Source organism: Abramis brama, assembly GCF_963993115.1.
Source record: "Abramis brama genome assembly, chromosome: 6".
NCBI classification, from domain to species: Eukaryota; Metazoa; Chordata; class Actinopteri; order Cypriniformes; family Leuciscidae; genus Abramis; species Abramis brama.
In genome coordinates, this window is record NC_139968.1 from 788,766 (window position 1) to 860,854 (window position 72,089).

The window sequence follows — 72,089 nt, forward strand, 5'->3', positions numbered from 1 at the left end:
ACCCCTCCCTCGGGTTTAACATGCTCCTTCTGCATGAGTAGTTGCGCGTCAACGCGGACAGCGATGGCGACGCAGAAGTATAAATTAAAACCAACGCGTTGCCTACAGCGTAGAGGCTGCGGCGTAGGTCTGACGCAGAAGTATAAATTGGGCCAGCCGCCCGGGGGAGGAAGAAACGTTAATGTCTTTATTAATTGATTTATATAGGTGTATATTTATGGGTACTTATTCTACTACTGTGATACAACAAACGTACATATTTGGGAGCAATTAAGCGAGAACGTACCTTTTTGTTATAATTGTGTACAAAAATACAGGATACATATCTTAAAAAAAAAATACTGGGAAATATACTTTTGTTCCATGTAGTTACAGGGTAAGTACAAAAAAAATACATGTACAATCTAATTGTAACAAATGAATCCTCTGGAGGCAAGATGGAGCGGACCCAAATGCAACTTTAATTATAATAAACAAAATCAAACTTAAATGCTGTGAACTGGTAACACAAAACAAGAACCTGGACATGGCATAAACACAACTAGAAACATTCAATACTAGACAAAGGCACAGGGCAAACATGAGGGCTTAAATACACAAGAATAACGACAAGACAAGGGACACCTGTGAATAATAAGAGATTAACCAATGACAAGACACATGACAGGATCACATGACAAACAGGGAATCACATGACAAGACGAGAACCAGGAACAGGAAACAAAACCCAGAACGTGACACTAATATCACTGATTCAGATTTTTTTTTATTCCACTAATTGTTACCCCTTTATTCCCTAAACGTTACAAATTGTTACCTTATACTTACATGTAAGTACTTATAGGTACACTATAATTACTGAAAATTAGACTGTAAAATCACATTAATTACGCAGTACTTTCCGGGCTATAATCTAAAGCGTTACCTATATGTTTACTCAAAATCTATTTTTCTTGGTTCATTTATTCATAAATATCTATTTCATTTTCAGCTAGGAAGTTAGAGTTTGTGACTCAACAAGAGCTTTTAAGTCTGCAAGGAGATCAAGACTGTAGCTACTGCAGTAAATCAGTAAAAGCATCCAAGGATCACATAAACCTAAAACATTTCAGATTTGCTGTCCACTATAGTGCTGGTGGCGTGAGTAAGTAAAGAATTTTAAAAATATTTGTATATGTTTTTTATTTATTTACATAAAATATATGTAAAAACCATGTCATAATGCTGATTAATATCCATAATATTCATGATCCATAATTTCCTTCCTTTGTAGAGAAGTTCTCAATACCATGTTACTGTCCTGACAGAAAGAGTGGGATAAGGAGCCACTGGCACTGTTCAAAGTGTGACAAAATAATTATAAGATCATTCGATTTTAAGTGTCACTTAAAAAACATGGTAAGGTTATTTCTAGCTGTGAATTGTGTACTCTATATTTTTAGATGCTTAATTTGTCTTTTTGTCATTCATTTTGTTTAGTTTTTTGTGTTGTGGAAACTACAGGTCTGGTGGTAGCTGAAAGACCCTCAGGTCAGCACATAATACATAAACATCCTACACAGTTATTCTACATCAATGTAACTGCAATAAAGTTAAAAATATCATAATGTTATTTATCATGATCATTTCTTAGATGATGGAGAACCCTGCCAGGACACCCCTGTTGATCCAGTCCAGAAAGGGAACTTGTGAGATTCATTTTAGCAACACATCTAATTACAAAAGACACGAAAGACAACAGCATGGCAAGGAGGAACCAATGTTGTGTATAGATTCTTTAAATGGAATCTATGTAACAACAAAAGAGTCCCATGGGGTGAGACTACCCATACATGTGCAAACATCTTCAGTAATTAGTTATTTTGCTTGTGAAGTGGAGTCATGCATGGACTATATGAACATAGCAGCAAATAGTGGAAACCCTGGGAAGGAATGCTGTCACTTAGAAAGGACTAAGACAGCTACATCGTATAGTCCCCCAGAAGCACTGTGCAATGAGTCCTTGGATGAGATGATAGAAAAAGGACTGATTTCCAAACCCAGACAAGAAGAATGCACATCGTTAAACCGGAAGGCTTGCTCTGAGGATGTTGACACCGTCTTTCCGATTTTCTGGGGTGAGCAAGGGCTCTCTGAACGTTATATTTATTTTTCTGTGTATACTGGCCAAAAGGACAATTGGTGTAGGCTTGGACGAATAATCTGCACCTTTGACAGTAAAACTGGTAAATGGCACTGCAGGTGCAGAGGCACAGAATACCGGATCAGTTGTGCCCATCGATATTTGTCCATGTGGTGGCTTTTTCAAGAACATCCTCAGCTGCTACAAAATGCAGTGGACCATTCAGATGAGGACCTTGAAGATATGAAGGAGAATTTCAGTGCCACAGAGGACATCCACCAACATTCTGAACATTCACATAGTGGTATCATCACACAGACTAACTACTTTTGGAGTTCAAAAAGAATCCCAGAGGACCTTCCAGTGGATTTAACCACAGAAGTAAAGCCCATTCCAGAACATTGTGAACCTCAAGAAGTAGAGTGCCCATACTGTCCTGGGCCATCTCCGCCAAATCTTGAAGACAGACTACTCATCACCCGACAAGCAACTGATTACGGTATATTCAAACAATATAAAGGTAGGATGAGTTCTGTAATTATTTACATGGTGAATAGCATTCTGTCCTTATAAAAGATGTAAATTAACAAATTGCATTGATTTGTTGATTTATTTTATTTATTTTTCATCTAGGTGTATCTGTCTATGCAAAAGAATAGTCCTGTCTGCAGAAACCTGGTCAGGTTTCAGGAATATAAGAGTGGGTTCCACAACTATAACAACAGTGTTCTCCTGTCACCCTTATGCTCTTTTCTGACAGCTGGAATTTCAGTAAGTATAAACATTGCACAAACTTATTATTTCAATTTAAATAATTAGAGGGCATATTTCAAGATATTTAAACAGGTGGTTATGAAAACTGTTGATTAAATGTTTACAACGTTATTATATTCACTTTCCACAGAATCACATTGCTGTGGGTCGCATGATCAGAACAATGGAATCCCATTCCCGATCTAAATTGCCAGTCAATACTTTAAGAAAGGCATTTTACCATTTCTGTGCGCTAAGACAGTACTCATTTTTCATTTTCAAATTTTACTCACAATTTTTTTTTGCTACCGATGTGGACACCACCTATCCATTGTCATAGCAGATGCCAACTGGAAAGTTGCATTCGATTTACCAGGTGAGTGTAACATCTGAACAAAAAACATAATCTGTAAAAAATAATAATTATGCATTCACCTTAACACACATTCACATACAGCTTGTCAATACCCCTTTTACGTTATAATTTCTAGTCAATCTCATGAGACGCCCAGACCTAGAGGACATCGGCCCCCAGGACACCCAGGCTAATGTGGCAGCAAGATGGGAGGACCTAGAAAAGGAGATCATTGCCACTGGATTTTGTGATGGTAGCCATGAATGCCCTGTTTAATTCTACTATTGGCTTTAATGATAACAATGTATATTAACAATGTGTTACATTTGTAAAAAATCAGGGTAAAACTATATTTATTGTAGTTTTGTAGTGGCAAAATTAACTGATGTTGATCAAAAAACGTATGTTCCTCAGATTCATCTAACAACCCTTTCACAAGTCCGCTGACATATTCAGCATTTGCACCTTGGATTGGGAAACACACCAGAGTTGATGACAAGGTTCCTAAAACTGAAATCAACAAAGGTCTCTCTCAAAGTGAAAGGGTGAACTCTGCATGCCATGAAGGCTGATGAAGACCTAATACTGGACTCAAGATGGGTAAGATATTTCTAGATTCACAGAATTCACATTAGCAGCATGCCATGTATAATGAGTGCACTAGGCTCACCCGCTCATACTTACCAGAGTATTAGACGCACTTGCAGCTAATTACCTTCTTTGAACTCAAACTGAGACCCCACATGCACATTTATTCTGGCTGGCCTCACTGAAGGAATTCTGGACTCTTCCTCTCAGCTGTCTTTGTAAAGAACTTTAGTAACCTGTGATTAGCATACCTGAATTGTATTCATTGTCTTTGAGCTAAGTGATGATCCTGTGAATGATACTTACCTGATACGATTTCCTTCTCAATCCTCCACAGTTTTACTGTATAATATTTCTCTTCATGATTTGGTCATACCTAGGATATCCAGATCCACCAAAGGAGGGAGAGCATTTTCACATTTAGCTCCGAAACTCTGGAATAGCCTTCCTGATACTGTTCGTTGCTCAGACTCGCTCTCCCAGTTTAAAACTAGATTAAAGACGCATCTCTTCAGCCAGGCATTCATATAACATTTTAAATCTTACTGTTCAAACTACAATCTGGCCTCTAGTTCATAAATGTCAGAGGAGAACTGGCCCCCGACTGAGCCTGGGTTCTCCCAAGGTTTTTTTTCTCCATTGGGTCACCTGATGGAGTTTTAGGACACCATTAGGTCACTTGATGGAGTTTTCGGTTCCTTGCCACTGTTGCCTTTGGCTTGCTCAGTTGGGGATATTTTGGGGATATTAATTTAATTTTATCAATCAATAAATTTACACTAGAAACAACCTTGTTGTGTTATTTTGGTTTAATGCTGTGAAGCTGCTTTGATGCAATCTGTATTGTGAAAAGCGCTATATAAATACACTTGACTTGACTTGACTTGACTTCATCCCTGTTGAGAGAAATGTGTAGTTAAAGACCATCATTTTACATGTGAAAGACTTTATTATTCAAGATATTAAGAGGGTGTACCATAAAATTGGTCCCACTTTACATCAGATGGCATTTACTATTATATAATTACATTTAAATTAATAACTTTGATACAATGCAGTTATTGTTTACATACATGTTTTTAAACTGTAATTACATTTTAAAAATACCAGCATGTAATTACATCTATAATTACACTGTTGACCAATCCATTATACCTTATATTACTCTTAAACCTAAAAATACCAACTAACCTGTCCTAACTCTAACTGTATCCCACCTCAATAGCAGCAAAAATGTTTTGCAATACAATATGAACTTAATACTGTACATATATTGTACTTAGTTTTTTGATGCAAGTACTAAAGTAGTTAAGGCCACCTAATGTAAAGTGGGACTTTTACATTTATACTGACCTTGAAAACCTACCTGCCTTAAATGTTTACATAATATATATAATTTGACCCATTGAATGTTCTTTAATAATCTTTGTTTTTTCCATTATCATTATCCTTCTGAGAAAGTAATATGACCTGTTTGCCTTTTTTGCATGCCAGAACTTTTTGTTCCCCATAAACAATAATAATAGATTATAATTTCTCTACAGCACAAAAGAGAAGACCTGGTGAAGGCATGCAATTGTCTTGGAGTGTCTACAACTGGCTCGATAACAGACCTTATAAACGGGCTGGAGGAACTTCTCCTTTACAAGGAGATTTACCCCAAAATGTTTGTGAAGCTGAAGAAAGCTGGAGGTAAGATATTGGTATTACATGTCATATACATTATTTTGTGCAGGGAATTGTTCATGCTTTTCTTGTTTTATTACCCATAATTATGCAGAAAACATTTGCATAATAACATTTCTGTTATTATAACACAGGTGGAGTGTTACACCCATGGTGTTGTATCTTATGTATCACCATTATGGTGGCAGGAATCTGCACGGGACCACGGGGATGCTCTCCTAAGTTTTAAATATCCACCCACTGTGTACATCTCTGCCATTGCTGGACGTGTTGCCAGACATGTGAACAATCGAACACAGCATTGATTCTTCCAGCCAAATGATGGACGGGTATGTGCACCAACAGAAGCCAACATATCACTTGCAGCTGCAGGAAAGTTAACTGTAGATCTTGAGTGGATAAAGAACATCAGAAGGAAACTAAGATTTGCAGGGAAAGCCAAAGAAATGGACAAGTTCTCATATCCACACCCTGAGACTGGGACATCTCATTGTATGACAGATTTCCTCCAAAAAAACAGAAGCACCCTGAAGAGAGACTACGCAGCCTTACAGTGATCCCAGACCTGGCTGCTCTGATTAATTCTGCAACAGCAGAACAAATAAACAGAGAGTTTTCCTCAAGCCGCTACTCACTGTGCCAAATGAAGGACACCCATTACATGTTCTCACTGCGTCTCTATTTTCACCTCCACAATGAAAAACTCAATGGCTCCTTCATGAAAGAAATAGTAAAACAAAACACATCAGAGGCCATACGCATCGGATTAAATGGCAAACTAGTATGTGGCAGAACAGGTAAGAATGTGAAAATTTAAAATGACTTTTACATGCAATTTAATATAGGTTTGACACTTACCCCTGGTTTCACAGACAAGTCTAGTCTCAGACTTAAATGAATGTTTGAGCTGTCTTAACTAAAAAATAACGAACTGACAATTATTAGAATCAGTGTCATTGTTTTGTCACAAGATGCATACTAATTATGTTGTATTCTAGGGCATTTTCCTCTTCTAAGGCATTTAATAAACCCTGCTTAATGTTCCATACTTATCTAAGATGTACTCCTGACTTAAGTTAAGCCATGTCTGTGAAACTGGGCCATTATGTATTAATATAATGCAACTATTCAAAATTAATTCTAGAAACATACACAAGAAAAACTGACCAAGAGTCCAGAAGTCCTCAGGGTCCAGCAAAAGAAGACAGTTCTACTGTTGATCGTTACCAGTTTTCAGTGTCAGTGTTTCCAATTAATGAAACAAATAAGGTAACGTGTGCTCGTTTTCAAAGCTTAACAGTAATTTTATATATATATATTATTATTTATTTTTTTCAAAAGGAAAATAAAAATATTAACATAACTTTTTCAACCTTAGGACAAAATCTCACATCTCAATTCTGTCGAGAAGAAAGACACCACTGTCATTGCTAAAATCTCTTACTACACCTCATTGGAACTACGTGTCCTGAAAAGCCTTTGCCCACCTGGGCTGAGTTTCCCGATAACGTTGTCTCTTAGTGCGCTACGAAGACTCTTAAGGTATAACTTAACTGAAGGTATACCATTTCTAGGTGTGTTCCTCGAATCATACCTTAGGAAGCTGCTTAAGATATTCCTTCTTACGTGCGACGTTACCGGGTGCTGTCCGTGGTGATGCTGCTGAATCTGCTGATATCGAGACTCGAGAATCAATTATTCTCTCGTGCAGGGGCTGTTTATGTGAGAAAGCGGTGTTCTTTATAAAAAGCACTTTAGAAATAGTTGAAATTGCATTTACTAGGAATTATGGGATATTATAAAACATAATCCAAACTATAATAGCCTATAATAGCAGTAGGTTCTAATTTGGCCAGGGATTTTTACGTGGGTTGGGTCAGAAAAAACACTGATATTATGGATTCGGACGGCACTAAAATAACCGACTTACCCCTGTAAATGTTTAAAATACTGTACGAGCCCATGATAAACAATATTAGCGTCCGAATAGGACTTAACTGACAGTAGCCTATGCTTTCACTGGCCTTTAAAAGCGCTCTTTAATTAAAATAAATTTATAAAATTTTATTATATATAGTAATATAATTCAAATTCTAACAACAATCGGTGTAATGACAATTTTATTCTTTGCATGAAAACACTTTAATTAGCCTAACTGAACACTGTCTGGGTGAGTGGTCCAGACCAACCTTCCGAAAGTATGACTTACAGAAGGTATACTTAACTAAGAACGTTTCGGGAAACACGTATTAACGATAAGGTACAGCTTAAGGTGTAACTTAAGAACGACGTAGCGTTAAGAAGGTTTCGGGAAACCCAGCCCTGATCTCTTGAAAGACACCAGTATTTGGATGCCATGGCTGACTGATAATGTGAGTACCAATTATTATGACTAATATTAGTTTAATTTAATCCAATTGATAAACTCATTAGTGAACTGTTACTTATCTAAAATGTGATGTTAAACTTTTAAGACATGTACAGTAGATATTGAAACTCACATCACAATTTCTACAATGTATTTTCATATTGTGCTTTAAAGGCAGTGAATTGTCGGGTTGCACAAATTGCAGCAGAGACCCAGGATGTAAGTAATTACTTCAGAACATATACTTTTTTCACACTACTTTTCATAAAATATTTTTTTGTCAATTTCATAAAAGTTAATCAATTATTCCTATTGTGCGATTTATTCAACATACATGCTATACGAGACAGGTGTAGTGCATTTCCTTTATACAATTTACATGTAATTTTGTTCTATCCTCAGTGTATAGCCTTGACGACTGACACATTCATTTTGTGGCATAGAGACTGGCTTGCTTCAAAAACAGTTTCAGATTCTCATTTGAATATTCTTGAGGTATTGTACAATTTGTAAAATAAATATATATTAAGCTTTCCTGCATGTTTCTACATGTAATGACACAGTATAATGTGTTTCCTATTTCTTTCATTACAGAATGATGCACAGAAAATTCTGTTTCCAAGAATTATTGGTGGCCAGACACCAGAGAGAGGATGCCACTTCATTCTTTGGGTAAGTTCAACTCAAGAAGTGTTAGTCACACAATGAGGAAATTAGATAATAAAGAGGCTGTACAGAGAAGTAAAATTTTGTAAATAAGTCAATTTAGCATTTGTAAGCGTTGTAAATTAGCCCTTTATTGAATTTCTTCTACAGGTTTTTGACAAGACAGCAAAACAAATAAGAATTTATGACAACACACAGCACAACATTGACATTTCAGCATCAGACATGGACATTCTGAAGTACGATCCATCATTTATTTAATATTTGTATACATTTTAAAATATTGAATGACTTGGTTGCCTACTTTACATTAATTCTATTTCACAGAGATGTGTTTAGAAATCTAGACTCCCTGGAAGGGTGGACTGTGTGCAATCCGCAGCAATGGCAGAGAAATGATGGAAGCAACTGTGGTGTTTTTGTTTGCACAGTAAGTGGATGGAGATTTATTTTCACTAATGTGTACATGAATTAACATTTATATAATAAATACAATGAGTCTTCAATCAAAAATTGTTTACTAGTACACTACATTATACAAGGCGCTTTACATTTTCATAGGCTGCAGAGATGGAAGCAAAAGGTCTCAACATGTCATCCGAGTTGCTCCACACTGAACAGCTGATTCACCTGAGAGTTTACCATGCTTCGCGTTTGGTTGAAAATATACAAACTGAGGTAAAGGAGAGTCTCAATTTCTAAATTAAATCATGCTTCTTTTTCTATAAAATGGATGCATGTATGGTCTGTCTAGGGTCTAAAATCTTTGTAAATTAGAAAATTAATATTATAATTACTATTTTGCTTAAAATCATAAACTAGTTTGCACCTCTTCTGTTCTTGGGACTTTACACCAAAGATGACAACTTCCAAAATGAAACTTCACACCAAAGATGAGGCTGAAAACAGATGTTTGGCCCAGGAGATTGGTGTTTGCATTTTTCAAAAAACCTGGAACAAGTAAGTGACCATACTGCATTTTACCATGTTATACTATATAGATTGAATATTTATTTAAATGTGCATCTTGTTTTGTCTGCAGAACCATGCATCCAGATGTTAAGACACTGCAATGGATTCAGTGAGACATTTGTAATGAGTGGCTGCACTATGACTGTGCTGGCATAAATCATACAATGGTCACAAAGGACATGGCATTCAGCTGTGGATGTGACATTGAAACGTCATATCCTTATGAGAAGTATGCAGTTCACATTTCCAAACAAACTTCACTAACTACATTAAAATCCATTTAATATTTTTCTAACCATCCCATTTCTTTTTACAGAACTCTATCAATGTTGAAGCAGGGATTGGTGGTAGACGTAGTGACAGATCAGGAGATAATGGTAAACAACATGAATACTTCATCACATACTGAATAAATGTGACTTGCCTTTTTTGTAAGGTGAATCTTACAAGTGAAACAAATATATATATATTTTTTGAATTGTCACACAATTAGAAAAATAATATATTTGTTTCTCTTGTTTCAAAGAGATACTGAATGAACCCCCATACAGTTATTTCATTACTGTATGAAATGAATTAACCATTTCCTCACATTGTAGGAACTACACAGTGGCTTGACAAGTGGCACAATAAGATCAAACAGGATGTTTTTGCATAAAAATCCAACATTTGCCCCTAAGCTGAAGATGAAACCTAATGAAAGGATTTCTTTTTTTGATGAACAACAGGTAAAACTATTTTATAATTAACAAACAATCAAGAAACTTTTGTAGGAAAACCCACAAATATAAACAATTATTTACTAACATTTGGAAATAAGCTACACTTCAGATAAAACAAGTATACTTTAACAACGTTGAATGCAATGCCTTTTGCCAACAGACAGAGGGGATCATTGATAGACTTCAACAAGTCACAAAGATAGACATGAAAGAGATAATCAATACATCCTACATTTTGGAAGTATTAACTCCTGAGGTAAATTTGATAATTTTGTTCGCCTATGACTCACTTCATGGGTCATCATGTAAATAGCCGTCCTCTCTTTCCTTTCTTGGTCTTTCAAAGGTAACCCTATTAATCATAAAAAAACAGAGGGCTTCCACAGGTTCCTTGTTTTGCAAACAAAGGGATATTTGGCGTAAGTATGTTAAAATGGCATTTTAGTACCCTTTTTTCTGATTTTAGTATTTGCTCTATAGCTTTGTCTATTCTATGTATTTTATAAATCCTTAAATGATTAAACTTACTCTTAGCATTTTTACAGAATATCCAGAGATCCAGATTGGTTTTAAGGGTAAAAGGGATGCCTAATTGCTGTGCCACACACATTGTGCTGTCAGGAATTTTCTCTGTATACGATAAATTTTTACAAATAATAATTACCAATGCTGTTTCAATGTTGTTGAATAACACAAACATTTAAAGAAATGGTTTATAAAGCTTTATAAATGGTTCACCAAACTAGTACTTAAAAAGGTATTTAAACAATATTTCATAAAACAATGTGATTGATTTTACTCACCTTGACTGTGGCATGTTCTGTAACAAGCAGTTTGTTCTCCTGACCTGCACCATAAATGGATGACAGACAACTGCTAAAACAGTAAGAGATCTTGTGGCTTGCGCGACGATAAAAAAAGAGCGAATAAAAATAAGATTTAGATGAGAAATAGGTAAATAAGATCTGTATTGCACTGTCTGTGTGCTCTCGTGTATCATTAGGAGTGTCTGAAAGATGTAAACAGAGAGAGATCGTGTGGCTGGTAGTGGCCGGTAGTGGCCGGCGCGTTTCTAATAGAGCCAAGAGCGCGCACTCCCATACGGGTAATGATTAGGAGTGTCTGATATATGTAAACAGTGAGAGATCGTGTGGCTGGTAGTGGCCGGTGCGATGCTAATAGAGCCACGAGACGCGCGCTGCATTTGTTTTGTTTTTTTTAAACCTTACATATTGTGTAAGTTCGAGTGGCCGGCGCATATACCCGTGACTGGTCGAGTGGCTGGCGCATATAACGCAGTGGCAGGCGCATATATCCGTGACTGGTCGAGTGGCAGGCACATATATCCGTGACTGGTCGAGTGGCAGGCGCATATATCTGTGACTGGTCGAGTGGCCGGCGCATATAAGGCAGTGGCAGGCGCATATATCTGTGACTGGTCGAGTGGCCGGCACATATAACGCAGTGGCAGTCGCATATATCCGTGACTGGTCGAGTGGCCGGCGCATATAACGCAGTGGCAGGCGCATATATCCGTGACTGGTCGAGTGGCCGGCGCATATAACGCAGTGGCAGGCGCATATATCCGTGACTGGTCGAGTGGCCGGCGCATATAACGCAGTGGCAGGCGCATATATCCGTGACTGGTCGAGTGGCCGGCGCATATAACGCAGTGGCAGTCGCATATATCCGTGACTGGTCGAGTGGCCGGCGCATATAACGCAGTGGCAGGCGCATATATCCGTGACTGGTCGAGTGGCCGGCGCATATAACGCAGTGGCAGGCGCATATATCCGTGACTGGTCGAGTGGCCGGCGCATATAACGCAGTGGCAGGCGCATATATCCGTGACTGGTCGAGTGGCCGGCGCATATAACGCAGTGGCAGGCGCATATATCCGTGACTGGTCGAGTGGCAGGCGCATATATCCGTGACTGGTCGAGTGGCAGGCGCATATAACGCAGTGGAAGGCGCATATATCCGTGACTGGTCTAGTGGCCGGCGCATATAACGCAGTGGCAGGCTTATATATCTGTGACTGGTCGAGTGGCCGGCGCATATATCTGTGACTGGTCGAGTGGCAGGCGCATATATCTGTGACTGGTCGAGTGGCCGGCGCATATAACGCAGTGGAAGGCGCATATATCCGTGACTGGTCTAGTGGCCGGCGCATATAACGCAGTGGCAGACTCATATATCCGTGACTGGTCTAGTGGCCGGCGCATATAACGCAGTGGCAGGTGCATATATCTGTGACTGGTCGAGTGGCAGGCGCATATATCTGTGACTGGTCGAGTGGCCGGCGCATATAACGCAGTGGAAGGCGCATATACCCGTGACTGATCTAGTGGCCGGCGCATATAACACAGTGGCAGGCGCATATACCCGTGACTGGTTTAGTGGCCGGCGCATATAACGCAGTGGCAGTTGATCAGTTGATCAGTGACCGCAGGCACCCGCGGTTACGAGCCATCCAAAAATATTTTTAATGATATTCGGGTCGCGGTCGGTCGGGTCGTTTGAAATAAAGATGCCAATTAAACCTTTGTAATTTATATAGTACTAGACACAATTTTCAATGAAATAGGCCTACAAATAGGCCTACACTTTTTTGGCTGAATAACTGGCAAGAAGTACGATGACGCACAAGCTCAGTCTGCTGGTAGAGATGGAGGCGGCAAGAAAGGTGAAGACTGGGAAGTGGAAGCTGTTGGAGTGTGGGAGACATTTGCCGAAATAATAAAAGATGATGACCAAAGTGCTGGCTTTGTCATGTGTACTTCTTGCGATGCTATTTATTTACACATTTGATAGCCACAAAACTGGCACGACCCACCAGGCACGGTGCCAGGATTCCAGTTTTGGATAAGCCAGACCAATTGTGAGTGGGCCTTAAATTAAAAACGTTTAATAAAAAAATAAAAAACGTTATCCAATACTGCTTAACTGCTTAAAAAATATTGACTAATATAGCCTACTGTTATATTAACTGTGCGTATACATAATATAGATTTTAATAGCTTGATGCTCTTTAAATATTTTGTTACATTGTTAAAAGTTTTGGTGCATAGGACGGACCTATCCGCGATCGCTCTGCATGGTTCTGACCAAAGAAGAGCGCTTTGGAATCTCCATTACGCATCATACCTGGGCTGCGTTTTCCGATAACATCTCTTAGCGCGCTACAAAGACTCTTAAGGTATAACTTAACTAAAGGTATACTACCACTAAAGGTATATCATTGCTAGGCGTCTTCAGGGCTATCATCCACTCGCGAGGCAGAGGCGCTGAGAGGCAGAGGCGCTGGCGCCCTCCTTGCAACGACGCTGTTTTTGGTAAAACATGATTTTGACCACTTCATTAAGTTTTGTTTTATAGAAAACTCTTTTTAAAAAAGTTTTTCGTTTTGTATAAATTGTATCTTAATTTTGATCAATGTTTTATCAATCAATTGCCTGTATTTAATGAGATTTAATAAGAAGCAAATATATAGCAGGCAATGTAATAAAGAGCCGGCACGATCACTTGCATTGCACGTGAACTGGAGGGCGCCGAAACTCAGCTTGTGCCTCACAGATTTGAGAAATATAGGCTATATATTATGTCTACTGTCTAGATGTCTACTTTTAAACGAAAATATTAAAACCAAAATAAATAGGCTACTCTCTGATTATGTAATCCAAATGAAATGTGCATTTCTCTCTGGCGTTCATGGCGAGTCCGCATCGTCAACTTCATCTTCATCAGAAAACACCAGTTTATTACTAAACAATTAAATGTCTCCTTGCTAATTTAGACACATTCATAATCATTACTTTAACCGGTTCTTTGTGGCAAGCTTTATGCGTGCGGTCATAACGCTGATTATACTGTAGGCTATAGCCTATTTAAGTAATTAAATGAATATAAAGGGGCGATTTGTCCACGAATGGCTTAAATGAACAACTACTAGTCGACTAGAAAAAAAAAAAACCTTTATTCCACATTTTTTCGAACCAGCAGGCCATTCTGGGTTGAGCGAGCGACCCTGCGGAATGAACAAGCGGAGCGGAATATTCAGAATTGCGCTCTCCGCTCACGAGCTCTGATCGGAACAAACCCGAACCTCACTGTCTGCTGAACTTGCACAGAAACATCAAAATAGACATAGCCAGCTTTTTAAAATTGTTGTTAAAACTAAACATTTAGACTATTTTAGTACAAATTATGAGCTTATTGACGATTTTTTATAATTCTTGACAAAATTAGAATTCTTTTTTTTTTTCAACGACGCAACGATGAGCATTTACTACTTTAAAAAAATGCGGGTCAGGAAGCAGGTCGGGTACAATATTTTCTTTTTCTTTTTTTGCGGTCCGAGTTGCGGGCGGGTTAGTTGAAAATGTCGGTCGGGTGCGGGTTGTTTATACATTGACCCGCGCATCACTGGCAGTCGCATATATCCGTGACTGGTCGAGTGGCCGGCGCATATAACGCAGTGGCAGGCGCATATATCCATGACTGGTCTAGTGGCAGCTCCCCCTGCCACGCAACGATTTTACCCCTACAGGATCGGACTAAACCATTTATAGGGAGGTAAGGAAATATTTGGAAAAAATATTAAACCAAATTGCATGTTTTTGTGGTTTTCATTTAAATCTCAGGCATACAACTAATATAAATATTAGAATTATTTATACAACAGGGGCCTATATAGTATAACTGCTGGATTTTGTGGGGGCCCCCTGGGCAGCGGGGGCCCCTATAATTGTCACCACCTTTCACCCCACTAGCGACGGCCCTGCTAGCTAGTCTCAAACTAAAATGCATGTTTTAGCTGTTTTAACTGAAAGCAACTTCCACTGACAAATCTCAAAATATGTTTTGTCTCGAGATGCACACCAGTAATGTTTTTTCTAAGGCACGTTTATAAAAGCTACTTAAATGTCCTAATTGAACTAAGGCCTAATCCTGGCTTAATCTAAGACCTGTTTGTGAAACCAGGCCTTTAAGTATTACCTCCACTTAAAAAGATGCAATCTGATCCTGTTTACGTGAAATAAGCTGCTCCTGAGCAGGTTTGATTTCCTATGGAACTGTTGCTATGACAGCAACTCCAGGATGAGCTTCAAAGAACCTAACAATCCTGTATCATGTCAAATTGTCAACAGTAAAATCCAGATAACTGAGTTAACCATGTACAAAGAATGGGCCCTAGAATTAGGTATACAGAGAGCTGTGTAATAAATAAAAATCATGAATATAATGTTAATGCAAATAAAAAGAGATGATTTTCTAGATTACATTTTTTTTATTTCTCAGATATTTGCATTGGGTAACAAGCTTGCTGCATATATATAATATTACAGTTACATCCAATTCACAATCACAACAGTTCATTGTAGTTTTACTGATAAATGCTCGTATCATATCGACATCTCATTTTGCGCTATTGATTCAACATTTGCTTTGTTAAATATCATGATACTAGTATTTACTACAGAAAGTCTCATCTATGCATAAAGGACTAGCACTAAATAATAAACAAACACATCTTTACAATTGTCATAGTAGACAGAATTTTAAACCTCATTCAGCATACATAATTTTACTAATACTATTGTTTGAATTTATTAATTACATTATATATATATATATAATGTAATTAATGTGTTTTCATTTAATTTCATATTTGCAGTTACCTCTGACCCAACTTAAAAATAGGTTTGTCATGATCTCTTTAGCTAGATTAAATAATAATAATAATAATAATAATAATAATAATAAAACAAAATAACCATCATCAGCATGTCAGTATGTGCCCCTCATACAGATTTGGTTACAAATACATTAAAATGGATACAAAAAGCAATTTACAAACTGAAGTGAAGTGCTGAATGTTGAATGCTGAAAGGGTTAAAACCTAAATTTAAACAATGTAAAGTCCACAGTCTGCAGAACCTCAATGTTATATGTCAATGATAAGTGGTGTTAATGCAGAGTAGTTAGCTAGATAGAGTTTCAACCTCTTTAGTCAATATTTCACTAGACTTTAGGGAAATTTAGTCATACTGGAATATCTGCCAATATAATGAATTTGATTTAATTGCATTTTTTAATGAAATACTATATTACTAACTATACCCCCATTTCACATCAAAATGTCATGATTTTGCAAGAAAGTCCTTGTTTTGAGGCTACAACAAGATTACAAATTACAAATCAAAAGTATGTGGAATTGTTCTCTTCTTCACTCTGATATCCGTCTACACTGTTCTCCTCCAGTATTTTAGTGAGAGTTGCCAATGTGCTATTTGGATCCAGCAGAGTCACTAGAGGGACATTCACACCTCTATCATTGAAGATATGATTCTGCAGAGTCATGGCTAACATTGAGTCAATGCCTAAATTGAAAAGATGAACATCATCATTCAGCTCATCCATCTCAACACCAGTCGTTTCACTAATCATGAACCTCAGATGATCACGTGGTGAGGATGATTTCTTGGCTTGTTCAGGTGTAGATAAATTCACTCCAGCTTTACTAATAGCTTCCTGTGCTATTTTGAACAAGCGTACATTTAGTGTTTTGTTCTGACTGAGAATGTTATTCCAGTTGTTTTTTAAATTGAATCTGCATACAACCTGTTGAGGTTTGTTGATCAAGAGGCACTGCTCAAGACTTTCATGGATTTCTGGAATCTCCAAAAGCATGATTCCCCTTGCCTCCAGAAATCTTTGGATATGGACTTTGTTCAGAAGAAGGCCAAGATTCAAAGCCCCCCAATTAATGGACTGTCCAGAAAGCCCAATGTTCCTGCGATACTGACAGAAAGTGTCCATGAATGTATTAGCCGCAGCATAATTAGTTTGTGAGGCATTGCCAATGAAGGCAGCGATGGAGGAATAGCACACAAAGTAATCCAGATCGCACTGTATGGTAGCACGGTGAAGGTTAATCACTCCGTTTACTTTTGGCCTCATGACTTTCTCATAAAGAGATTTGTCAAGACGTTCAATCAGCCCATCATGCAGGACAACTGCACTGTGAAACACCCCTTTGATAGGACTGGATGGAAATAGTTTTCCAATGTTTACAATTGTCTGGTCCACTTGCTCAAATACAGAAACATCACATGGCAGAGACTTAATGACAGAGCCCCAATCGCTACTGACCTGACTTATCTCTTGTTGCATCTGAGGGTTTGGATTACTCCTAGACAGAAGGACAATGTTCCCTCCTCCTTTCTGAGCAATGAACTTTACAGTCTCAAAGCCTAACCCTGTTAGACCACCTGTGACAATATATACAGCATTTTTCTTGAATAGACTCTGTTTGGGCATCACTGGAATATCAGACAGCTGGTGCTTATCTTCACTGTTCAGGATGATAATAGGTAGGATCTGGCATCTGAAGTATGATTCAGATTCTTTTACAGACAGAAGATCAGTGTCTTGAGATTTCACTCTTTGAACAACTGTTGCGTCCAAAGACGAGGACTTTCTGTCAAAATGCATGGATTTCAGCCAACGGTAGATTTGTGGCATTTGCATTTGCAGAGACCCTTTTTGCATTATTTGGGACATGAGGAGGGCATGAAAACGGACTTCCTCATTTGTACCTCGGAATGTTCTAGTTTTGAATGGAAATTCTGTCTGGTTGTCATAGACAAGAACAATGTCTTTGATGCCTCTAACACTGCTAGCTATTTCAGCAGTTTCTACACTATAAGGAGGTAGAAGAACAGCTGCCACAACCTCACTAAAATCACAAGACAGCTGATCAGCCTGTGTGCTCACTCTGACATTCCAACCGGATCTGTTTGCAATAGTAATTAACACATTCATCAAAGCTGAGTCAGGAACAGTGGAGAAAATGCCCAATTTCCATTGCTGTTTAGCTTTCGGTAAAGCCTCATGCAAGATCTCCCAAGCCAGCACCATATAAGAGACACAAGGCACATCTTTCAGGAATGAAAGCCTTTTTGCTTTGCAGCAAACAGCTGCTGGGAGAACTACTTTAGATGTGGCAGCCACAGGGAAACAAGACACAACGTGATCACCAACTTTAAATTTGCTGACTTCTTTACCCACAGATGTGACAGTGCCACTGAAGTCAAGGGCCAAGAGCTTATGGTTTTCAGTTGTGTGCTTGTTCCAGTACAATGTCTGGCCATAATTCAGGTCAGAAACACTGACTGGAAAGTAATCTGATGAATGAACACAGATTTTACTGAGATGAAGCTCAATATTTTTTCCTTGAATCAGTTCAATGGAATTATCCATCTGAGTCGCTGACACATTTTTTATTATATATGGGTCAGATGTTTGCAAGATAAAGACTTCTTCATCCAACATGTGGATGTTTTTTGAAGAGACTGCCATGGTTGGCAGAGGTGTGTGGGTGATTTCAGGTTTGAGAATTTTGCCGTCCTTCACTAGTAGCTCTGGATATTTGTTACAGGGGTATGATCTGAGGACCTGAACCAAAGCTTCGATGTCTTCAGAAGTGGCAGAGCTCATGTCAATCAGCTGGAAGGAAAGTTCTGGCAACTCAGCTGCACATGCTCTTATCATGCCTGACAGAACAAACCCAGGGTTTATGTGGTCTACTATGCTCTCAGACGACTTGTAGGTTATTACTCTGATATAACCTGGGAAATGAAGTGCTTTGAGATATACGACAATCTTTCTGAAAATCTCACAACACCCAGCCATACTGTCCAAGACCTTTTCTGATTTGAGAGAGGTTAGGTCTGCATCACCCCACATGAACAAAATTTCTGTGAAGTTTTTCTTTACACTTGAAATTTTCAGTTTTGACAAAAGAATTTCAACTTCATCTTCCAACAGTTTGTTACAATTTGAAGACGACACATATCTAGATGTTGGGTCCAAGCACTGTTGCAAAGCTTTAGAAATTCCAACATGGTCAGAAAAGACCAGTGCCTTAATCGATGTCTTAAACGTGGCAACTTCAGAGATGATACTGAAATCGTTGTGGAAGAAGTAATCCTTGACTACTTGTGAACGACTTCCTAGCATTCTGATCTTCACATGCCTAAGTTCAACTAACACCCTACCCTGTTTATTGGCTAAGCAGCCACAAATGTCGAAATCATCTTCTCCCACGTGTACTGCTCTCAGATAAACAACCATCTCCTCTTGCAATGGTTCAAATACAGTCAGGCTTCCTATTTGAGCAGGATATTGGGGTCTTGTTGATACGCCCCCTATAGTTGCAAGAACAAGTTGCATAACGTAATCCAAGACCACAGGGTGAAAGTGATAGTCATGTAATTGAGGCAGTAATTCTTTTGGGACCTTCACAACAGATATAGCCTCTCTAAATTCTTCCCCACAATAAACATCTGCATTGTTTCTGAGGACAGACCCATACTCAAATCCTGCTTGACTTAAAAGTTTGTATAGTTCTTCATTAGTCATGTGGGATGTGCATCTTTTGGAAATAGAGTCCAATGAAATGAACTGTTCTTCAGGACTTCTACCTGGTTTTGCTTCCACTGTGCCAAACGCATAGACTGCAGAAGTAGACTGTATTTTGAAGTTACATGTGTTATCAGCCACATGGTCAGATGGATCCAGCTGTACTTTTATATCTAGGGCATTCTGGGTGAAAACGAATGGATTCTGGAATGTTATGCTGAGCTGCAGAGAACTTAGTGGAATCTTAGGTTTTGCATATGCCATGTAAGTAGCCAAACCCAACTCTGCATAAAATGCCCCAGGAATGATGGCAACCCCACTGTGCTTGTGGTGCTGCAGGAAGGCCACTGATTCAGAGGATAAATCACAGCTGAACACTGAACTGTCTGTACCCATTTGTGTAACTACTGGATGGTTGCCAGTGGGACTGATCAATTGCGAGTTAGAAGCGAAGACATCTCTCTTCACATCATCAAACTGGTATCGTGGGTAGGGAACTGGTTCAGTCTCAAAACCTTTGTAGAACGCTTCCCAGTCCACTTTGACCCCAAGCTCAAACAGTTTGGAAACAACAGTAAGCATGGTCTCGTGATCTTTTTCAGGCTGCACTGAGGGAATCACAGTGAAGTCATTTCCCAGAGTCTCAGTGATGTACCTCTGCAAAGATCTTCTTGGACCAATTTCAACAAATATCACACTTCTTTTGTTTTTAGCTGCAGACCTTACAGCTTGCTCAAATTCAACTGGCTCTCTGATATTCTTTGCCCAATATTCACCATTAATAAAATCTGAGGAACACAAACTAACACCTGTCACTGTTGAGAACAATTCTGTCTCCAAATTATGTGCCTGCAATGAGCCTATACTCTGTTCCACTTTGGATAAAATGGGATCCATCTTGTGACTGTGGTATGCTGCAGGGACATCTAAAATGCGAAGGAACAAATCTTTTCCACTGGCTGAGTTGCTCAAATTCTGTTGGAGCCTGTCAATGTCATCTGCATCTCCTGAAAGGGTGCAGGACTGAGGGCTGTTATAAGCAGCCAGACAAACCTTCCCTGAATAAGATGGAAGAATTTTCAAGACTTCAGAAACAGCCATATTACTGACTACCAGCATCTTCCCTCCTGTCACAGTGCTTTGCAAAGAACTGCGATAATGGATGACTTTCACTGCATCTTCAAGTGGCAGCAAACCAGAACAATGAGCTGCAGCAACTTCTCCAATAGAGTGCCCCAAAACAGCATCAGGACTGATGCCCCAGTGTTTCAGAAGTTTGACAACAGCAACCTGAATAGCAAACAGAAGAGGCTGGACAATCTTTGGATCAGACGGTTCTGTACTTTTCTCAGATTTACTTTCCAGCATCTGTATCAGATTCAAACCTCCATCAGATTCACTTTCCAGCATCTCTTTCAGATTCAAACTTCTATAGCTTTGCAACAGAGCTTCAATCTTAACGATTTCCTCTCTGAAAACTGGCTCTTGTTTTAGGAGCTGCTTGCACATACCCTGATAGGTAACACCATTGCCACAAAACACAAAAACTAGCTTGGAGTCTGTCTTTGACGGTACAAGCTTTTTCTCCACAGCAGCAGTAAGTTTCTCTTTCAGGTCTGCCAATGATGATGTTTGAAATACTTTCCTGTATTTGTGTTTGACATGGCTTCTTCTGCATGCAGATGTGTACAGTAAAGACTGTAGATCTGATATTTTCCCTTTGCTGATCTGTTCTGCCGTGTCTTTAATTATATTTTTCATGGATTTTTCTGATGCTGCAGAGACCACAAAATACTGATGGGATTTGCTTCTCAGCTGAGCTCTTGGCTTTTTTGACTGCACATATTGTCTGACAATTGCATGTGCATTTGTTCCACCAAAGCCAAAGTTATTGATTCCTGCACACCTCCCTGATCTGTAGTCACTGGTCCATTTTTCTGCTATTGTGGGGATTTTAATATTGAGAGACTCAATGTCTATGCTGGAGTTTTCCACGGAGTAGAACAATGATGGCACAATGGTTTCATGCTGTATCATCAATAGAACCTTTATGAGCCCTGCAACACCTGCGGCAGATTCTGTGTGTCCAATATTGCTTTTAACAGAACCAATGATGAGTGGCCCTGACTTTTGAGGTCTTGCTTTGGCAATAACTTTTGAGATGCTACCTGCCTCTATTGGATCTCCAATTGGAGTCCCAGTCCCATGAGCCTCAATGTACTGAACATTAGTCAGATCAGTCTCTGTTGAGTAGATTTTTCTAAGCAGCTCCTCCTGCTGTACCATGGATGGCTTGGTGATTGGACTAACGGTGTGGCCATCTTGATTTACTGCAGTTTTGCTGACGATACCCCAAATATGATCATGGTCTTCAAAAGCCTGTAAAAATATAGACAACATATGGGTGTTTGCTGTAGTTGTTGTAGTTTATCATTAGGTACATTGCTGTCATAGTTTATATGAGACAATGTTTTTTATTTACTTTTTTCAGAGGTTTTAATAAAACGACACCGCATCCTTCACCTCTGCCATATCCGTTTGCTTTGCTGCTAAAAGGTTTACTTGTTCCATCAGAGGAGATCATTTTTGCCTTGGAGAGAGTCACAAAAAGGGTTGGCTCCAATATACAGGTCACACCGCCACACAAGGCCATATCACAGTCTCCTGTTAAGTAGAATACAGATAATCACAATCCTTAGGGGGGTGGGGGCAGCCTAATTGCTAATAATTAGTTAGATTAATTTAAAAAGAAAACATATATGAAACATCTAATGTATTTTGCACAGTTCTGTCTATTAGTACACATACAATATACAGTAGATGGATAAGTTGATACACAGGGTTTACAAACATATTTTTGAGGACTACCTTGTTTTATGGCTTGACAAGCTAAGTGAAGGGCGACGAGGGATGAGGAACAGGCACAGTCAATGGACAGTGAGGGGCCAGTGAAGTTGAACATGTATGAGATGCGGTTGGCAGCTATGCTCATAGCAGCACCAGTGCCATTGGTGTGGTCTATGTGTTTTGGATTAATCCTCACAGTGGCCAGCTCAAAGTCTCTGTTCATTAGGCCTGAAAAACAAGCAAACAAAAAACATGTTAGATGTTAGCTGGTTTTTTCATAACCATTTAATGTATACCTATTACAGTGCAACCTGCGGTTAAATGCTTTGCTCAGGGCAACAATAGTTTGGGGCTTGGACAAGCAACATTTATGTTACCACCAGCCCTTAGCTTGTAGCCACCTCATGTGCTATTTGTGCTGTGACATAAAGGAATTAAAGCACAAGTGCACATATTGAGGTCAAAACAAGTTAGGGTGCTTTCACACCTGAGTGTTTGTTTCGGAACCTGGTGCATTTTCTCCCTTGGTTTGGTATCAAGGCTCGTTTGGTATCATATCACGCTCAGATCCACCCCAAAACAATCGCTCCAAGACCGTCTTAACGAGGTGGTCCTGGCCCAATTGCAAACGAACTCTGGGGCGGTTTGCTTGAGGTGTGAAAGCAATCCGACACAACGGACCAAATGGTATTATAATTCATAACAGGAAATGTGCTATATAAATAGCAGTAATATCTGATTCTGTGAGTGAGCACATTAGTTATCACAGCTGAAAACCAAGAGAGCACCTGTTCATCTTAAAATGCTGTGTTATTGCACTTCTCTGTGCGAGAATGCTGTCCCGAAGAAGCCTAGATTCCTGCTCTAGCTGCACTATAACATTCATATAGTGTTTGCGTGTGTCTTGACACAGTAAACCTCTAGACAGCACTGGGAGATCCAGAGAGAGCACGTTTGAATTTGCTGCAGTATTAATACGTATGTAGTATACAATTTAACAGCAGCAATGACAGTTACATTAGTATATTGTATGCGTGTGTCTCGACAGTTAAAAATAAAGCCACAAATAAAGCCACAATAATCTCATGGAGTGAACTTGTCAGTCATCTTGATGGATGACACAGAGGAAACATTGACCAATAAGAGGACAGTTGGACTCGCATGTGACTTGCATGAAAACATTTTGGTACGCTTTAAAAGCTTGCCTTTGTGAAAGCGAACCATACCTAGAGGAAAATGCAACATTGTAACAAATTAAGTACCCGTTTCGGAACAAAACAAATGATCTGTAGGTGTGAAAATGCCCTTACATCCCTCTTGTGATCCGGGAATTACTGAGAAAATCTATGTGCTATTTAGCAACGCATATTAACCAGAGGTTGCTCTGTAGGTACTTCCCATGCAGTTGGTGTATATAGATTTTCACTGGGATTAAGAGACACCAAAAGTGACTTTATTTATATTATATTTATCTTATATGTTACCCAAAAATACTCCTGTTCGCGTTCCACTGGCCTTTTCCATTGGTATCCCAGCATCCTCTAGGGCCCTGTAGGTGCACTGCAACAAAAGTTTGTGCTGTGGGTCCATGGTGAGTGTTTCAGCATTAGTGATGCCGAAGAACTTGTGGTCAAACTCATTCAAGCTACACAGAATAAAGGGTAAATGATGGGGTTATTGCTTTTGGAGTTCAGATACAATTCCATCATCACTCATCCTCACGTTATGTAATTCCAAACCTTTATGATTTATTTTCTTCAGCGGAACACAAAAGATGATATTAAAGTCAGTGAGCTCCAAACAACATTGAACCTCATTGACTGGGAAAATCCCACATTAAGCAAAATAGCATGAAATCCATACAGGTTTGGAAAAAATATTAGTAAAGATTAACTGAATCTTTTTTGATTAAATTATCTTTTGTATTATTAATATTTATTACATTCCAACTGCTTCAAACAAAACTTATATATCATTCAGTGATCCAGTGTGCCATGAAACGGCCAAACATCGGCCAGTCTTTTTACTAGTTCTACCTTGGAAGTTTTCGTTAGGTGTTTTTCCAGTGCAGTAACTTACTGACAAACACTTTACCCCCGGCGCCGGTCTTGCGCTCCGTTCCTCGCACAATATGTTCCCCGTCCGATGCCACCGGGACATCGTGTGTAAAACAGCCAGCAATCGCTGTCTGCGAGCCGCCGTATTCAAGCACCGAGAGCGCGCGCACTACGCCCGCGCCTCCAAATCAGGTTCCCGAGCCTGCGGAATGCAGCAATCGGAGCCTGGAGGCCATTCTGCCCTTAGCCGTACATGCGAAAGCGTGGGAAGCTATTCCAGGTGCGTCAGAATGGGTGCTGAGAACAGTAAGAGAGGGCTATTCATTGCAGTTCGCTCGCTGTCCCCGCGCTTTGAAGCGCGAACCGAGACGAGAGTGAATGGGGAAGTAGCACACCTACTTCGTGCAGAAATAGCGAAACTTCTGTGCAAAGGGGCCATAGAACCGGTACCCCCTTCTCTGAGCGAGTCAGGCTATTACAGCCGTTACTTCCTCCTGCCCTGGAACTGGACTCTGTGGCAATGACGGCCCGGCTGTCGACACAGCGCACACGCTGAATTCAACGCCTGGCCGCTTCTTTCCAGATGGGCAGGGCCGCACCTCTAAAAAAATTTCAGAGGATGCTGGGTTGTATGGCTTCAGCTGCGGCAGTGCTTCAGCTGGGTCTACTGCGTATGCGCCCGCTACAATGCTGGTTGAACGCTTGAGTGCCTCACCGAGCCTGGGCATCCGGCGGCATGCGGATCAGAGTGACTCAGAGCTGCGTTTCAGCACTGAGACCCTGGTTAGCGGCTGACTGGTACCAGCGGGGAGTGACGATGGGAGCCGTCTCGCACCGAAAAGTTATCTCGTCGGACGCTTCCAACTTGGGTTGGGGCACTCTTTTCGAGGGAAAAACGGTCTTTGGCCTGTGGTCAGACCAGGAGAAATGCCTCCATATAAACTGTTTGGAGATGATGGCGGTCGAGAACATGCTCAAGCGCTTCCTCCCATATATACGGGATCACCATGTGCTAGTCCGCTCGGACAACATGTCCTTGGTGTCCTACGTGAACCGACAGGGCGGTGTCAGATCCAGGAATCTCTGCAAACTGACAGAACGCCTTCTCGTGTGGGCCCATCACTCGTTGCGCTCGCTGAGAGCTGCGCACGTGCCGGGCCACCTGAATGTCGGCCTAGACAGACTGTCCAGAGACAACATTCCCCCGGGAGAATGGTCCCTGCACCCCTAGACAGTCCAGCTACTGTGGCGCCTTTTCGGCAAAGCGGAAGTCGACCTTTTTGCGTCAAAAGACAACGCTCATTGCCCGAGGTTCTTATCAAAGAGCGAAGACGCGCTGTCCCAAACTTGGCCCAGCCGCCCGCTGTATGCTTTCCCTCCGATCTCGCTGTTACCACAGGTAATCAAGAGGATCAGGGAAACGCGCCACTCAGTGCTCCTCATAGCCCCGCGATGGGAGAACCAAACCTGGTACCCAGAGTTAGTGAGGCTGTCGCACTCAGCCCCATGGCTGATCCCGGTGAGGAAAGATCTTCTCTCTCAAGCCGGTGGATCAATTTGGCATCCCCATCCAGAGCGCTGTCTCTGCATTCGTGGATAATCAATGGATACCCAGTGATTTGCCAGAATGGGTTGTAAACACGATCACGCAGTCTACAGCTCCTTCCACGAGAAGACTCTACGCATCTAAATGGTCAGTGTTCTCCAAATGGTGCGCAACTAAGAGCCTGGATCCACGCACGTGTGGGGTTTCACGGTTGCTCTCCTTCCTACAAGAGCTGTTGGACAAGGGCGGGTCCCCCTCCACGCTCAAAGTGTACGTCGTGGCTATTGCAGCTTTCACGGAGACGACGTGCAGCTGTGCAATAGGAAGGAGCGAGCTTATCATCCGCTTCCTTAGAGGAGCCAGGAGGATGAACCCCCCGCGACCCCCCTCGGTTCCTAACTGGGATCTTTCTTTGGTCCTAGAGGCCCTGAAAGCGTTTCCCTTTGAACCGATAGAATCTGTGGATCTGAAATACCTTTCGCTCAAAACCGTTTTTCTGACAGCTCTCTCGTCATTAAAACGTGTGGGGGATTTACACACCTGTTAGCCCCGCATGTCTCGAGTTCGGCCTAAATGACTTCCCCAAAGCGATTGGCACTCCCTTTAGGGCGCAGATCATCTCCCTGTCGGCTCTGCCAGCATCCGATAGTGAGGACAGTGATAACCTCCTATGCCCCGTCAGGGCGCTGAGAGTTTACATCACACGCTCCGCTGCCTTCAGGCGTTCTGAGCAGCTCTTTGTTTCGTTTGGTGGGCGCCGCCTCGAAACATAGCCTGTCCAGATGGATAGTGGACGCTATCGCAGCAGCTTATGCGTCCAAACACCTGCAGTGCCCTATGGGCATTAGAGCCCATTCCACTAGAGGCATGGCCTCATCGTCATGGCCTCAAGTGTTCTATTCACGACATTTGTATGGCGGCGGGCTGGGCCTCCCCCTCTACATTCGTGAGGTTTTATAACCTGGAAGTTCCCACCTTGCAGGCTAAACTGTTATCAGTTTAAGTGATATGTATGTTCTGTCCAGTTGATCATGTGCAGACTACTGTTGTGTACTACTAACTTTTCTGGTGAGCTGCACTAAAGGATGAGATTCTCTATATACAGACCGGTGGAGCCGCTCTGTATTTTCCCCATCACGCGCTTGTGCACTGGTGCTGGCCTGCGTTGCTGGCCGCCTATTCTCGACTCAGCTGCGCTAGGGGTTTATACTCTCTATACATAGACCGGCGGAGCCGCTCTATTTCTCCCTATGATGTGTTTATGTACTGTGCTGGCCACATTCTCCACATGTTTATACATAGACCGGCAGAGCCGCTCTGTATTCCTATGAAGTGCTTATGACATGTGCTGGCCTGCGTTGCTGGCCGCCTGTTCCCGCAAGTTGTGTTCCCCGGGCTCCCCTGGGACTCATGCAGTGGATGCTCGGCGCGCACAGCGTTGACAAGGGGTTCCTGTAGCGTAAGCAACTTACGCAATACGAGAGAACCTCTCGTAAGAGAACGTACTCGGTTACCTAACGTAACCTGCGTAACCTGCCGTGTCGCGGCGCAAACTTATTCGCTTCAGTCTATGAAAACCAGAGTTTCAGCCTGTGAGCCCTTCCTTTATACACGCTAGCCACACCCATTCTGGCGGGCTGAGGCGCGTGGAGGGCGCGACGTCACGCAGGGCTCACTGATAGGCTGCTGCAGTTGCCGCAGGACAGCCAATGAGCACACTGATACAGCCTGCTATGGTCTGCTGGCTGCCGCAATGCGTTGACAATAAATTTTAAGGATAATTTTTTGGCTTCAGATCTCAAGAAAAGACAACTTTCCCGTAGCGTAAGCAACTTACGCAATACTCGTTCCCTCTTCTAGAGAGAACCGAGGTTACGTTAGGTAACCGAGTACGTTTTGGATGATGATTAACATCTGTGTTAGGCAATCAGTGGTTATCCTGCCTGAGCCAATTCATGCCTGTGAGTTTGTGTTTTCACGCATCCCATTATTTTGCAGTAATGTGTTTACTAGCAGCAATGTCTAAACAAAATTCGATTAAAAATCATTTCAAAAAACCTTGCATTGACCTGGGAGAGAACGCCATCAGCACGCAGTTACTGATTATTATTTTTCAAAAAAAAATCTGTAATTAAAAACTTTCATTAAGCAGCTTTCATTAAACGTTTTATTTGAGTGTGGATTATTAAATAACTTTGCTTAACTAATTGATTAAATAAATGCTATTTTCCTTTCTGTTTCATTTTCATTTAAGGTAAAGTCACCTTCATTTATATACCGCTTTCAACAATATGGATTGTTTCAAAGCAGCTTTACAGAGATAATAGGAAATACTAAAATCATAATAAAGTGCCCTACAAAAAATCAGACTAGTCCAGAATATAAACGCAACGCATTTAATTTCACGTTAAGCATTTTCCTCCCATAGAAAACCATTATAAGAACGCTAATTCTGGCTTAATGCATATTCGAATGTCCCCTTATTATGTCAAAATAACGACTTAAGTCAAAATAACGACTTAAGTCGAAATAACGAGATATTATGTCGAAATAACGACTTATGTCAAAATAACAAGATATTTTGTCGAAATCGAAATAACAATATATTGTGTTGAAATAATGACTTAATATCTCAAAATAACAAGATATTATGTCAAAATAACAAGATATTATGTCGAAATACTGACTTAATATCTCAAAATAACAAGATATTATGTCGAAATAACGACTTAATATCTCGAATTAACGAGATAAGTTTTTTTTTTTTTTTTTTTTCACCACGCGGTTCAGGGCTTCCGTACCCATGAGATTTCGTTTAGGCGCTGTACCAAAAATAGCCACCGGGTGTTTTTTATGCATTCTCCTGTAACAAATTCATACATTTCAGTCTCAATATCACAAAACAGTTGGCTGATATGGAACCCTGAGACTGGAATCCGACGATCTGTGTTTTGTCAAGATTAGAAAAGTTTTTTATAATAAAGTAGTTAAAATAAATTTTGAAAAAACAAAACCTGACACCATCCACTAGGTGAGGAGCTCCCTAAAATAATTTAAAGTACCATTTTTATGTTTCAAACCGGTTTTCACAGGCTGAATCTTGAGTTCGTAAGCTTTCGAATGATATGTAATTTGTATAAGTGTTACTGAAACAACAAGATTGGAGCTGTTATTTTGGTTGTTTTTGTTGTTTATCATTTACATGCTAATGTTGTACACCTGCTCATCTTAACAAACTTTCAAGACTATTAAGTTTATAAACTGCTGGTGTCGCTGTTGGACAAATGTCACTTTATAATTGTAATTTCACGAGTTCACATCTACATATAATTAGTACAATAAGTTTATGCGTATTTGGCGTGCTGTCCGGGGGGAGGGCTCCGAGCTCGGAGTTAGGCCGAACCCAGAGTACTCCCCCCAGTTGGTAAGTGTAGATGGAACTGGAAGTGAGGAGATGGGGTGGAGGAGGGATGCTGACAAACTTTCAATGAACAGAGATAGGTCTGCTGTGAATTTATACTCTGTCATTGAGTTGATTACTGATTAATCTCCAGCTGTGCATAATTTGGTTAATTATCTGAACCTGCTCCTCCCCAACTTTGTTAATAAAACATCATTTATACGCTTTCTAATGTCACTTTTCAGAGGGTCCGCAACAGATCGATAAACGCTCATGTATTATTGAATCTTTGAACTTGACAAACATAAGTCAACATCATAAGTTATTTTAATGAGGACAAATGAATTGAAGACTTACCCATCAATAAGTGCTGCCTTTGCTGTATGTGTCTTTCCTGCTTTACTCTCGTCTGGGTCGTACCATTGAGAGAGCTTAAACCTGTCATCTGGGATCTTAACTGCACAGTTCTCTCCATGAAGGAGGACTCGCCAGAAGTTTTCAAGTCCCTCGCCTAAAGTAGATGAGAACATACAATATATAAATGCAGTTTAGGCCAAAATCATAACATGAACAAATAATAAAACACTGTAAATTGTTAACAATTACCTCCAGGAAAATGGCATCCAATGCCAACAACAGCGATTTCTACATCATCATCCATCATGATTCATTTGCCGTGTGTGCAAATACATTTGATTTGACAATCTATAGACAGCAAAAACAAACACTGAGACAGTTAACTAAATATTCATCTGTGGCATTTAATATTTAGGCTTTCTTCCTTCTTTCAGCAGAAAAATAAAATCATTTTAGCCAGGGACCAGGGAAATGTCCTGTATAATGAAGAGAAAATATGACTAATTTGAAATATAGATATATAAGATAAAGGTATTAAGATAAGCTTTTTAAAAGTAGATTTCACTGTACAGTACATGAAATAATCATTACGTTTTTATATTTATTGTTTTTAGAATATTTATATAATTTTCTTATGTTAAATAGTTTTTCTTTTGTGTGTGTATATATATATATATATATAAATTTTGGCCCAGAGAATGAGAAAAATGATAAAGCAAATGAAATGGAAAAACATGAACTTACCTGGATACTCATGTTGAATCTTGTCTTGTTGAAAATGCTTCCATGAGGCTGAGTCTACCCAATATATATAAAGTTAAATGTAATGATTTACTAATATTGACAAGTAAAATATTTAATTTAGCTGGAAATCATTACCTGTTGTTCAGGCATTTTCAAGGAGATTTCCTGTTAGCTCATGAAATAATTTCTCAAGAAAATTTCTTATGTAAGATGCTGTCATTTACACTGGAATAGGTAAAGCTGACTAGACTCTTTATCGCATGTTTGATATTTAGATATAACCTAACCCAATCCAGCTTTATATTTCCCCAGATGAAACCTCTCAATTTGTCAAGTTATCAGAATGTATTAGTGATATCAAAGACTGAATGGTCAGTATTTTCCTTATCAATTCTGACTAAACAGAGGCATTAGTTATTGGTTTCTGAACACTCAGAACATTAGACCAGTGAATATAACTTTGTTTTTATGGATTTATTGTTAGGCCATCTTCTAGCATTAACAACCTGTGCGTTTAGTTTGATAGCAATCTATACTTTGACAATCATATTTCCAATGTTTGCAGAACAGACTTTTTCCACCTTAATGTTGCTAAAAAAAAGACATAATCGATTCTAAACTGCAGAAACGAGTCGTCAGTAATTCAAGTCTCACTTCCATTCCCACAACATTCATACGCAAAAATGTACCAAATTTGCCCACCTATGGTCTTCATTGGCTGCCCGTGAACAATGTCTACTTTGACCCTCAAACACTGCGGCTGGTTCGTGTTGTGTATGTCGAGAAGACGCTGTTTTCTGCTCTGGAAAAGCTAATTCTTCTTGTAAACACTTCCAAAGGATGAGGATGAGGACGTGAAGAGTCAGAGGTTAAAATCATCAGCATTATAACCTTCTGACGACGGCTTCTCAAATCGCTGTGAGGTCTACAGGGGATTTACAACACGCTCATCCATTAAAGACGGGTCAGTACCCACTTTATTTGGACCAGTTTGCTCCTCAGAATCACAACCTCTAAGTATGATTAATTATTGATGCATACATTTTCTCCCATGTGTTCAAAATATGTATTTTTGTGTTTTATATTGTGTAGGTCTCCAACTAACTGGCTAACTCGTGAAATAGTTCTGCTAATCAGCTGTGGGCCACTATTAACTAAAACTGTCTTAATGCAGACTGTCTGTCATTCTTACTACTTTGAGTAAAGATAAAGGATGGAGCGAGATTTGTTTTACATCAAACTACACCTTTGTTTTGAACAATCGAACTGTAGCTGCAAAACTTTCAAATAAACTTGTTCAAACCATGCATGCTTGTTGGAAATGCAGGACTATTTTAAACAAAAAATGTGTTGAAAAGAACATAATCTTTATTTCAAAATGTATGTTCAAACCATGTTAATTTCTGCCCTACATGGTCTCTGATTGAAAGAAGTCCAAACAGAATCCTGCTGTACATTAAGCAAGATTAACATTGATTCACTGTTGATTTAGTGTTGGTCTGCTATCTGGGTTATTAACTTTATTAATTGCAGTAATCCTGATACTACAGCATGAGATCCAGCAGTGTTTGTGTCAAACATATCTTGAAGAGTTTGAAAAACATGTTGAGCACGAAGAGCTTTGATCTACTGTATCATTCAGACACAGACAGACATCAACAATCAGCATATGAAACTCAATGCTGACAATCAACAAAAACCTTCATGCCACAATGCATGCTGGATACCAGCACAGTTCAAAGCTTGCAATGCGCCATGAATCTATTATGCAGATAATTTGTCCTAGTATTGCATTTATTTCCTTTTATTTTTGCTGTTGTTTCTGTTGTGACGCTGTAGTAGCTTGTTTTGTGATGTTCATGTGATGTTTATATGTGTTCCTTGGTTTGTTTTTTGCTTTAAGTTTTTAATAAACTGTATTAGATCCTCGAATCAATTACACTCCTTTTCCCCCAGCAAAACGATACAAGATCTTACTGACACAAACGCTTAAGGCCTGAGTATGTGCATTCTTTTATGTGCAACTTTGAGAATAGTCTACGACGATTTAACGGTTTGGCTATTGTCCTGTGAACACATTACAGACAAATGAAGTGCATTATCTCCTTATTATCTGTTTAGTGTTTCAGTTAGGATCTATTTGCTAATGTTCGATTGACCTTAAGACACAGAATAGACGGATTACTCTTTAACTTACTGTTTCACACTAACTTTTTGCATTAGTGCTGATTTACATCAGGATCAGGAACAAGGAAATGTTGAGCAGGAAATATTGCCTCTGCTATATGTAATGGCATCCAGGAAAGAACGTTAGCGGCAGAGAGGTTTATGCATTCATGCATATACTGTGTCAATAAATTACTCACTCAATCACTTCAGTGACAATTAGGCTGAGATCAAGATCTTTTAATGCAAACATACAATTCCCAATGTTCAGTAATGCGGTTGTCATGATCGGACAAAACTGGAAACAGTTGCAGGTTCTCAAAAGTGTTTATTAAGCTCAAAAGGGTCAGACAAACAGTTCAGAACAACGGAGGGCGGCGACTCAGGCTCCTGCAGGGACTTGATGGTCTGTGGTGCGCTGGTGCTGTGACGGTGATGAATCCCGATCCCGGTGCTGGAGTGCGGTGAGTCCAATGACAAAGAACAGGAACGGCAGGAAGACACGGCAGGCGAACAAAGACACGGCAACTCCACGGGAAACACAGACACGGCAAACACAGGACCTCAACAAACAATCCGACACTGGAACAGAGAATGGTGTGAGTATATATAGGGAATGGAAATGAATAGCAGCTGTGAACAGTGATTGATGATGATGATGATCAGCTGGAGCGCTGACAGACACGTGAGCGGGACAACGCCCACTCACACATAAACAACAACGACACGAGGCAAGAAGGAAACAATGCATTCAACAACCGTGACAGTACCCCCTCCTCTAGGAACGCCTCACGGCGTTCCCAGACTCCCTTACCTGTCGATTGTAATCATCGATAAGAAAGTGATCCAGGATGTCACGAGCCGGAACCCAACTTCTCTCCTCCGGACCGTAACCTTCCCAGTCCACCAGGTACTGGAATCCGCGTCCCCTCCGCCTAGAGTCCATAATGCGACGGACCGAATAGGATGGTTCCCCATCTACGAGTCGCGGCGGTGGGGGAACCGGGGCAGGCGGATTAATGCGGGAAAAAAAAACGGGTTTAATTTTGGACACGTGGAATACCGGATGAATTCTCCTGTACACTGGAGGGAGGTTGAGGCGGACTGCCACCGGACTAACAATTTTGGTGACAGAAAACGGGCCAATGAATTTAGGAGCCAGTTTATTGGATACGGAGCGGAGCGGAATGTTCTTAGTAGAAAGCCACACTTTGGAACCGACGACGTATACGGGAGGCCTTGACCGGTGGCGATCGGCCTTGGCCTTGATGCGCGCCCGCACACGGAGGAGAGTCTCACGGGCTCTTGTCCATGTGCGGTGACACCTCTGGACAAAGGCGTGAGCGGAGGGGACCGCGACTTCGGATTCCAGACTGGGAAAGACCGGTGGCTGGTATCCTATACTACACTCAAAAGGAGATAGGCCCGTAGCTGACACTGGCAACGAATTGTGGGCGTACTCCACCATAGGCAGTTGCTGACTCCAGGAGGAAGGATTCCTGGCAGCCGTACATCGCAAGGTTCTCTCCAGATCTTGGTTGGCTCTCTCAGTTTGACCATTGCTCTGAGGGTGAAACCCGGAAGACAGACTAACCGTCGCCCCCAGTAACTTACAAAACTCTCGCCAAAATTTGGACACAAATTGGGGACCCCTGTCGGAAACCACGTCTGTCGGGAGGCCATGTAACCGAAAGACGTGATTAACGACTGCAACCGCTGTCTCCTTGGCTGAGGGTAATTTGGGCAAGGGAACAAAGTGGGCTGCCTTCGAGAATCGGTCCACCACGGTTAAAACTACCGTGTTACCCTGGGAGGGTGGGAGGGCGGTAACAAAATCTAGAGCGATATGGGACCAGGGTCTCGAAGGCACCGACAGCGGTTGGAGTAACCCATCTGGGGGTCGATTAGACGACTTACCAATAGCACAAACTGAGCAAGCCAAAACAAAATCGTGAACGTCGCGAGCCATAAGCGGCCACCAGAATCGTTGTTTGACCAAATAGAGGGTGCGACTAACTCCTGGATGACAGGCTAGACTAGAACAATGGCCCCACCGAATAACGTCTGGACGTAGTTCCTCCGGCACAAATAAGCGGTTCGGTGGGCACCGGATCGGAGGCGTTACCCCTTCTAGAGCCTTCTTGACTCTCGATTCGACCTCCCAAGTGAGCGTAGAGATAATTAGGGTCTCAGGAAAAATACGCTCGGGAGTAGGTGCGTGTTCGGATCGATCAAAAATACGCGACAAAGAATCGGGTTTGATGTTTTTGGAACCCGGACGATACGAGAGGGTAAAATCAAAACGGCCGAAAAAAAGTGCCCACCGCGCCTGCCTGGAGTTCAACCTTTTAGCGGATCTAATGTACTCCAGATTCTTATGATCCGTCCAGACAATAAAGGGTACCCCGGACCCCTCTAACCAATGACGCCATTCTTCCAAGGCTAACTTGACCGCCAACAACTCCCTGTTGCCAATGTCGTAATTTTGTTCAGCTGGTGATAAGCGATGGGATAAAAACGCGCATGGATGCATCTTGTTGTCTGAAGGTGAGCGTTGTGAAAGAACTGCGCCTACCCCCACCTCTGACGCGTCGACCTCCACCACAAACTGACGTGAGGAATCAGGGGCGATTAAGATGGGAGCCGAAACAAAGCGGCTCTTGAGGTTGGAAAAAGCAGTCTCGGCTGCTTCCGACCACCTGAACGCAGTTCTGGGGGAGGTCAAGGCAGTCAGAGGTGCGGCTAGTTGGCTAAAGTTGCGAATAAAACGCCGGTAGAAATTGGCGAACCCCAGAAACCTCTGTAGGGCCTTACGGGAATCTGGGTTTGGCCACTCTACCACAGCCTTAACTTTGTCAGGATCCATACGCATACCCTCAGCCGACACGATGTGTCCTAAGAAAGGAACCGACTGTGCATGAAAAGCGCATTTCTCCGCCTTGACAAAAAGCCCATTCTCTAGCAACCTCTGGAGTACTCGTCGGACGTGCTGCACGTGTTCCTGGAGAGACGAGGAAAAAATCAGAATGTCATCCAGGTAAACATAAATAAACTGATCGATCATGTCTCGCAGCACGTCATTGACGAGTGCCTGGAAGACTGCGGGACTGTTGGACAAACCGAAGGGCATGACCAAGTATTCAAAGTGCCCCCTAGGGGTGTTAAAGGCAGTCTTCCATTCATCCCCCTTCCTGATACGGACCAAATGATAAGCATTACGTAAGTCCAGCTTTGTGAAGATGGATGCTCCCTGCAACCTCTCGAAGGCTGAAGACATCAGCGGCAAAGGATAAGTATTCTTTACCGTGATGTTGTTCAGCCCCCGGTAATCAATACAAGGTCGCAGCGACCCATCCTTCTTCCCCACAAAAAAGAACCCCGCCCCCGCTGGAGATGAGGAAGGTTGGATGAACCCGGATGCTAGAGAATCAGAAATATATTTCTCCATAGCCTCCCTCTCCGGAACCGAGAGTGAATAAATCTTGCCCTTAGGCGGAGACTTACCTGACAGTAAATCTATAGCACAGTCGTAGGGACGGTGCGGAGGGAGAGAAGCAGCCCTTGACTTACTGAACACTTCCCTCAGGTCACGGTACTCCGCGGGCACGTTTGATAAATCCACTGCTTCCTCCTGCAACACAGGAACAGAGACAACAGAACAGGCAGACACAAGACAAGAACTATGACATTCAGCGCTCCAGGCTGATATGGTTCTCTGTTTCCAGTCAATGCGGGGGTTGTGTTGATGGAGCCAGGGGTGACCCAAGACAATGGGGGTGTGATGGGAGTCCGTGATGTAGAATGATATTGTCTCTGCATGGTTCCCTGAGGTGATGAGTGTAATGTTCTCGGTGGCCTGGGAGATGGTTGGTAGTGACTGTCCATTGAGTGCATGTACAGTGATTCTCTGGGGAAGTGTTCTGAGTGGGACTTGAAACTGTAGTGCAAAGGTGCGATCCATAAAATTACCTTCGGCCCCAGAGTCCACCAGTGCGGTGCAGTGATGATCGTGGACAGACCATCTAAGTCTTCCCGGGAGGATGGTGGATGTAGATGAGGACTTTTCGGCGGAGATCCCACCCGATAGTAGCCTCATACTTACTATCGGGCTTGACCTTTTACCGGGCAGTTGTTAGCAAAGTGTCCCGCTCTCCCGCAGTACAGGCAAAGGCCAAGGGATCTCCGCCTCTCCCTTTCCTCCCGGGAAAGTCGAGCTCGACCCACCTGCATGGGCTCGGGATCGGAGGGACCGGCCGTGTCCATGCCACTGGACCACTGATGTTCCACCCCCCCACGAGGCAGGCTGGGTGGAGCGCGTGGTCCGACCCGGGCTAGTCGGGCGTCCACCCTCAGCGCCAGATCGATGAGTCCATTCAGTGAGGGGGGTAGGTCCAGGGCGTAGATCTCCCTCTGGACGCGGTCGGCCAGCCCATGCAGGAACCTATCCCACTGCGCTTCCTCGTTCCAGCGACACTCGGCCGCCAGGGTCTTGAACTCAATGGCGTAATCTGAAACAGATCGTTCTCCCTGGCGTAGATCAGACAAGACCCTGGCAGCCTCTCTTCCCGCGACCGCGCGGTCGAAAACTCTTCTCATCTCCGAAGAGAGCGCCTGGAACGAGGAACAGCATGGTTCTTGATTCTCCCACACCGCCGTCCCCCATAGTGCCGCTCTCCCAGTCAGTAAAGTGAGTACGAATGCCACCTTCGTCTCCTCTCTCTCAAATGTCCGGGGCTGGAGTGCAAAATGCATGCCGCATCGAGTCAAAAACGGCCGGCAAAAGTTAGGCTCACCAGAGTATGGCTCAGGAGTCGGAAGGCGAGGTTCCGACTGGGAGGCGGGCATCGGTGGTGTGGGAGGGACGGGCGGTGCGGCTGGCGCAGCGGGAGGTTGCAGCTGTTGAAAACGCTGGGTCAGCTCGGACACCTGCGTGACGAGAGCCTGAATCGCGCGCGCCGCCTCCCCTTGATGACGGTCCTGAGCGTCCATCCTTTGAATACTTGCACGAACAAAGTCATCCATTGTTGCGGCGGCGGCACCTGCTGCTTCCATGGATTGGTCGGATTGTTCTGTCATGATCGGACAAAACTGGAAACAGTTGCAGGTTCTCAAAAGTGTTTATTAAGCTCAAAAGGGTCAGACAAACAGTTCAGAACAACGGAGGGCGGCGACTCAGGCTCGTGCAGGGACTTGATGGTCTGTGGTGCGCTGGTGCTGTGACGGTGATGAATCCCGATCCCGGTGCTGGAGTGCGGTGAGTCCAATGACAAAGAACAGGAACGGCAGGAAGACACGGCAGGCGAACAAAGGCACGGCAACTCCACGGGAAACACAGACACGGCAAACACAGGACCTCAACAAACAATCCGACACTGGAACAGAGAATGGTGTGAGTATATATAGGGAATGGAAATGAATAGCAGCTGTGAACAGTGATTGATGATGATGATGATCAGCTGGAGCGCTGACAGACACGTGAGCGGGACAACGCCCACTCACACATAAACAACAACGACACGAGGCAAGAAGGAAACAATGCATTCAACAACCGTGACAGTGGTCGAATTAATGTACTTGAATGTAACTGGATTACAAATGCAAAGTTGTCTTTGCATTGTTGTGTTTAGATGAATAGATGTGCAAATAATTAATAGCACTGCATGGAAAAGGATAAAAAGAAAAAGATCAACTTAATTAAAATATAAATACACAAACACATGTAAGATGCATTGTATGAATAAGAACAGAACACAGTGATTGCTATTACTTGCATGGTCAAATAAAAGTGCCATACAGAGCTAAGCTCAAACAAAAAGAAAAAAGTTCATCCATCCATTTTATAAACCACTTGTCACGGTGCCTATGGACAGTCAGGATCAGCACACCATATATTCTGAATCACGGATGCTTGTATTTGCCGTTTGCATGTGTTACTGGGCTCTGGAAAATTTGGTAACACTTTACAGTAAGGGTACATGAATTATCATGAATTCATGTATAAATTCATGCATGATTTATGCATTCATTCATGCATTAACATCTCATGAATCATCAGGAACTAACACGAGTTCAACGTTTTTCATTCATGACTTCATGGATGAACAACACCTTAATTAAAACATTAACTAAGATGAGTACATCATCATGAATTATGATTTATTACGCATGATCATGATGTTTTCTTTGTTCACACAAAAATTTGGTCTTTACCACCCATTGTGGATAAAGCTATGGTTATGGTACATGAATCATCATGAATTCATGCATAAAAAAGTATTAATTCATGCATGCAAGACTACTCTTCGAATTATTAAAGGAATGTACAAAAATCTACATTATCTAATGCATGCATACAGGCTAGAACAGTATATCAATTAATGTGAGAACTTTTTTTCTGAATTATGATCTGAGTTATCCATCATGTTCATGTCTTCTTCATAGCCTGCAGGTAAATGGACAGACCCTAAAATTGGCCAATCACAGCACATATTATACGAATTCTGTTGGCGTTCAAATACTAGTCATCATTAACTAAGCATTATTTATCAATGACTTCATCATGTGTGTGGCCCCTCAACTAAAGTGGTGACTTGGTGCTTTGAAACACTGATGAACAATGTGGCATAACTGTGAAATGACATGAATATGAACATGAAAGTTCAAGCCAATGTACTGTGTGGACACAAATGGACTTTGATCTTAACTTGCAACGTGATCTCATGAGAATACGTGTGTATTTTTTAAAGTGTAGTTCTACCATGCGTACATTTATTTACGGTTTATACACACAGAAACGTATAATACTGACGTATTTACAGCACTAAAACGTATAACATTTACGTATTGACAGCACAAAAACGTAATTTATTTACGTATAAACAACTTATACAAACAACGACGTACAAATTTGGGCGTATTCCTATTTAACTTATACATATTAAAATCGTGGCATTAATGTTTTGACTCTATTGCATTAAATTGTCTTATCAATTAAATTTTCAGTCGCATTTATTAATACAGTTTAACGTTATAATAACGTTAGGCTACTCATAAATAATAACATTTCGCTCTGTTCGTGCCTTCTGCTGCAAACTCGTTTTGGAGGATTAACGTTAGCCTACATGGTGTTAAACAAGAATACACTTTAAAACCTTAAAAATACCTCCTTTAAGCGTTTAACCATTTTGTAATATTTGGTTTATTTACCGTGAGACACAAAAGGCATTTTCTCCTATAGACTCATAATAGACTAAAACACAACATAAATTCACAAAAGAAATCCATTTTATTAGCTTAATGTCATCCAAATCTTTAGAATCCATACGTTGTTTGCAAGATCCAAATGCAGCCCTTTATCCAGTGATCTTCATCTCCATTTCTCATTCTCAGCGGAGACCGTCAACGTCAAATCCCGCGCTCGTGGTGAATTCAAATTAAAAAATTGCGCCTGAAGCGTTACGACATGTTTTACGGCAGTGATATCAAACGCTCATTGGCTCTCGCATGCTTCGTCACAGATTGCGACATGCCGTGTTTTAGGCTACGTTTACACGGAAACGATCTGAAGAGAAAACGCAAAAGTGATCACTTTTTATTCTGCGTTTAGACGAGCGTTATCGGGGGGAAATCTGCGTGCATATGGTGACGCAAAAGTGTGTGAAATTCAATGTAGTATGCACTCCAGGCGGCTAGGTGGCAATGTGAAGCACTGATCGGTGCCTTCACTGTCTAGCAAACTTTTGCGTTTTTACCATTTAGACGGAAACGCGACGGTGGAGCGTTTTTAAGATTTCCACTCTGGAGGGTGGTTTCACTTTTTTGCGTTTTTAAGCCCCGAAAACGCCGTCGCCGTCTAAACGAAAGGCACATCTGATAAAATATTTTTACGTTTTCACCCGCGAGCGTTCTCGTGTAAACAGGGCCTAAGTTGTGTACTACATTTGAAATGGAGAAGCGCGCGCGCCTTCACAGAGCGAAGCGAACAGCGAACCGAAACCGAATCAACATTTTCATGGATTAATAACTTAAATTCTGGTCTGTAACGTTACCTCATACAAAACTATTATATAACGTTACTGCCAGAGAGGACACATCGTCATGTGAACAACTTTTGGTACCGGTTTTGACATTTTCTCAATAAATAAATGATTGTGATTGTCTGTCTGTTGTTTTAATTTATAATTGCCTACGTAGTTTTAAGAAATTGTTAGGTTTAGTGGTAGGGGTAGGATTAGTGGCTCAAACTATCTTTTAATGCTATATTGTTAATAAAACTGCCATTTCCCTACACATATCTGTACATTACGTTTTATCCTTTTAATATTGTCTATAAAATGGGTATGTTTAGGTGTGGAGTTAGGGTTAAGAGATCTTACATTTATAATCTATAAAATGGTAAAAGGGAAATTATACAGATATCTTTATAATATGAAATATTCGTAAATAGTTTAACATACATTTTTTTAGCTGTAAAATCGTAATAATGTAACTTTACTGCTTTATTCTGAAACCAAACGGTATAAACCAAGCGTGCCGCACAAGCCCTGAAAAGTGAAGCCAAAACGTCTCGATCGCCCCCGGTGACTGGTCCTAGTATAGGTCATAAGCCCCGCCTCCCCGTGTTATTCAACGGGACGTGAGACCAACTAAACAATTAAATTACACTTCAAATATCTTTTTTCCAAAGGTGGTTTCTTTCATTTGCTGTCGTTTTTATCACGCTGATGTTAGTTCAAGTGTCTGTTTCAAAAATAAGTTTTTTAGTTAGTTACGTGATGCGGTGGTGTAACGTCATGATGGACAGCTGTGATTGACAGGTTCTCCGAGCGAAGTAGTCACTGAAGCACCAACGGACATTTTTTTCGGGATCTTCGGAGGACTGAGGAGATTGTATTTACTTAATTTTAACAAGCCTCTTGTCGTACTGCAATCAATTTTTAAAAAAGTGTGCAGAATCCACTCTCTCTGCGAGAGTGAGGGCGGAGCGTTGATTTTGCAGCTTTACTTCCTGCTCGCTACTGCGCGGGTCTGGTCCCGAGATCGCTACTGCGCAGACTCAAGTTCCAATATGTCAGCGCCATATCGGGACTCTGGCGGCTTCAGTTCTCATCAATGGAAGAGAGCGAAGGGGCGTCGTCCATCTTTTTTTACAGTCTATGGTATAAACCAGTTAAATCAACAGCTGGAAAGAGCTGAGAAGGAATTCAGTACATACACCATGAACTTTATTTTAAGTGCCTGTATATCTGAAAACTCTTTACAAAACCATAAAGCTGTTTTACAATTTCATGATATGGAGGAGTCACATCAGTAGCTTTATACATTAAAAGGTGACTCTTTACCCAAAAAGAGATCAAGCTGTTTGTGAAACATTTTTAAAAAAAAAACAGCTTTATGGTTTTTAACTGGTTTATACCGTTTAAGAATAAAGCAGTAAAGTTAAGATCAAAGTCCATTTGTGTCCACAGTACATTGTTTGCAAAGGCTTGAACTTTCATGTTCATATTCATGTCATTTCACAGTTATGCCACATTGTTCATCAGTGTTTCAAAGCACCAAGTCACCACTTTAGTTGAGGGGCCACACACATGATGAAGTCATTGATAAATAATGCTTAGTTAATGATGACTACTGTATTTGAACGCCAACAGAATTTGTATGTTATGTGCTGTGATTGGCCAATTTTGGGATCTGTCCACTTACCTGCAGACTATGAAGAAGACATGAACATGATGGATAACTCAGATCATAATTCAGAAAAAAAGTTCTCACATTAATTGATATACTGTTCTAGCCTGTATGCATGCATTAGATAATGTAGATTTTTGTACATTCCTTTAATAATTCGAAGAGTAGTCTTGCATGCATGAATTAATACTTTTTTATGCATGAATTCATGATGATTCATGTACCATAACCATAGCTTTATCCACAATGGGTGGTAAAGACCAATTTTTTGTGTGAACAAAGAAAATATCATGATCATGCGTAATAAATCATAATTCATGATGATGTACTCATCTTAGTTAATGTTTTAATTAAGGTGTTGTTCATCCATGAAGTCATGAATGAAAAACGTTTAACTCGTGTTAGTTCCTGATGATTCATGAGATATTAATGTATGAATGAATGCATATTTCATGCATGAATTTATACATGAATTCATGATAATTCATGTACCCTTACCGTAAAGTGTTACCGAAGATTTTGTTTGTTTTTTTCATGACTGTTCCTACAAGTGCTGAGGAAGGTCAGGAACACTGAAAGTCTTTATCCTTTATAACTAACATGACATTGGGACCAAAGGCAGAGAAAAATTAATCTTCTTTGTCATAGTAACTACCAACATATGAGCCGTCTGCTGAGAAAGGGCCGTAATAGTCTTTGAAGAATGAATCCATTGGCATTTCAAATTCCTTATGTGTGTTTTCATCATACGCCCAGGGGTAAAATTGGGATTTATTATGTGGGGGGATTCCCCCGTGAATTAAAACAACAACAAAAAAAAAACATTAAATGGCATTTTCTGGAGAGTTTTGTGCAAAGAAATGGACAAATTGAGTCTTACATGATATGTGAAAAACTGCAAGGTTAAGAATACTTTGCATTGTTGTAGTATCAACAGGCATTAGGACATTTAGCATTTACATTACTGTTAATCAGCAGTGGTGGAATGTAACAAAGTACAAATACTTTGTTACTTTACTTAAGTACATTTTTCACATAGTCTATCTGTACTTTACTTAAGTAGAATCAATAGTGCATAGGCTTTTGACTTTTACTTCATTACATTTTGCAGCAATTATTATACTTTCTACTCCACTACATTTCTACAACGTTTCGTTACATTTTCGTTACATTTTCTGATCAGTTTTTCCCCTGCCAAAACAGGGATTGAAGAAAATCTCCTGTTTTCGGTGTTGATGCGGTGGTGACGCGTTCATGTAACATGTAAGGGTGCGCTGCCAATAAAGCACCTAAAAGCTGTCACAAAGAACCGGCAAAAGTAATGATTATGAATATGTAAAATATAGCAAGGAGACATTTTAATTGTTTTTTAATAAACAAGTGTTTTCTGTGTCAAAGATGAAGTTGACGATGCTGACTCGCGATCTTCGCAGTAGTGAACGCACCAGAGAGAAATGCACATTTCATACGTATTACACAAGCAAAGAACAATCTGTTTTCTTTCGTTTTGAATTGTTCTGTTTAAAAGAAGACATTTCAAGCTTTCTATAGATATATTTCTCAGGTCTGTCAGGCAAGTAGGCTACCTTATCACTGAGTTTCGGTTCATTTATGAGACAAGCTCCAGTTCACGCGCCGGCGCCTCCATGTCGTGATTATATATTGTCTGCTATATTTTATTTCTTATTTATTAAATCCAGGCAATTGGTTGATGAAACATTGATTAAAATTAAGATACAATTAATACAAAACGAAATTCATTTTTAAAGAAAGGCTTTGTACTTTCTGTTTGAGGTCTCTGTGAAAGTTTTAAACAGTTTTTTAGTGCCGCTTCCAGTAACATTCTTTTTTCCTCATAAATGCGAACATGAAAAATAAAATAAAATGAATATTTTATGTTCTGTGGAGAGTCAACCCTTCTTCATCCGGTGAGTAGTATTACTTTTGGTTTGCACAGTATAATTCACAGAATTACAAAAAAATATTTTGCCACCTAAAAGTTAAAGATTTTTTGTGTCACGTCCACGGCTTGTGTAGCCTATTTCCCTCATATTAAATATAAAACGTGTGTGTAGACTGATATTTTTCTAATGTCTGGACTCCTTTATTAAGGGAGTATGAATATATAAACAGTTTCAATATATTGGTATTAAATGCATTTTATGAGAATTTATATATATATAAGTTTTTACTGCAAATGTCACGTCCATAACGCTGGAATTGACATCACTTGATTGCACATTACCTTGTTATGATATAGTGACCCATACAATGTGCCAAACATATTTTCCTTATCTTGTCATTCAAGGCCAGGGCACTTTTTGTACAACTAACATTGTGCTGAATTGGACAAAAATGATCTGATCAAAATTGAACTACGGATCTCCCAGGAACATTCATTATATATTGCTGCGTACATTTATCCGTGTCGGAGGGTCCAGGCGAAGGTCCTTCATCAGATCTGGATACGGCCTGGATCCGGTAGGCTGCGAGAAAACCTTGGGATAAACAAAGTGACATAATGTGACATAATTTCCAGTAGGCAACTGACTGCAAACAGACACATCAGGACACAAACGAGCAGGCTTATGTGCCGGGGCTGAGCCCCGGAGAGCCCCGGCCCAATTTAACCACTGCATACGCCCCACCAACACAACAACCTCCATCATCACCAGTGGCTTCTGGGACTTTCATGCAGGTCAGCCAGTGTCTGTTGCCTTTCTCTCTCCGTCCGTTCAGTGCGAGACGCGCCAAAGAAGGTGATGTTGAAGATGTAGCAGAACAGAAGAGCTGTGCTGGTGTACATGCAGAAGGACTGAACTGAGCGGAAGGGCGTCATGAGGCCGATGTAGAAAGCCAGCACATCTGTCAGCGTGGTGATAGTGATGCGGACGCTGAACACAGCCACCCACACCTTCATCCTGACAGTCACGCCTGTGGAAAGTGTCAAGGGATAAATGACAACTAATGATGGGCCCAAGTCGGACTTGAGTCCGAGTCCTTAACATCCGAGTCCGAGTCGAGTCCGGCCAAGTCCACAAAGATTTAAATTATTTGAAATGGACCTTTCACAAAGACAGTTACCCTGTTATCCCTCTTAGTTACTGTTGCTACGTCCGACAAGCCAATCCGCTCTCACTCCACATGTTCTCACACAGTGAAACATATATTGCGGAGAAAAGAGGACACTGACAGTGCGCCAACAGACAAGACAGAGCAGGCTACTTCTGGTATGAAATAAAGTCTCAGCTTTCAAATTTAGTAATTTTTATGAAATATAAACAATAAATACTGTTTTGTGGTGCTATATTGCGTAGGCCTCAGTTCAAGCAGCACATTAACTGATCATCTATTCTAGTTATATCACGAATTAAACATGAATGACATCAGAACTGCAAAAAGACATCAATACACACCATTTTTCAAGTTCAAGTCCGCTGACTTTGGTTTGGTTTGTTTGTCAGGACAAAAATGGCACATATCTGCATTATGATTGGTTCAAGGTCTCAACACTGAGCTCTTAAATTAATATTTTAAACCTTACAAAATGATTGTAATGTATAGTTACAGTCATATGTTTATCTACAGTACATCTTTCAGAATCTGCAAGGTAATGCTCAGGAATGCAACTCGATGCATTAAGAGCCAGGGGTAAACGTTTGAGCAAGAGGACGGTGATGTTTACATTGTTCTTATTTTCTTTTACATGCCAATATCTTATTTAGCCTCTGAAGGGCAGGACTAAATTAATGAATGAATTTTTAAACAAAATAAGAACAATTTACACCAATGATCCAGTTAAAAAATTGTACACCCCCTGGCTCTCAATGCTTCCTTCTTGAGCATCACTGAATGTTTGTAATAGTTGTGTAGGAGTTCCTCAGTTGTCACCAGTGTGAAAAGATGGATCTCACAATCATAGTCACTGCTAGTAAGGAGTCAGTTTCGATTTTGAATAATATTGTGTCCTCCAGTGCCTGGACTCCACTGTACTCGGAAAATTTTCCAAGTCTAAAATGTCCGAGTCCGTGTCAAGTCTGAGTCCATCAAAATTGGACTCGAGTCCGAGTTCGAGTACCCCGACTCTAACAAGAAGACAGAATTACAGTAACAATTTACAGTAACAATTTAAAAATACTATTCTGTCATTAATTAATAACTACACAGGAACAAATGAGTAACAGATATTATGGCTGTTACATCAAAGAAAATTTGTCTAGGTCTAAACATATTTATGATCCATATTGGTGACATAGCAATGTTTAAAACCATGCAAATCATTTGGCTAAATATTAGCCTGAAATGGTAAGCTAGCTAGTTTTGTCCAAAATGACAGTTTAACCAAAACCATCCAAAACCACAAAATCTTACAATGACTTCAGTCATTACCAGAGAGTTATCATGTTTTTCCAAATAATTAGTAAGAAGAAGATCCAAATAATTAGTAGTTCCTTCTGAAGGATTTGATAATACTCGAGTCATTACGAGTGGGTTACCATGATCTTCACTTTAGAATTAATTATACATTATGCATTATTCACAATAATTATGAACTTGTATAAAGTAGTTCTCTGGGACGTATGAAAAAATAGTCATTTTATATTAACTAATAGTGAACCTACCACATTCGACTGATCGCTATTAGTGTCTCTCCCTGACAGTTAATAATGAGTTACTCATTTGTTCCTATGTAGTTATTCATTAAAGACGGAACAGTATTCTAAAGTATTACCCAGAATTGAAATGGTAATGGACAAGAAATATGTAGCAGAAGAGGGGATCACAGAGTCTGAATTGGTCTTGAACTCATTCCGTCTTGGTATTGATGTGAAGACAGACACATGGACCTGTAGAAATGAAGAAAAGAAATAACAATCTGTATCATTACTGTATACATAAATGTTTCATTGTGTATTCAGTTAATTATTTCTGTATATTTGAATTGCTGTATAAATTACTTTTGGTGTTTGACTTATTGGAGATGCTTGGATAAATGTTGTATGAGGTATTTTTACACACACAATGGTCATTAGGTATCTGTATGTCAAGTTTATTTATAAATCACATTTCAGAAAAGCTAGTGTATGCCAAAGTGCTGTACATATATAAAGTAGATAAGGAGTAAGAGAATAAAGAGAGAGAGACAAAGGAACAAATAACCAATAAAAAAATCACACAAAAAAACACACATTAAAATACAGTTCAGCCAAAAGCCAAGGAATACAGATAAGTCTTCAGGCGTGATTTTAAAACAGAGAAGGTGCATATCTAATGTCCTGAGGAATGCGGTTCCATAGTTTAGGACCAGCTACAGAAAAAGCCTGATCCCCCTTAAACTTGAAGCGAGAGCAGGGTATATGCAGGAAAAGTTTATCTGAGGATCTGAGAGACCAAGGGGATTATTGGTAGCTGAGAAATTTGGACAAATATATGTCACGGTGTGGTGTAGACTGAAGAAGGCAAAAGGCTCCAATACAAACTTTTACTAATAATATATTCCAGTGGGTACAGGCAGACAGAATGCACACACACACACACACACACACACACACACACACACGCAGACAGGATGCGCATGCACGCACACACTAAATATGACTAAGAACGGACTAAGACTGACTGAACTGAAGGAACTTTAACACTGATGAACACTAATGACAGAAACACAGGTGGAACAAATGATGATGAACTAGACACAGGTTATACAACTGAACTAATAATGACGGTGAAGATGACACGTGACATGATGACAGGCAGACAAGTCCAGTGAAAACAAACTAAACAGAACACAACTGTTAACAAAGGAGGAAGCTGGATCCACATGCAACAGCTTTATTAAATAAACTCAAAACTAGACAGACAGACTTAGACTAGGGAACATGACTCGGGAACAGGGAACATGACTCGGGAACAGGGAACAGGACTCAGGAACAGAACAAACAACATTACAACGACAAGAACCCACAAACACTGACACAAGACACAGGGTTTAAATACAGAGGCAATCAAGCTAAACAAGATAACAAGGGGGCGTGGCTAATCAGAAACACCTGAGGAAACTAATCAACATAATGGGGAACTGCTAAACAAGGGACAAGACAGGGGAACACAGACATGAATCATGACATAACCCCCCCTCTATGGGCGGCTCCCGACGCCCATCAAAACAAAAAAAACAATAGTTCAGGAGGGTGGTGGAGCAGAGGCGGACCCGTGGGCGGGATGGAGGGCCAGGCCCATGGAGCGGCAGAGGGCCTGGAGACTGTGGCAGTGCAGGCGACCAGTGTTAATTTCGTTGACGAAGACTATGACGAAAAATATTCGTCAACTAACCTTTTTCACGGACGAAAACTAAATAAAAACTAAATAAAAAGTCAGCTATGATGACGAAGAATGTGACGAAATATAACTGACACTTTAGTCAACGAATAAAAATAAGACGATAATATATGGGAGGGACGAATGGAGAAGAGATCCAATCAGAGCGAATCTTTGAGGGTAGGTTGATCTATGCAGAAGCAGCAGAGCCATTTTAAAAAGCCGCGGCAAATGCAAGCGCAACAGCTAAACAAACGCAGCAGCAGTTAACTTACATAGGAGGAGAACAAAGATGAGTTTGCAGATATTCGCATATTCGCACAAATGTGTACTAGTATAACGTTAGTAGATGTTGTGGTGTTGTATATGACTGGACTGTGTGTGTGTGTGTGTGTGTGTGTGTGTGTGTGTGTGTGAGCGAGACAGAGGGAGAGATCTGATGAGATTGGGGCAAGAAAGAAAATAAATCACAACTTGATTCCCCCTTTATTCACCCTCACAGATACAGAAGACGTATGATGACAAAGATGACCATGGGCCAAGTGGAAATAAAGCTAGTGCTGCTAGTGCAACCCAGCAGCAGGCCATCTCTACAGCTTTCCTATGTTCTTCAAAGTACAAAACTGAATCGAAGGAACAACAGACCAAGGAGCAGGCCATAGCTAGATGGATTGGACGCACCGGTTTACCACTCACAACAATTGAAGATGAGGACTTTGTGCTAATGATGGAGATAGTGGATAGGAGACTAACAGTTCCAAAGAAAACTAAAATGAGCAATTTGATTGAAACACAGTATGAACATGAAAGACAAAAATTCAAAGAGAGACTGGCTGCTGCCCGGAGAGTATCCTTTGGCCTTGACTTGTGGACAAAAAAAGGACTGACAGCCTCATTCCTCGCTATAAGTGCATGCTACTTTTATGTTGAACTAAGTAAACCTGTACATATATTGTTGGCCCTTGAACAAGTAGCTCACCCACACACTGCACAGTCTATTAAGGCATGTGTGGACAAATGTATGCAAGAGTGGGCCATACCAAAGCAGAAGATCCTGACGGTAATAACGGACAATGGGAGTAACATGGTGGCAGCCTTTAAAAACACCACAGCAGAAGAAACCAGCTCTGAGGACGACTCCCCTGGGTCCACAATGGAAAGTGACTCTGAAATTGATGACCAGCGGTGAGCGGTGACAGTCAATCATCACCAGTGGCGGTTCTAGGGGGGGGCCCGGGGGGGCCAGTGCCCCCGTGTCACCAAGCTTGGCCCCCCCTCTGGCCCCCCTAAATTTGGAATCGAAAAATCACACCAAACAACTGCGCATTTTATCAGTTGCGGCGCCTTCATCTATAGGCTACACTGCAGCACGACGTATATTCACATCAAATGTTAACGCAGAGGAACGGGACATTGCAGTTCACAAAAGTTCATTATTTGCATGTGCTTTAAAGCCTTGCCGGTTAAACATGTCATTCGCTGCTGATGCGCTGTTCAAATATGCGCTTTACTGAGCGCGTACACTCGACGCACACATGCACTAAAAGCCTGTTAGGCTACTGGACTAAGTTATCTTTTGAGTCTTATATTGCGCTAATACTGTCAAATACAGACAATGTTTACATAAAGTTGGTTATGTCTAAAGTGAAAGCAAACAGAGAAAATTAATTAAAATCTGCTTGTCATATGCGTGTATATTAGACGCGTCGCGTGCAGTTCTTAAAGAGACAGTAGCCCTAATAATAAACATGCTGCCGCTTGTCCTTAAAGAGATAGTTCACCCAAAACCAAACAGTTGCTGGTCCCCATTGACTTCCATACATAGTAGGAAAAAAATATACTATGGAAGTCACAGGGGTACATCAACTGTTTAGTTACTCACATTCTTTCAAATAACGTTTATTTTCAACAGAAGAAAGAAACTTATTCAGGTTTAAAACAACTTAAGAGAGTAAATTATGACTTTTTGGGGGGAGAACTATCCCTTTAATGTTAATAAAACAACAAAACACACAGAGGAAATCATTCACTGCTCTTGACTGGAGCTTTAAGTCTGTTGTGTTTCATTTTCATATTTGTTCATTTAATTACTTTCTTCAATTCTACTGTTAAATACACCTATAGCTATATAGTTGTGTATGTGTAATATGTATCTCTGTTCTTAATTTTTAATAACAAAGAAAATAGTGACAAAGATTTTTATCTTCGCCACTTTGGCCTAAATGTCTGCCATTCTTTTTTATTTTATATTTTGTTACCTATATTTTGTTACCTATAAGGCTTTGTTTTTAAAATAGGGACATTAGTTTGGCTGTAATGCTCAGTCACATGCAAAATAGTAAAACCAACATGAAAAAAGAATCGTGATAAAATCGTGATTTTCCTGAAAAAAAAAAAATTGTGATATGATATTATTGCCATATCGCCCACCCCAGGTGTAAAAAAGTGCCTAGATGTGCTTAGATGCTAAAAATGTGTTATTATTGATCATTATATCACACTACAATTAAACATAATGAAACATTCATTTGAATTGAAATTGTTTTATTAGCTTAGCTAATATAATTTATTAGCTTTTTCTAGAGATTGCAGTCATGCATGACATGGTGAAAAATGACTTGAAATAATACTGAAAATAGGTTAAGATGAATGTTAAAGGTGTGCCCCCTAAAAGCACAAGTGGCCCCTGCCTGGCCCCCCCATTTACTGTGGTCTAGAACCGCCACTGATCATCACATGAATGATTTTCCCCCTGCCACACACTACATATATACAGTATATATACAGACACATACCAGCCACTTTATTAGGTTTAGACTTATTTGGTTGTCTTTTCTTCTTGTTATTAGGTACCATCATGTCGATATGGAAATGGACGGACACCGTGCGTGGTGCATACCATACAACTTGTGGTCCACATGTTGCAGAAAGAGACAACTGTCAAAAGAGTCCTCGATAAAGTAAGGTCTGTGGTGAAGCTCTTTCGCAAGTCCTCAGTTGCAACACAGAGGTTATTGGACCAGTGTGGTGTTATTGTTGTAAATGACTGCCCCACACGCTGGTCAAGCACATTCAACATGGTCACACGACTCCTCACAGTCAAAGATGCAGTCTGTCAAATCTCAAATGACATGGGATGGGACAATTTGCTTACTAGTGAGTGGCAAAAGCTTTCATCATTGCATGACTTACTGCTGCCTTTTGCGGAACACACTAAAACCCTCCAGAGTGACACCACATCAATGTCCCTAGCGGTTCCTGCCCTCTTTGATCTGCTGAGCCACCTAACTGACTTTGCAAAGAACACTCGGTACAGAGACCTCGTCACTCTTGCAGAGAAAATGAGATCAAATCTGAACCAGCGTTTTGCTTGCCTCTTAGATTCAACCGATGAAAAGTTCTCAGCACTTGCAGCAGCTGCCTGCTTTGTTAACCCAACTGTCTGTGAAATCCTTGTTAATGTTGATGTGGCTGATGGAAATATCCAGGAACTGCTGAAACAGGCAGAAGACTATGTGGTCAAATGCACTTTCCCACACACAAGACAGGAGGACCAGTCTGAAGATGATGCAGAAGAAGAGGTTATTGAGGAACCAGAAGCAGCGCCATCCTCAAAGCAGCCGGTGTTTAGGTTCCTCTCAAAATGCCGCACCTCAAGGCCTAAACAGAAAACCTCCACAACCAGCATCAGGCAGCAGATCATCAAGTACAAGGAAGAACTTTCACATCCCATCACTGAGGACACAGGGACAGACTTCTGGCTGGCAAAGAGTGACAGTTTTTATCACAGTTTAAAACCTTTTGCGTTAGACTTGTTGGCTATGCCAGCTTCTCAAGCTTTTGCAGAGAGGGTATTCAGCATCACAGGTGACCTCACAAGAGGACGGCGCAACAGGGGAAGGGTCACATTGGAGCGAAGTGCTTTCCTTAAAATGAACAGAAACAAATAGAACTGTTGTATTTACTGCTATTTACAGCATTTCCTGTAGTAGTATATGCACAACTTGAAAGTTACTGATCTTGTATTTTTGTTTTTTGTTTAATATGAGAGCAGAGGGGTTTTTTGTTCCATGCAATAATGGCATTACAGCTTAGCATGTAATTCACTTGTCTTGAGTTGAGCTCATTGATATTAGCTCATTGATACTTCTTTTAATTATTAACAGAAGAATATTTCATTTTGTGTCAATGACATTACAACCAAATGCATATTTTCTTTTACATATGTTTTGTTTTTCTTTTCAAATCTCTTTGATTTTGCACACAATGCACAGAGTAATAGATGATGAAGAAGAAGATGATGCTTACAGAGTTGTGTGCTTTTTAGTTTAATTTGATATTTACCTGTATTTTCAATGCTGAGAGAGCAGGGTATTTTTTATTTACTTGAACATTAAGGAGTGTTTCTTTGGTAGTGTGTGTAATGGCATTACAGCCAATCTTTTATTCTACATTTGAGAATTGCACTAATCTGTTCTGTTCAAATCTTGTTGATTTTGCAGTAGCAAGGCATTGTAAGGCATTCTAAGACTTTGTGGCCTAGCAGTTATTTAACTTCTCTTGAGGTATGTGAACAGTAACAGTAGTGAATTTTCTGTATTTAGATACCTTGTGCAATGGCATTACGTTTTATTATTATTTTTGAGAATTGCACTTTATTTTTCTTAATGTTTTTGATTTTGCACAGACAGTAGAAGACAGTAAGTTCAGAGTTAGGTGGTTGTCTATTTCAATAATATTGTACTTCATCTTGAAAGAATGTCATATGCATTGCATATCATTCAGGGAGAATGCATATCTTTTTCAGGGAGCATGTATATTTTTCATGGAGAGCAGGCCTTATGTTTATTTTATGTGAGATTATCTTTTGTGAAAAAGTTACGGTCAGTGTTTTTGACATTAAGAATAAAATAAAATACATGTTTTGTATTACAGCCGTTAAATCTGTGTATGTATTGCATATTCAAACCTTAATACCATTCCATAACAGACTGATGGAAACATTTAGTCAAGTCAACTAAGTCGACTGTAGATTTAGTCGACTAAAATCTGCTGATATTTGTTCTACTAAAACAAAACTAGACTAAGACTAAAAGACTTAAGACTAGACTAAGACTAAAACTCTTATGATATTTAGTCGACTAAAACTAGACTAAGACTAAAAGATTTCAGATGACTAAAATGTGACTAAAACTAAATGGTGTGTTATTCAAAAGACTAAGACTAAGACTAAATCAGAATTTGCTGTCAAAATTAACACTGCAGGCGACCAGGGCGGAGACGACCCTTCAGGAGGCCAGGGAGGAGACGACTCTTCAGGCGTCTCCCTTCAGGAGGCGAAAAAATTTCCTTGGGGCGGCTATAGGGTTACGGGCAGGAACAGACTCCGGCTCAGGAACAGACTCCGGCTCAGGAACAGACACCGGCTCAGGAACAGACAGTGTAGCGGCGACCATCTCTGCTGAGCGCTCAGGTTCAGGCGGCCATCTTGTCCGGAGACACTGGCTTGGCGGACGTGACGTGAACAGTCTCTGGCTCGGCAGACGTGACGTGAACAAATTTGAATTTATTGAAAAGATAGTCCCTTGAGATGTAACATCTCATTTTCAAGGGGGTCTTAAAAACACAAACAGAATAATACAGCACAGAACACAACAACCTTACAAAACACGCACTATAAATATACAAAACAAAATAAATGCTCAGCCTGCCCCCAACACCCACAAACAACAGTTGAAATACAAAAACTCAACATCATACATCAGTAACGTCAACATAAGACCAGTTAATAACTGAAATCCTTGAATTCTCAAAAAAAAAAAATCAAAAATCAAAAATATGAACAAGTTATTTTAAGATGAGAAAATAAAGATAGCCTAAAGCGATTAAGGGAGGTTGTAGAACTCAGAGAAACAGTAAGATTATTCCAGTCAAAAGGGGCTTTATAAAGAAATTACTTGCGTCCGACTTCACTGAAAATTTTAGGAACAAGAAAATAAGGATATTGCGTATGTCTAAGTGAATAAGAATATATGGATATATGGAATCAAAAATTGTTTCAAATAAATAGGACAAACAAAATAAACACATTTAAACCAATGGAATTGTCTTCTAGATTTAGGATGCAACCAATTAAGCAATTCATACATATGACAATGATGAATACGATATGGACACCTTAACACAAATCTGCAAAGAATTGTAAACAACATTAAGAGGCTTAAGATCAATATCATGGGTATTTAGATAAACAATATCGGCATAATCAATAAGAGGTCATATTAACTGAGAAACAATTATTTTTCTGATTTGAAATGTAAAACAATTGACTGAGTGATAAAGTAAATGCAAACAATAATATGTTATAGTAACAATATAATCAATATGGGGCTTAAAAGTAAGTTCAGGATCAATCCAAAGACAAAGATATTTAAATGTGTCAACATTATAAAGAAATAAGCCATTATCAAAAGTACTATTCAAATCAGAAGGATAGGAATAACAACGACGCGTCCCAAACATCATACAACAAGATTTCCTCTTATTCAATATAAGCATATTAATATGAAACCATTTTTGAACCAAATTAAAATCAAATTGTAAAGAATTCTGAATTTGTAACAAATCAGAGTTATTGGTGTAAATGACAGTGTCTTCAGCATAAAGATGTACCGAACAATTTGAGCATATCTGAGGTAAATCATTAATAAAAATAGAGAAAAGCAATGGTCCAAGAGTAGAACCTTGTGGAACACCTTTTTCAACAATTACATAATCTGACTGGAAACCCTGGAAAACAACACATTGATGTCTGTTATGAAGATAAGCACTGAACCAAAGAAGAGCATTTCTAGTTAAACCAATAGAATACAATTTATCAAGAAGAAGATAATGATTGACCATATCAAAAGCCTTAGAAAGATCAATGAAAATAGCACCTGTGGCTTGGCCTTTGTCAAAGGATGAAAACACATCATTTGTGAGTTTTAAAAGAGCAGTCGTAGTAGAAAAATTAGGTCTGAATCCAGACTATAACGGAGATAGAATATTTAATGAATTAATAAACAATGATAATTGATAAAAAATATGTTTCTCAAAATTAGACCGCTGTACGTGAGCTGTATCGTTCAGTTTTGTTCCGACAAACGGGGCACTACTTTTTCTTTTGCTCAATATGTTCAACGTTAATAAAAGGTATCCGAGCAAAAAGTTCTCCACGCATTATCCTGCAGTTAATGAGAAAAGTGTAATTTATTGGCGCACTATATTGACTGCGTATTGAGACATATAAAACTGTTGAGCTAGATTTTCAACCAATCAGCATCGAAAATGTAAGTAGGTCACAGCCGAAATCAAGCCAATATCACTACGCACATGTAAACAGAGGAGGACGTAAACAGCGCATCTTCATCTGATAGCGGCGATCAAGCTCGATTAACACCCGTAAAGTGTATTCTTCATGTCGGAAAAGTCGGAAAAATCAAGCAATGTGCGTAGGAATGGCTCAAAACGTCGGACACTACGGAGCTAACGTTAGCTATTGCTAATAAACATGTTGCCCTCCTGGACAAACCGGTCTCTGATGTCCCAACAACTACGGGTTTCACCCGGCCTGCTATCGGCGTTTTATAGACAAAAAACGCTTGACTTGTGTGTATGTGTGTGATGGGTAGGTTTAGGGGTCGGGTTAGTGTGTGTGTGTGTGTGAGAGAGAGAGAGATGGGTAGGTTTAGGGGTCGGGTTAGTGTGTGTGTGTGTGTGTGAGAGAGAGAGATGGGTAGGTTTAGGGGTCGGGTTAGTGTGTGTGTGTGTGTGTGTGTGTGTGAGAGAGAGAGAGAGATGGGTAGGTTTAGGGGTCGGGTTAGTGTGTGTGTGTGTGTGAGAGAGAGAGATGGGTAGGTTTAGGGGTCGGGTTAGTGTGTGTGTGTGTGTGTGTGTGTGTGTGTGAGAGAGATGGGTAGGTTTAGGGGTCGGGTTAGTGTGTGTGTGTGTGTGTGTGAGAGAGAGATGGGTAGGTTTAGGGGTCGGGTTAGTGTGTGTGTGTGAGAGAGAGAGATGGGTAGGTTTAGGGGTCGGGTTAGTGTGTGTGTGTGTGTGTGTGTGTGTGTGAGAGAGATGGGTAGGTTTAGGGGTCGGGTTAGTGTGTGTGTGTGTGTGTGTGTGTGTGTGTGAGAGAGATGGGTAGGTTTAGGGGTCGGGTTAGTGTGTGTGTGTGTGTGTGTGTGTGTGTGTGAGAGAGATGGGTAGGTTTAGGGGTCGGGTTAGTGTGTGTGTGTGTGTGTGAGAGAGAGATGGGTAGGTTTAGGGGTCGGGTTTTAATCAAGCTTTTTTGGGGTTTATTAAAAAAATTGTTCAACTGATTATCATTATATAATAATAAAAAAAACTAACAAAAAAGTCCATCTTTAAAGATAATCAGTCTGAAGGGTGCAGAAACACAGGGGTGGTTTATGTTTTAGTGTTGGTAAAATGTCCCACATTGTCCCACACAAACTTAGGGTGTATTCACACCAGGAAAGTCCGATAGTTCACTTGCTTTGGTCTGGACCAAATACAATGTTGATTTTTTTTGTTTGGTACGGTTCGCTTTCACACTGCTCTTTTTGCAAGTGAACCAAAATTTGTAAACAAAACCACACGTGTGCTAAGGTCATCCATTCATTGGACAGGAATTCTCAAGTAGGGAAAAGCAGGAAGTGCAAAAACAGGCTTGTATTTCGAGCAGAAGATATTTCGTAATGCAATATTTGTTCTTTTATTGATTTGGTGTTATTCTCTACAAACGCAATATGAAGAAACTAATGAGCATCATATACGATGTTGTAATTAGGATTTTGAGAAGACGACGATGTGCTGCACAACAGTTCGTGCTGAAGGAGGGAACATGCTTTTAAACCATTTAAGCGCAGTAAGACAAAAGAGAACGCTCTGTCTGTTAATGTCCTGATGCACACACGACGCGCAGAAAGACGCGCAACAGTATCGTGAGCACAGACCTCACGCCGAAATCGAATTCTCTTTCGCGCTTGAACGAACAATAACACACACCATTATGCCAAAATGTCCGTTTTGTTAAGTATCCTCATAAGAGCAGTCAAATAAAAAGACGCAGTTTTCTGCAGTTGGGTCGGTTCATGTTCACACCATAAACAAACCGTACCAGAGTTCGTTTGGTACCGTACTGAGACCACCTCTTCAGCTGGGTCTCGGTTCGGTTGTTTGGTCCGCACCCGAGTGCGATTGCTGTATTCACACCTGCCCAAAAGATCTGCACCAAGGGGGGAAACGAACTTGAGTTCGATTAAATCGAACCAAACAAGGCAGGTGTGAATACACCCTTATAATCGTCCCACATTTGTTTTGTTTGATGGTGGTCACCCTAATCTACGTTCATATTTTTACACTGTCTAAGTCTTATATATTTAGCAGGAGAACTTGGAGATTTAATTTTCCAGACACAATATATAATCGACTGATCACTTAAACAGTCTGACATTACACCAGATTTAATGATCCTTTCAGGATTATTAACAAGTATCCAATCCAACAAAGACGAAGAACGGTTTGAACCTTGGTCACTTTGAATGATTTTTGGAATTCCAAAGACAGATATAAATTGGGTTAAGGCGGGCATACACTGGGCGATTTTCGTTTCTGACTCGTGCAACTCTTTTTCGGGTCGGGCCGATTTTCAGCTTTGTCGTGCGTCGTTTGTCGTGCAGTGTTCGTGCAGTGTACAGGGGGAAACGAGAGGCGATGAACCTCTCCCGACCGGCAATCAGATGGTCGGATGAATTTCTGGCATGTTAGAAATTTTGGTCGCTCCTCGTGACTATATCGTATTCTCTCAGATCTATTGGTCAATGTCGATAAAGCATTAATTGTTTGAGATTTTAACATACACGTCGATAACACAAATGATGCGTTAGGGGCTGCGTTTACAGATTTATTAAACTCCTTTGGGGTCAAGCAAAACGTCACTGGTCCCACTCATCGTCTTAATCATACACTAGATTTAATTGTATCACATGGAACCAATCCAACCGATATAGATATTATACCGCAAAGTGATGAAGTCACTGATCATTACATGGTCACTTGCATACTACGTACTGCTGAAATTTGTCACGTTGCGCCACGTTATCGACCAGGCAGAACAATCCTTCCAACTACTATAGATAGATTCTCAAATAGCTTACCTGATCTAACTCAGCTGATTAGTGAACCCAAACAAACAGATGAACTAGAGGAAATGACTAGCACTATGAGCACCATTTTCTCTAGTACATTAAACATTGTTGCACCAATTAGATTAAAAAAGGTTAGAGAGAAAACTAAAGCACCATGGTATAACAATACTACGCATGTTATCAAGAGAGAAACTCGTAATTTAGAGCGTAAATGGAAACAAACTAATTTAGAGGTCTTTAGAATTGCGTGGAAAGACAGTATGTCACGTTATAAAAAGGCCCTAAAAGCGGCCAGGGCTGAGCACCTCCGCAAACTAATAGAAAACAACCAAAATAATGCAAGGTTTTTATTTAACACCGTGGCTAGACTAACAAATAAACAGACGTCACCTGAGCAAAATATTCCGTTACAGATTCAGCAGTAATGATTTCATGAATTTCTTCACTGAGAAAATAGAAAGCATCAGAAACACAATTGTAAATGTACAATCTTCAATCGCGCCTTATAATTCAGCCTCAATTATCGACCCTCAAGAAAAACTACAGTGCTTTACAACTATAGGACAGGAAGAGCTAAATAAACTTATCATTGCATCTAAAACAACAACATGTTTATTAGATCCTATACCAACTAAACTACTGAAAGAAGTGTTACCTGTAGTGGAAGAGCCTCTTTTCAATATTATTAACTCGTCTTTATCTTTAGGTCATGTTCCAAGAATATTCAAGTTGGCAGTTATAAAACCTCTCATTAAGAAACCACAATTAGACCCACATAATCTAGCAAATTACAGACCCATTTAAAATCTACCATTTATGTCTAAAATACTAGAAAAAGTTGTGTCCGCTCAATTGTGCTCTTTCTTGCAAGAAAATGATATCTATGAAAAATTTCAGTCAGGATTCAGGCCGCATCACAGCACAGAAACTGCGCTCATTAAAATTACAAATTATTTACTTCTAGCTTCTGACCAAGGCTGAATCTCAATACTAGTTTTACTCGATCTTAGTGCTGCGTTTGACACTATAGATCACACAATACTCTTAGATAGACTACAAAACTACACTGGTGTTCAAGGACAAGCATTAAGCTGGTTCAGATCATACTTATCTGACCGCTACCATTTTGTCTATTTGAATGGAGAAAAATCGATCATTACTCCAGTAAACTATGGAGTGCCGCAGGGATCTGTGTTAGGCCCTCTATTATTCTCAATATATATGCTGCCACTTGGTAATATTATAAGAAAACATGGAATTAATTTCCACTGTTATGCTGATGACACTCAATTATATATTTCATCACGACCAGATGAAAACAATAAATTATCTAAATTGACAGAGTGTGTTAAAGATATAAAATACTGGATGACGTGTAATTTTCTGCTATTAAATTCAGATAAAACGGAGGTATTACTTATTGGTCAAAAAAACTGCCCACAAAACCTCTTACAATACAACTTTACTTTAGTAGGATGTCCTGTTACTTTATCCACTACAGTAAAAGACCTGGGTGTTATATTAGACTGCAACTTGTCTTTTGAAAATCATATTTCATATGTTACAAGAACAGCCTTTTTCCACCTTAGAAACATTGCTAAGCTACGTAACATGCTATCAGTTTCTGATGCAGAAAAGTTAGTTCATGCATTCATGACCTCGAGACTAGATTACTGTAATGCTTTATTAGCTGGTTGTCCTGCATCCTCAATAAACAAGCTACAGTTAGTCCAAAATGCAGCTGCTAGAGTTCTTACTAGATCAAGGAAATATGATCATATAACACCAATTCTATCATCTCTACATTGGTTACCTATAAAGTTCCGTATCAATTACAAAGTATTACTAATGACCTATAAAGCCCTAAATGGTTTAGCTCCTGGGTATTTAACGGAACTTCTATCGCCCTACAATCCATCGCGCTCTTCAAGATCACTAAATTCGAGGCTTCTGGTCATTCCTAGGATATCTAAGTCCACTAAAGGAGGGAGGGCATTTTCATATTTAGCTCCTAAACTGTGGAATGGCCTTCCTGATATTGTTCGAGGCTCAGACTCGCTGTCCCAGTTTAAAACTAGATTAAAGACGCATTTCTTTAGCCAAGCATTCACATAATACTTACCTTTTATACTACAGTTGAATCAGATTGAATGCATTATTGTTATGAACAGCAGCTACGCTAATTATTTCCCATCTGCTTTTCTGTTGTTATCTGTTGTAAATACAGATTGTCTGCTCCAGTTTGTATCCAGCCTCCCAAGGAAACTACAGCTGCCCCAACACCCGTGCAGAGACGACTCGACGCTGGCGATATGTTTATGCCCTAAATTAATGCATGATTAATTAACTAACTGCATTTTTTTATGTACATTTCTGAAATGCACTTTCTGTAAAGCTGCTTTGAAACAATATGTATTGTGAAAAGCGCTATACAAATAAATTTGAATTGAATTAAATTGAATATATCGTACAGTTGAAGCAGAGCTACAAACCGATTGCCATAAACTCAGTGTTTTTCCCCTCACTGCGCCTGCGCGAAAACAGAAGTTTGTGATCAAATGTAAATTCAGAACAAGACTGACAGATGAACACTAATCACCATCACCTGTCACCACCACCTGCCTGCACTCAGCACCGCTAATCACCAGCACCATATAAGCTGTGTCCCAAAGTGAAGGACACATCCTTCGAAGGACGCTCCAAGTCTAGTCTTCGTTGGATTTGTAATTGCCACCAGGTGTTCCCCATTATGCTGTCGCCTAGCAACGCTGCTGTCCATGATCCTGCAGGCTGTTTGTGACCATCAGGGCCGCTTCATTGACACCTACGTGGGCTGGCCCGGGTCAGTGCATGACGCACGAGTGCTCCGCCACAGCCCACTGTACAGGAGGTCAGTGTACCCATAGATATCATATAATAAAGACTAGATGTCTCGTGCGCGCTGCTGGCAAATGAAGGTTGACGTCCGCACGTGGCGGCCATCTTGCCACAGACAGCTAGCTCACTCATAACATTGTGTTTTAATGGTGCATGTACTTTTAAATAACCATAACATAACCGATTTTCAAACGGTTTGGTTTGTTATAAACGTCAGAGATGTAGTTATGACACTGCATACATATGAATAATTATAACATACATGTTCAAGCATTCTGAATTATAGCCACGTTAATAACTTTTGTAAGAAACCAAACCGTTTGTAAATCCGTCAAGATTTCAGCGAGATAAGAGTATTTGTGTTCATGCTGATCACTCACCTTACATCAGGTACCACAGAGCCCGCCAGAAAGCCTGCCTGTGACAAGATGGCCGAACGGTGATGCCGGAAGAGACTCCGCCTTAAGACATCTAGACTTTATGATATGATATCTATGAGTGTACCCTCCTCCAGGGCACTTCATCCTCGCAGACGAAGGGTACCCATGTCTCCAACACCCACTCCCCCTCATCACTCCCTACAAGAGGCCAGTACGAGGTGTGGGAGCCCAGCGCTTTAATCTTCATCATTCCAGGGCACGCTCCATTATAGAGCGTGCTTTTGGGATGATGAAGACCAGGTTCAGGGCCGTCTTCCTTAAAGCGCTGGAGGTGCACCACACCTTTGTACCTCATGTAAGTTAAATGAAAATACATTTGCAAAAAACATAATTAACTTCTTTCTTCCAGACCATATCATTTTTTCATTTCAGGTCATCACAGCCTGTGCCATCCTCCACAACATCTGCCTTGGGGTTGGTGACATCATGGCCCCGGAGGATGAGCACGAGGAGGATGAGCATAAGGAGGATGAGCTTGAGGAGGATGATCAGCATGAAGGGGAGGATGAGCATGAAGTGGAGGATGAGCATGAAGAGGAGGATGAGCATGAGGATGAGGGGAAGCATGTTTTGGAGACGGTCAGTGGGGCTCCCTGGCGTGACCAGCTCTCTGCAGAGGTGTCTGCCCTGGAGGAGGTTCCCATTGACCATGATTATTTGTAACAGGCAAGTCAGAGAACTTTAAAGCTATAATGGCCAAAACCAAAAATTAATGTCCATAGAATGGGTTTACATGTTGAAATTTTTGATGCTTTGATTTGAGGATGCGAGTTAATTTTATTCTTCCCTCTTTTTGAAATGATCTCAGTGAGATAGCAGCCGTCGATTGAGTCAGCCCTGCAAACCTGTTGTTAGACAATGCAGTGGACAGTGGAAATTATGCAGTCAAACACTCTGGAGACCATCCTAGATGATGTCCCACCCACCGGCAGAGAGGCCTTACCAGGGTCTCTATTGTGGAGCCCATCCCGGTCCAGTGGCACCACCAGGGTCTCCCTGCTCAGCTGAAATCTTGTTTTATGTACTGTTAATTTAAATTATGTTGTCAGATGATATATAATTTATGTTGTAAATGGTTATTTATTATTTATAAAACGTTATTTATCTATATAATTATTTATTTATTTTTTCCAAATGTTATTACAAAATATTGTTTGTTTTCAAATTGCACCTGTCATTAAAAAAATAAGCAATGTCAAGAACTATTCCTTTTTATTTCATATCCCAACACATCAAGTTATTTAAAAAATAAACAATGCACAGAAATGGAACAAAAATAATGTTTATTATGCATTTTAAATAAACTGTACACAAGTTTGTTTTGTCATTTAAAAATAAATAAAATACCTCATTTAATATAAATTAGATTACAAAAATAAACTGTACAAAACTTAAGTTTCCTCTTTTAAATATATATTACCTCATTTAATTTAAATTACAAAAATAAACTGTACAGAACGAAAGTTTCCTCTTTTATATATAAATATTTATAAAAAACAACAACTATTTCTCCACCATTAGCTCAAGAAGTGCAAACAGCCTGTCCATCCTCTCCCTGCTCTCTCGAGCTCTCCTCTCCTCTGCCTCCCTTTGCAGAGCCATGTCCTCTCTAATGAGGTTCAGCATCTCCTCTTCATAGTTCCGCTTTCTCCGTGCTGGTGCTCCTGCTGGTGGTGGGGGTGCTGGTGGTGCTGTGGGTGCTGCTGGTGCTGTTGGTGGTGGGGGTGCTGGTGCTGCTGCTGGTGCTACTGGTGCTGGGACGGGTGCTGGTGCTGCTGGCTCCTCCTCACTGTGGGCACCCACTGCTACATATATGTTATATATATAATACATATATATTAGGTAAGTTTCGTCAAAGGATGAGTCAGGTAAGTCTTTCGGTGTGGAATGACGAGACCAGACAATGTAGTGCTGTGGGTATGGTGACTATAGCTGTGTCCCAATGTGAAGGCTGCATCCTCCGATGGCCGTATTTGAAGGCCGATTCAAATGCGGTGCGGCACGACGAAACGTCACAGCGGCGTGATGAAGGATGTCCCAATTCAAAGACTGCATCCTTCGAAGGTCGCATTTGAAGGCCGATTGCGATTTTAATTAAATTTTAATTAATTAATTAATTAATTTTGATCTTTCATTTTCGTGTAATACATCAATCGATCCTGTTCAGTTTCTATTTTTTTTCTGTATACTCACAATAAAAATAAAGTGTTTTGCTTTTTGGCAAATAAAGAAAAATTAACATGATGCGATTTCAGCACTCTCTCTGTCAGTGAAGTCCAATTTGAAACGCGTTCGAAAATGATCTATAACTCCGCGAAAATTCAGTCAAACAAACCCACGGGCATAAAGCTTGAGATCGCATCTTTTAAATGAAGTAATTTATATAAAAAACAAATATTCTCAGCTTGTGAAATCTGTATTAAAAGAGAACGATTCCAGTCGAGCTCATTACGAGCTCATTCAAAAGTAATGTGACCACTCCCCGGAGAGCGCTTGCTATTAAAACGCAAATTCTGAGAACCATTTCAGACCTGTGAAACGCCCACATCAGCTGTAAACAAAGCGCCGCGAGTGAGGCATAATATAGCCTACCTTATGGAGAAAAGTTTCCTCAGAACAGTGCTGATATGAGGAGCAATAGATCCCGCTGAGGAGTGAGGTAGGCTGTTATCTTTTCTCAAGTGTTAATGTGGAATAACGTTAGTGTAGGCCTATGCAAACCGCAAAAAGATGAATCGCGTTTCTATAATATTTCTGTGAGATGAATGAAGGGTACATATTTGTAAAGACTGTTTAGCCTAAATATGAATCGCGCGTCTGTGTGTGAAAGAATAAAGTGCTTTGCTATAGCCTACTGAGATGAGTAAAAATCGACTGAAATATGTTGAAATAAAATGTATTTGTATAAGCAACGTATTAAACTGCAAATTAACATTTATATGCCCTAATATTTCATAAAAACAACGTTACAGTCAGGCGAAGTATGAAAGACAACATTTTGTTGACTAGATTTGGGTACAGTTTTTACTGTAGAATATACTGCCACATCAAATAAGCTTTTGTTTAGCAATTTCTGCTCATATCTATATATCTATATAAAATACTATTTTTGTCAAAAATAAAGTCATAGACTAAGATGTTAGATGTTCCAATGTTGGCTATATTCAAACTAATGAATACATATGATAAAATGTAGGCCTATAATCTTTTTTTTTTTACAAAGAAAGAGTAGGCCTACACTTGAAATATTGTTGAAATTGTAATTATTGTTGTAATTGTAACCTTTTTAATAAAATAGCAAAACATATTTACAAGATAGATGTAAGCAAAATCTTAAATGGTCAATATAAGTCTTCTTCTAAATATATCTTTTGTCCTTGCATTGTGGCTCAGTCAGTGTCACACCTGAATGAATGGCTAATTATGCAGAGTGGGTGGGACATTGTATTCTCAGGTGTAAACCACTCCTCGTTCACGCCCCCCTTGCATATTGGCTTTCCAAGCAAAACCTGTTTTACATCAATTTAAATCAATGTATTGTTTTATGTGAACGATAAAGCAAGACTATTTTCACATAATTTTGAAGCCAGAACTCGAAGGAACAACATCCATTAGTCAAAAGTCTTGTGGACACATATTTAATATGTGTTTTGTGGTCTTATTTCAGCAACTTTCATTTTTATTTTTTCCAATAACCACGCATAAACATTATTCTCTTAAAAATACAAACATCTACATACACATTGCTTGCATATTATGGTAGCCCTGTTTGTGCTATATAGAGTGAATTTACACCTTTGCCATTAACATGTTTATAAATAACTGAAAAAAGCACAAATGTCAAGGCATGTCAGAACATCTCAAGGGCCCCAAAAACACCTTGGTCCCCAGAGGGTTAAAGGCAGATTGCGTCACCGCGGCGCAATGAAGGCTATCTATATGTATATAATACATATATATATATACATATATATATATATATATATATATATATATATATATATATATATATATATAAACAACTATTTCTCCACCATTCGCCTAAGAAGAGCAAACAGCCTGTCCATCCTCTCCCTGCTCTCTCGAGCTCTCCTCTCCTCTGCCTCCCTTTGCAGTGCCATGTCCTCTCTAATGAGGTTCAGCATCTCCTCCTCATAGTCCCGCTTTCTCCGTGCTGGTGGTGCTGCGGGTGCTGGTTGTGCTGGTGCGGGTGCTGCAGCGGGTGCTGGTGCTGCGGCGGGTGCTGGTGCTGCTGGCTCCTCCTCACCGTGGGCACCCACTGCTGAACTCGGCCCTGGTCTGTCCTCAGAGATTGAGGCAATGAGGACAGGGGGCTGGTGCAATGCCTCTGTGCCAACACCTCATCCATGAGGACAAACCAGGGGCATGTTTCAGCAGTGGGTTTCCCACTCACTCCCTCTCCTGTCCCAGGACACTTGCAATCCTGAGGCAGAGCAAATTAACCATGGCTTGTTAACAACAACAACACAATACATTTCAGCAAAAATGTGTGTATTAACTTTCTTACTTCATATTTTGTTTTTAAGTTGTCCCATTTTTTTGTTTTTTTGCCTTTATGGGGGTAACCTTCCCCAGCAGACTCATTTTCTCCAGAATTGCTCTAAAAAAGCAGAAAAGGGTACTTATGAAAAATTATAACACAGGGGTGCAAATGAAAATGAACATTAGTGCATTGTTAACACTGAAAAATGACACATCAGGACATGCATTCAAAATAGTTCAGAAATCATATTTCTGGATACTCAAATGTGGTTAAAACCTTTGTAGACATAGCTTGCATGACAACACTACAAAAACACATAAAAGTGAAACCCATTGCCTTATCTACTGCTTTTCTTATTGTCGTGGGTTTTCTAGGGTGAGTTTTTTGCCCCAGTAAATAAATGGTCATTTTCAGACCGCAATTTAATAAACTGAGCGGTCTGCTCCTTGCTCCCTGAAAATTATTAAACTAATTAGCACAAGTTTTGCGTCTAACCACCTGACAAATGAAGCCATCCAATGGTAACAAAGGAGTTAAGATGAAGTTTATAAGAAAGACTTGTGGCTTTTGATTGTGGTTTCCCTAACTATTTAAGTAAATTAAAATATGAATACTTACATTTAAAAGTGAATTTTCCCTCCACCACCGAACTCTCGGACGCCATTTTTTCGAATGAAAATGCTGTCGTCACCGGCGCGCAATGACTTATGGGGTAGGATAGGCCACCAAGGATCCGTTTTTGTATCCTTCCTTTCATGGGGAAAGAAGAGTGCATTTGGTGTCGCTTTTAGCCTTCGTTGCGCCGCGATGACGCAACTGGCCTTCGAATATGGCCTTCGTAGGATGCAGAACTAAATTGGGACAGCCTTCATCGCGCCGCGGTGACGCAATCGGCCTTCAAATGCGACCTTCGAAGGCTGCAGTCTTTGAATTGGGACATCCTTCATCGCGCCGCTGTGACGTTTCGTCGCGCCACACCGCATTTGAATCGGCCTTCAAATACGGCCTTCGGAGGATGCAGCCTTCACATTTGGACACAGCTATAGTCACCATACCCACTGCACTACATTGTCTGGTCTCGTCATTCCTCACCGAAAGACTTACCTGACTCATCCTTCGACGATACATACCTCTTTATACCATTCTTCTACTGAAGTCCTGATCCAGTCCGCCGCCTTCCGTCCAGATCTTCATCATCTACAACCAAAACCAGATCAGAGACTCAGTCAACCCAGCCAACAAGAGCTCTACTTTAATCTTCAACCACTCACAATCAATCAAACTAAGTTAGTGAAGTTAGTGAATCAATCAAACTAACTTTAGCTGGACAATAACTTTATTCTAGAGCTGCTATAAATCCAAAACACTTTACTTTAATTTCCTATTATCATTGTAAAGCTGCTTTGGAACAATCTACATTGTTAAAAACGCTATATATATAGAAGATGCTTCACGTCACCTGTGCCGATCCAGAGACGCTTCACGTCACATCTGCCGATCCAGAGACTGTTCACGTCACGCCTGCCGATCCAGAGTCTCCGGACAAGATGTGTCCCTTGATAGGACCATGGAGGCCACGCCGCCATAGCCTCCAGAACTGTCTGGTCCGCCCTGGCCGCCTGCACTGCCTGCTCCGCCCTGGCCGCCTGCACTGCCTGCTCCGCCCTGGCCGCCTGCACTGCCTGCTCGCCCTGGCCTCCCATCCTACCGCAGTCTCCAGGCCCTATTCAGCTCCACGGGCCTGGCCCTCCATCCCGCCCCTGGGTCCGCCTCCGCTCCACCACCCTCCTGGACTGTTTTCCTGAGGAGCGTCTGGAATTCGCTCCTTAAGTGGGGGGCTATGTCATGATTCCTGTCTTGTGTTCCCCTTGTCTTGTGTGGACTTTTGTTATTTCCTGTTCTGTGCCATGTTTTGTAGTCCTTTGTAGTTTTTCTTGTTTATTAGTCTCCCCCAGGTGTTTCTGATTCACCACGCCCCCTTGTTATCTTGTTTAGCTTGATTGCCTTTGTATTTATACCTCTGTGCTTCAGTTGTTGTTTGTCGGTCGTTGTAGCTGTTTGCTGTTCCATGTTCCTGTCCTGAGTTCCATTGTTTGCCCTGGATTACCTGTTTGTTTTATTAAAGTAGTGCTTGCATGTGGATTCTCTCTCCGCTTCATTCCTGCCTCATCGTTACAATAATATTTCCTTGTTTTACTGAAAATTACATAATTTAATAAAACAAGTTAAATGTAATGAACAAATAAAAGTAACCATCAATAAACAAATGCATATACAAGTCAACAACACATAAAGCTTTCTTCAAACTACAATCATGTATTTACAGGCGCTGAACCCCACATCCATCTCAACACAGCGGTTCCCATTCTTCAGCTTTATTCTGATGAATCAGCTGACCGCCAGAGGTGAGCCGTGCCTTCGTGCCAGAGGTTGTTGAGTGCTGCGCTGTGCTTCACAATCTGATAAGAGCAGGTGGAGTGATGGAGGGTCTCATAAGGGCAGGTGGAGTGATGGAGGGTCTCATAAGAGCAGGTGGAGTGATGGAGGGTCTCATAAGGGCAGGTGAAGTGATGGAGGGTCTCGTAAGGACAGGTGGAGTGATGGAGGGTCTCATAAGGGCAGGTTGAGTGATGGAGGGTCTCATAAGGGCAGGTGGAGTGATGGAGGGTCTCTTAAGAGCAGGTGGAGTGATGGAGGGTCTCGTAAGAGCAGGTGGAGTGATGGAGGGTCTCGTAAGGGCAGGTGGAGTGATGGAGGGTCTCGTAAGGGCAGGTGGAGTGATGGAGGGTCTCGTAAGGGCAGGTGGAATGATGGAGGGTCTCGTAAGGGCCGGTGGAGTGATGGAGGGTCTCGTAAGGGCAGGTGAAGTGATGGAGGGTCTCGTAAGGGCAGGTGGAGTGATGGAGGGTCTCGTAAGGGCAGGTGGAGTGATGGAGGGTCTCGTAAGAGCAGGTGGAGTGATGGAGGGTCTCGTAAGGGCAGGTGGAGTGATGGAGGGTCTCGTAAGGGCAGGTGGAGTGATGGAGGGTCTCGTAAGGGCAGGTGGAGTGATGGAGGGTCTCGTGAGGGCAGGTGGAGTGATGGAGGGTCTCGTAAGGCCAGGTGGAGTGATGGAGGGTCTCGTAAGGGCCGGTGGAGTGATGGAGGGTCTCGTAAGGACAGGTGGAGAGATGGAGGGTCTCATCCATGGCACCATCTCCAGGATTCAGCTCTGGGCTCCTCATCCTCAGTGCTCACACCAGTCTGCAGAGATTTCAGATCCTACAAAAATACACAAACGTAAAACAAGAGCAGTCATTTTAACAGCACAATGTAATTTGATTGTATTAGAAGTACAAAAGTAACAAAGTAACAACATTATCTTACTTTATATTTTAGTAAGATCCCTAAAATACCCTTTCCCCCCACCCACAAATGCCGCCATCATCTTTCCTTGCAGGTCCTGCTCCACCACAAAAGATCTGCAGCAAATGCACAGAAATCAAGAATCAGAAAAGTGCTGTAATAGCTCTGTTTGAAATGACAATAATTAAAATAAACTACAACTTAATATTTAAATAGATTTTGTTATTAATTTCTGTAGTATACTCACTCAAAGCCTTTGTTGGCAGCATTCAGCTTCATGAGCCACTCTCCACCGGATAAACACACATCTGTTCATCTGTCCCTGTAACATCCAGACAAGATTCACATTACCTCTGATTTATGAGCTCAACACTACATTTACATGCTGAGGTTGTTGCTGATGTGTTAACTCACTTTTTATCCAACATAAATGTATAACTTATGTTTACTTTATAGATTTGTTTATTTACCTTCCTTACAGCACATTTGTCTAATGTAAGCAGTGTTGACAACAGTGAATTATCCTACATAATAGCACACATTCATCACTCAGATGTCTATTTCATGTTGTGATGTGCTCATCTGCAATACTTATAGAAGATTTTCCTGTCATATGTAAATAGACATTTAAAATGAGCGTCTTTACTAACTGGGGAGCTCCAGTAAGCACAAGTTTGTCTCCAAAGTGGATTTACATAAACCATATACATCTCAAAGACGCTCATTTTAAATGTCTATTTACATCTGACAGGAAAATCTTCTAAAAGTATTGGTGTAAAGACGTTAGACCGTATAGTATAGTAGTGATTTTACTGTAAAAACACGTTTTATTATGTATAGCCTACACATAATAAAACGTGTTTTTACAGGAAAATCACAACTACACTATACGGTCTAACGTCTTTACACCTTCAACAATTCAACAGTTTACTCTACAGTAGTTCAACACGCAATTTTAACACAAGGAACCGTGTTTACTCATATTTGAAAGCACCCGCGTCGCTGATCTCTGATGTTTGATTATGACGTGTCCTCTCGCGTGGCCTCCTGGGATAGAAAAGTATCCATCGGTCGAGCACTCGAAAATCTGGCCTGAAGTAGTAAGCCATCCGGGAACTTCTCGCCTACTCTTTTATGAATACTGATGTTTCGAGCGCACTCCTCCTTTCACGTACGGTTTTCTCCGAGGCTAAATGAAGATATCTCTCAGTCATAACTAATACTCTGTCTCGGTCAACAAGATAGTCACACATTACTTTTTGTCAAGTCACGTATACAAGGTCATACACATACATATATTCATAAGGGTATGTATCGACACTACATTCATCTGATTATCATATTTCTAAGATTCTATGAATATAAGAAAATGCAAACATGTAGAACATATTAAATTTCTTCCACAGCCTTCACAGCACTGATCATAACACATGTATCACAAAGGATGTGTCTGTACCTTGTAAGTGAAGATTGAGCTGATTGAGTTTATGTCACATCACCCAAGAATGCGAGATCAAGCAGCCACCCAGCATCAGACAACAGGCTGGTGTCTTCCCCCCTTGCTTCCATAGAAGCTTTAATTTCACTCAGCAAGGAAATAAAGCGGTGAAGATCCTTACCCCTACTCAACCATCTGACTTCTGTGTGAAGTAAGAGATCACTATACTCTGTAGAAAGTTCACTTTGAAGCATCTGTGTTGTTTGGACATTGCACAAATTGAGTTGATAATCTTAACAACCAGTGTCATGACATGATTAAAGATCATCTTACTGCAGATTGCCTGCTGATGAATGATGCAGTGATAGGAAAATCTGGGTCGTTCTTGCAATGCGCAATAAATCCAGAGTGGCGCCCTATCATGGCTGGCGCTCCGTCTGTTGTCATAGATACCAGCTTTTCAAGGGGCACGCGTTTTTCCATGCAGTACATCTTGAAAACATTGTAGATGTCGA

General features: G+C 40.7%; 1 protein-coding gene across 2 annotated transcripts; it reads right to left on the reverse strand.

Annotated features, from left to right (window-relative positions):
• Positions 1 to 15,514: 15,514 nt before the first annotated feature.
• Positions 15,515 to 30,645, reverse strand: LOC311085806 (mycocerosic acid synthase-like polyketide synthase). 2 transcript variants are annotated; one of them, XM_084118427.1, is made up of 8 exons: positions 30,610 to 30,645; positions 30,115 to 30,213; positions 29,866 to 30,019; positions 23,990 to 24,150; positions 22,527 to 22,733; positions 22,141 to 22,322; positions 16,857 to 22,037; positions 16,625 to 16,771 (listed from the first exon to the last, which is right to left on the reverse strand). In XM_084118427.1, the coding sequence occupies exons 2-8, from the start codon at positions 30,170 to 30,172 to the stop codon at positions 16,742 to 16,744; spliced, it is 5,973 nt and encodes a 1,990-aa protein (XP_083974553.1). In that variant the 5' UTR covers positions 30,173 to 30,213; positions 30,610 to 30,645; the 3' UTR covers positions 16,625 to 16,741. The 2 variants fall into 2 exon arrangements, with proteins under 2 accessions (XP_083974552.1, XP_083974553.1); XM_084118426.1 differs by having other exon boundaries at positions 15,515 to 22,037.
• Between the last annotated feature and the right edge of the window lie 41,444 nt (positions 30,646 to 72,089).

Excerpts from the sequence above, each read along its gene's own strand:
- LOC311085806 (XM_084118426.1), bottom strand. The coding sequence starts at position 30,172 with ATGATGGATGATGATGTAGAAATCGCTGTTGTTGGCATTGGATGCCAT. Across the intron at positions 22,734-23,989 it reads GCGAACAGGAGTATTTTTGG|GCCTAATGAACAGAGACTTT; the intron begins GTAACATATAAG and ends CTTGTTTTTCAG. Across the intron at positions 22,323-22,526 it reads TTGTCAAGCCATAAAACAAG|GAGACTGTGATATGGCCTTG; the intron begins GTAGTCCTCAAA and ends TCTACTTAACAG.